Below are 72,089 nucleotides of genomic sequence, written 5' to 3'. Positions count from 1 at the left end.
GGCAAATATTCTTCATCGAATAAAGCTCTTCACTAAAGTGAAGTCTCCCTAAGCTTTTACCCATGACCCTGCCACATCTCAGGACAGTAGGTCTGAGCCAATCTATTTCCAGTGCCCTGGAAATAGACCCACTTGCCAGAATCCAATAATCAAGGCTGTTCTGTAAGAGTTCATGGTTGGATCTAGCTAGCTGCATACTCTAAGTTTAAGATGTCTTTTTTTAGCAGTTCTTTCTTGTTATTAAAAAAAAAAAGAACACAACAGTACCTGACATACACCTAGTTATCCTTATTCCACAATTTTAGTAAATGGAACTTTCTCTAGCCCCCATTTCTGAGTCCTAGGGTTGGTTGGTGCCTCCAACACCATCGCCTAGTGTTTCTAGGAATTATAGTTCTGCAATAGACTCCAGCCCTTGTGGACAGTAGACCTATCACCTTTCCATTTTCTGGTCTCTGTCCACCTTCTGAGGCCCCAGCCTTTGCCTACTGGCAGTTGCCCCTGATTCTCACTGACTTCCTTCCTCATCTTGTGGAACCTCCCCAGAGAGCCTCTCATGATGGCTGCTCCGGCTAAATCCAAGCCTTGGCCTATTCCACTTTTGATTGAGCCCTGCTTTTCCCACATCTGACTCCAATTTGTGCATGTGTGCAGCAAAGCAGGTCAGTTTTGAAAGGGAAGACAGTTAAGGCCAGATTCTAGATAACCTAGCTTTTATTCGACATTTGCGTGATTTCTAAAGTGGTCAGTTCTTCAAAGTCAGAGACACACCTACCAACCATCCAACAGATTCCAACTCTGGGGAATTTTGTTTCCCAAGAAGAAAGACTTTTCAGGGGAATGATTTATGTTCACATGGCCTGAGTATTCTCTGTTGAGGTCTGAATTTCCAGGGTGAAATGTATCTCTCGGCTGCTTAGAAGTCTCCATGTCTCTAATTGTGCTCCTAGCTTGGAAGCTGTTGGGGTGCTTGGACCCGCAGAGAATTCCTAATGTGTGATGCTTCCATGGGAAGTACTATTTCAATAGCAGGAGGCCAACACATCTGATGGGCAGACTGCCCACTGGGCCATCTTGTCTGCCAACACTCCCACATTTATTAAGGTTCTTTTGTGCGATAAAGAGGTTGGACACCTGGATCCTTCCAAAAACAAAACAAAATTAAAGCTGCAATTACCTGTCTGCCCTGTGCAAGGCAATCTACCCTGCTGTCCTTTTGGTTTTACTGGTGACAAGCAGATGTCACCCAGAGCAATTTGGAAACCTGAGCAAACAGACTTCAGATAAGGTTCAAAAGAAGAACTTAATCCAAAAGTAAAACCTACCTGCCAGACAGTGAATATAGGAGCTAATAGACAGGGAGCTGGAAACAAGCAAAGAGATTCATTATACTGACTCTCCTGGGCCCCAACCCTCCAACACTCTTTCTTCTGCTAGCTGAGGCTGCCTCCTCCTGAGCTGCCAGCTAGTCTTGCTCCAGATTCTGGAGGCTTCATGGGAATATAAAGTACTCTATACAACTCTTGGAATTAAATTTTAGGTAAAATTTGCTGTTTCAGGTTTAACAGTTGATCTTCCACTTGGAGCCTACAATCAAGACATCATCTTGGGTCCCTGTTGAGGCCTATACTGAACTTCCAGTACATGGAGATCTGAAGCCAACCTCAGTTCTGTGGAGAACTCTCTTAAAGAAGTATTGCTGCATTCATTGATGTGAGAAGATACTTTGCATGCATGAAGTACCATATAATGGCCTTCCTTTTGTGCTCAGCTCATTCCATGTGTATTTTGAGTCTTCACTGAGTATAGCCATAGAATATGTTACAATATGCCTGGCTGATGATCCCTGTTACTGGATCTGGGTCTGTTCCCAAATGTCTCTCTAATTCCTGGTTCTATCTTCTCCCAGATTGCTCCTTTTAGTTTCAACAACACTTAGAGTTTCTATCTTCCTGAGAAAGCTACAATATTTCATTCTGCCTTGCATTCCAGTGAGTTGTTTACAAAGCTACCTTGTCCACTCTTTTCGTAAGATCCTTGAAGAACAAGACAAAATTTTATTCTTCATTACAGTTCCTACAGTGTTTTAAAAGTGATTTTTTGTACATAGTAGATGCCTAATAAGAGATTGTTGAATAAATAAATGAATGAAAATGTAAATCAGAAACACTCATCTCAATCAAAAAGAAGTGGCTGTGGCTTTTGATATAATAAAGAAAATTACAAAATATGGGGCAGATAGCATATATGTTCAATAGAGTATGAGTCCATCAATATCTGCTCAATTAAACAAAGGAATGCAGGTCATCCACAATGGCCTGGAACCATAGCTGGTTTTCTAAAGCATCATAGTGAGTTCAAACAGACTTTATAAAGAATCATACCGAAATGTAAAGACCATCGAGACTAGGAAGAGACTGCATCAACTAACGAGCAAAATAACCAGCTAACATCATAATGACAGGATCAGATTCACACATAACAATATTAACTTTAAATGTAAATGGACTAAATGCTCCAATTAAAAGACACAGACTGGCAAATTGGATAAAGACTCAAGACCCATCAGTGTGCTGTATTCAGGAAACCCATCTCACGTGCAGAGACACACATAGGCTCAAAATAAAAGGATGGAGGAAGATCTACCAAGCAAATGGAAAACAAAAAAAGGCAGGGGTTGCAATCCTAGTCTCTGATAAAACAGACTTTAAACCAACAAATATCAAAAGAGACAAAGAAGGCCATTACATAATGGTAAAGGGATTAATTCAACAAGAAGAGCTAACTATCCTAAATATATATGCACCCAATACAGGAGCACCCAGATTCATAAAGCAAGTCCTGAGTGACCTACAAAGAGACTTAGACTCCCACACATTAATAATGGGAGACTTTAACACCCCACTGTCAACATTAGACAGATCAACGAAACAGAAAACCAACAAGGATACCCAGGAATTGAACTCAGCTCTGCACCAAGCAGACCTAATAGACATCTACAGAACTCTCCACCCCAAATCAACAGAATATACATTTTTTTCAGCACCACACCACACCTATTCCAAAATTGACCATATACTTGGAAGTAAAGCTCTCCTCAATAAATGTAAAAGAACAGAAATTATAACAAACTATCTCTCAGATCACAGTGCAATCAAGCTAGAACTCAGGATTAAGAATCTCACTCAAAACCGCTCAACTACGTGGAAACTGAACAACCTGCTCCTGAATGACTACTGGGTACATAACGAAATGAAGGCAGAAATAAAGATGTTCTATGAAACCAACGAGAACCAAGACACAACATACCAGAATCTCTGGGATGCATTCAAAGCAGTGTATAGAGGGAAATTTATAGCACTAAATGCCCACAAGAGAAAGCAGGAAAGATCCAAAATTGACACCCTAACATCACAATTAAAAGAACTAGAAAAGCAAGAGCAAACACATTCAAAAGCTAGCAGAAGGCAAGAAATAACTAAAATCAGAGCAGAACTGAAGGAAATAGAGACACAAAAAACCCTTCAAAAAATAAATGAATCCAGGAGCTGGTTTTTTGAAAGGATCAACAAAATTGATAGACCGCTAGCAAGATTAATAAAGAAAAAAAGAGAGAAGAATCAAATAGATGCAATAAAAAATGATAAAGGGGATATCACCACCGATCCCACAGAAATACAAACTACCATCAGAGAATATTACAAACACCTCTACGCAAATAAACTAGAAAATCTAGAAGAAATGGATAAATTCCTCAACACATACACCCTCCCAAGACTAAACCAGGAAGAAGTTGAATCTCTGAATAGACCAATAACAGGAGCTGAAATTGTGGCAATAATCAATAGCTTACCAACCAAAAAAAGTCCAGGACCAGATGGGTTCACAGCTGAATTCTACCAGAGGTACAAGGAGGAGCTGGTACCATTCCTTCTGAAACTATTCCAATCAATAGAAAAAGAGGGAATCCTCCCTAACTCATTTTATGAGGCCAGCATCATCCTGATACCAAAGCCTGGCAGAGACACAACCAAAAAAGAGAATTTTAGACCAATATCCTTGATGAACATTGATGCAAAAATCCTCAATAAAATACTGGCAAACAGAATCCAGCAGCACATCAAAAAGCTTATCCACCATGATCAAGTGGGCTTCATCCCTGGGATGCAAGGCTGGTTCAATATACGCAAATCAATAAATGTAATCCAGCATATAAACAGAACCAAAGTCAAAAACCACATGATTATCTCAATAGATGCAGAAAAGGCCTTTGACAAAATTCAACAACACTTCATGCTAAAAACTCTCAATAAATTAGGTATTGATGGGTCGTATCTCAAAATAATAAGAGCTATTTATGACAAACCCACAGCCAATATCATACTGAATGGGCAAAAACTGGAAGCATTCCCTTTGAAAACTGGCACAAGACAGGGATGCCCTCTCTCACCACTTCTATTCAACATAGTGTTGGAAGTTCTGGCCAGGGCAATTAGGCAAGAGAAGGAAATCAAGGGTATTCAATTAGGAAAAGAGGAAGTCAAATTGTCCCTGTTTGCAGATGACATGATAGTATATCCAGAAAACCCCATTGTCTCAGCCCAAAATCTCCTTAAGCTGATAAGCAACTTCAGCAAAGTCTCAGGATACAAAATCAATGTACAAAAATCACAAGCATTCTTATACATCAATAACAGACAAACAGCCAAATCATGAGTGAACTCCCATTCACAATTGCTTCAAAGAGAATAAAATACCTAGGAATCCAACTTACAAGGGATGTGAAGGACCTCTTCAAGGAGAACTACAAACCACTGCTCAAGGAAATAAAAGAGGATACAAACAAATGGAAGAACATTCCATGCTCGTGGGTAGGAAGAATCAATATCATGAAAATGGCCATCCTTCCCAAGGTAATTTACAGATTCAATGCCATCCCCATCAAGTTACCAATGACTTTCTTCACAGAATTGGAAAAAACTACTTTAAAGTTCATATGGAACCAAAAAAGAGCCCGCATCACCAAGTCAATCCTAAGCCAAAAGAACAAAGCTGGAGGCATCACGCTACCTGACTTCAAACTATACTACAAGGCTACAGTAACCAAAACAGCATGGTACTGGTACCAAAACAAAGATATAGATCAATGGAACAGAACAGAGCCGTCAGAAATAATGCCACATATCTACAACTATCTGATCTTTGACAAACCTGACAAAAACAAGAAATGGGGAAAGGATTCCCTATTTAATAAATGGTGCTGGGAAAACTGGCTAGCCGTATGTAGAAAGCTGAAACTGGATCCCTTCCTTACACCTTATACAAAAATCAATTCAAGATGGATTAAAGACTTAAATGTTAGACCTAAAACCATAAAAACCCTAGAAGAAAACCTAGGCAATACCATTCAGGACATAGGCATGGGCAAGGACTTCATGTCTAAAACACCAAAAGCAATGGCAACAAAAGCCAAAATTGACAAATGGGATCTAATTAAACTAAAGAGCTTCTGCACAGCAAAAGAAACTACCATCAGAGTGAACAGGCAACCTACAAAATGGGAGAAAATTTTCGCAACATACTCATCTGACAAAGGGCTAATATCCAGAATCTACAATGAACTCCAACAAATTTACAAGAAAAAAACAAACAACCCCATCAAAAAGTGGGCGAAGGACATGAACAGACACTTCTCAAAAGAAGACATTTATGCAGCCAAAAAACACATGAAAAAATGCTCACCATCACTGGCCATCAGAGAAATGCAAATCAAAACCACAATGAGATACCATCTCACACCAGTTAGAATGGCAATCATTACAAAGTCAGGAAACAATAGGTGCTGGAGAGGATGTGGAGAAATAGGAACACTTTTACACTGTTGGTGGGACTGTAAACTAGTTCAACCATTGTGGAAGTCAGTATGGCGATTCCTCAGGGATCTAGAACTAGAAATTCCATTTGACCCAGCCATCCCATTACTGGGTATATACCCAAAGGACTATAAATCATGCTGCTATAAAGACACATGCACACGTATGTTTATTGCGGCATTATTTACAATAGCAAAGACTTGGAACCAACCCAAATGTCCAACAATGATAGACTGGATTAAGAAAATGTGGCACATATACACCATGGAATACTATGCAGCCATAAAACATGATGAGTTCACGTCCTTTGTAGGGACATGGATGAAATTGGAAATCATCATTCTCCATAAACTATCGCAAGAACAAAAAACCAAACACCGCATATTCTCACTCATAGGTGGGAATTGAACAATGAGAACACATGGACACAGGAAGGGGAACATCACACTTTGGGGACTGTTGTGGGGTGGGGGGAGGGGGGAGGGATAGCATTGGGAGATATACCTAATGCTAGATGACGAGTTGGTGGGTGCAGCGCACCAGCATGGCACATGTATACATATGTAACTTACCTGCACGTTGCGCACATGTACCATAGAGCCTAAAGTATAATAATAATAATAATAATAATAATAATAATAAAAAGAAAAAAAAATTAAAAAAAAAAAACCTGTCCTTTCCCACATTGAATTGTCTTGGCACCCTCATTAAAAATCATTTGACCATGAAAAAAAAAAAAGAAAGAGAAAGATGAGTGCTAACTTGGAAAGAAAGAGATTTAAGTTCAAAAATATAAAATTTGAGAGTGAGGTGGCTCTGATAATGATTTCACTGTAGCACTTGACCACACCTTACATATGAGATTGGTAATTTATACCAGAAAAAGTAAAAATGGCTAACAGTGCCAGCTACTGTTGTGAGTGATTTATACAGAATAATTGGTTTTACCCTTACAAACTTCCATATGAGATTTGTACCATTCCAAACCAAATTTACAGCCCAGGAAGTTAATGCATAGGAACAAAAACCAAACAAACAAAAAAAGTAGAATGAGAATTTATAAAGAGGAGAATATTCATGTTCAAAACCTTGACCCTAAAATTAATATAATTCACAAGAATCTAGAGGATGAAGGGAAATTGAATTAGAAGAAGTATCAGTAGGATATTGTTTTAATATTTTGTGGTAGGTAGTCAATGGATTCTCAAATTAAAATATTAGTTTAAAATTAATGAAAACTCTAAAACTCCAAACACTTCACATTTTTCATATCTGTTTGTTTTTTCTGATAGGATAATTTTAGGAACTAATACCTATAATTAAAACTGGGTTTTTTTTGAAGTTGAGTAACTTTGTTCCATTTTACTTTAATTACTATTTCTTATGATAAATTAGTTTGTTCAAATAACATGTATTATAACTCCTGTCTCTTTTTCTCTTTTGCTTTTTCTCTCACCCTAGCCCCTCTGAAAAGTCAAGTACAATTAGCATTTACTTATTTCTACCAGAATGCAGACGGTCCCCACCTTACGATGATTTGACTTATGACTTCAACTTCACAATCATGCCCATACAACCAATCTGTCTTTCAATTTCAGCAGAGTACTCAATAAATTACATAAGACAGCAGGCCCCAACCTTTCTGACACCAGGGACAGGTTTTGTAGAAGACAATTTTTCCACGAACCAGGGGACGTGATGGGGGCAGGGGGGTAGTTTGGGGTATGATTCAAGCACATTACATTTATTGTGCACTTTATTTCTATTATTGTTACACTGTAAAATAATACATAATTCACCATAATGTAGAATCAGTGGGAGCCCTGATCTTGTTTTCCTGCAAACAGATGGTTCCACCATTTTAAATCTATGATTTATTTCAGGGGAGACAGTGACAGATCATCAGGCATTAGATTCTCATAAGGACCGCACAACCTAGATTCCTCACATGAGCAGTTCACAATAAGGTTTGTGCTTCTATGAGAATCTAATACAGTTCCCTGGCATGTGCAGTTCACAATAGGGTTTGTGCCACGATGAAAATCAGTCCTGTCAGCCACTGATCTGACAGAAGGCTGACTCAGGCAGTAATGTGAGCTATGGGAAGCCTCTGTAAATACAGATGAAACTTCACTCTCTCGCCTGCCACTCACCTCCTGTTTTGTGACCCATTCCTAAAAGGCCATGGACCAGTACCTCCATGGCCTGAGGAGCTGGGAACCCCTGACATAAGATGTCCAACATTTTATTATACAGTAGGCTTTGTGCTAGATTATTTTTCCCAACTACAGGCTAATGTAAGTGTTCTGAGCATGTTTAAGGTCGGTTAGGCTATGATACATCAAATGCATTCTTTTTAATTTTTTTTTCATTTTTATTTTTTTAAGAGACAACCTTTCTCTGTTTCCCAGGCTGGAGTGCAGTGGCACAAAGTTAGCTCACTGCAGTCTCAAATTCCTGGGCTCAAGCAATCCTCCAGCCTCAGCCTCCAAAATCTCTGAGATTAGAGGTGTGAGCCACTGAACCCAGCATGCATCTTTTATTTACCACATTTTCAATTTATGATGAGTTTATCAGGATGTAAACCCATCTTAAGTTGAGGAGAATATGTATACACTGCATGCTACATGGAGTGGGAAATTAAAAATAAATATAAGATAAATTAACTCTATAACTAAGGCCTACATTGGGAGAAAGAAATTATGTCTCACATCTTATCATCTACAGAAGCCAGCTGGAGGCTAGAAACAGAAACTTCCAGAGCTCCACTTGGACTTAGCTTCTTCCCCCATTTGTCTGTGGATACTTTGTACATGTCAAAGTTCTCATAGTTCTCACAGAAAACTTCAGGCTAAGCATTAAACATTTGATTTGTAATACTCATATCTCACATCTCTTTTGCTGGTCTAAGCCGAAGATTTCTTCAAATTAATAATCACCATATTTTCACATTCATTAAAATCCAACCATACTCCAAGAAGTAAATGACTCTCAGTGTGGTTGGGAGAAACCACACAGAAGAGAGAACAGATGACTGCTGTGTGTGCCTGGGGTGCAGGCCCTTGCCCTCAGAGTTAAAGCTAAGCCCAGGCTCAGACTACTCCCTTTCCCACCATCTCACACCAGGGCAGAGTCACTTTGCGGCAGCATCTGCTCACCTATTCCCTTCTTGCCTAGTTCACAAAGCAGTGTGTGAGGTTTCCTTGTCTTGGACACACAGGTTTCATTGGAGAAGATAGGGTTTGGCAGGTACCCCCATTGCTCCAGAGAAAGCTCATCATCAAGAACAGTAGAATGTGACCATTTCTGAGACTGAGGTGAGGGGAACAAAGGGCCTGGGACCAGAGGTGAAGACTGAGGTCTAGGACTTGATGAAAAATGAAAGAAACACTGAGAACCACTCATCCCCCCACCACACACAGAGCAGCCTCATTTGTAAGTCCAAGGCTCACATCTTTCATTCCTGCATGACACAGAAATGAAAGAAGGCTTCTTCCCCATGGCATGAGAGGTTCTCACCCAGTCCACAGGCTCTTTTGGGAAAAGAATGGGAGTCCATGGGGCATACACTTACTTGCAAACATGGCTTTAAAACGGCCACAAAGTGTTGATAATGTTAAAAAAATGACAAATCATTGTTGGGTCCTTTCTTCACCATCATGTGTTCTTCATAAGAACTTGGGTTATTATTTTCAATACAAATTTTTATTACATTTACACATAACAAAATAGAGAAAATATCAGTACTATAAAAATCATTTTAAATCTATGGTTTACTTTAGGGGTTTAGATTATAATAATTCAGAATCTCTAATTAGAGATCATTCTTTATTATACTCTCTGTTCATTCATACTTGGAATTCAATTTGTATTTATAACAATATTCAAATAACAAATTGAAAAATAGATTAGATTCAAAATATTAAACATGGGGAAACCAGTTATGAGACTCACTGTATTGAGTAAGAATCAGGATATTGGCAATGGGTATGAAAAAGACTATGAGAAGATAAAGGCTAAAATAATAGGAAATTATGCCTGTTTGGATAGAGGAATTGATTTAAGTGGGTGGCAGGGGGTTAAATGAAACTTTAGGATTTACTGCCCAGATATACTCACCTTGTTTTTATGTCTCCTATAAAAGGAATTTCCCAAATCCATTAGGTTCTTTGTATACTTCATTTCCCAGCTAAACAGCAGTGGGCCATAGCAAAAAACCTCCAGTGCAAGGGTGGAGCGCAAACATTTTTTCATCAATATATACATGAAAGGCATACAAATTATATGTTCAAAAATAATGCAAGGCACAGTATTTTCCAGGCTGTGACATCAACAAGATGAGGTAGGAGAGGAGTAAAAGTTGCATTCCAGTAGTCATCTTCCCATCCCTTCTTTCCTTTACCCCACATCACAAAACCTGGTGAAATGTTACAGCCCAGCTCCTGTGTCTTCATGAGTCAGACCCAGTGGATGGCATGTCAGGTTAGAATCATTACCATCATGCTCAAAAAGCACCCTGACTCCAAAATGTGTATGAGACAAAGAGAAACTGCTAGACGGCTAGACACTCTGCTGACCATCCAAGAGTTACAGTCTAAAATGCAGACTTTGGACAGTCAGATGACAGAGGAAGAAAATGTTAAATCACAACATCAAAGAACAATCATGTATTCTATCAACTTCCGAGTGAGGAGAAGTATTAGGTACATGATCAAGAGCAGTCCTTGAATCAGATAGACATCTAACAAGGCGAAATCAATGTAGATCCATACACAAAGTGAACTTAAGGATTTAGTGAGTCTTTAAGAGTTATTTCTTTTCTTTCTTTTTTTTTTTTTGAGACAGTGTTTTGCTCTTGTTGCCCAGGCTGGAGTGCAATGGTGCGATCTCGGCTCACTGCAACCTCCGCCTCCTGGGTTCAAGTGATTCTCCTGCCTCAGCTTCCCAAGTAACTGGGATTACAGGCGCTCGCCACTAAGCCTGGCTAATTCTTGTATTTTTAGTAGAGATAGGGTTTCACCATGTTGGCCAGGCCAGTCTTGAACTCCTGACCTCAGGTGATCCACATACCTTGACCTCCCAAAGTACTGGGATTACAGGCGTGAGCCACTGCGCCCAGCCAGGAATATAGCTTCTTATTCCTTGGTCTGTTTTCTCAGGGGAAGTCACCTGGCATGGGGCGTGGACTCTCAGTACTGAGAGTTAAAGACCTGAGCTCTGTTCTTGGTTCTATTGTTAACTTGTCCTGTCATTTTAAACAAAGTCTGTGTCTCAGTTTACCAATTTGTTAAATGGAAGAATAGAGCCAAAACAGACATTCCCCAACTGCTTTGCAAGTCATACATAGAATCAAGAGGTCCATATGGTGCTGAATTATATGCACAAAAGGAAACAGAGTATGTAGGAGAAGAAGGTGAAGATGAAGGGGAGAAGATGCTAGGATATAGTCCCATCCCTGCCTCTGCCAGGGCTACTTCAATCATCTCACTTTCCTAATATTAGCCTTCCTTCTAACATTTCTTTTGAAAACCATGTTCTGATTCTAAAGATGCCTAAAACTCACTGGGATTAATGATTATTGAATTAGGCCTTATTCCATTTTAACTCCTTAGAACATTTTATTTTCTTTGGTTTTTATTTATTTTATTTTGGGTCCTGAAAAAAGCACTTTGTATCATTTTTAAAGGACCAAAGTTTTAATTTTCATTTTCATAGTGATTTCAGTATGTGTCCATATAGTCCGTCTGACTGAACCATTGAGTGTATATTAGGTACCTAGCTGATACTGACTGATTAAATGATATGGTATACATGAAAGCTTTTGGTAGATTGATTCTGCACTGTGAAATCTTGGGAAATGCCAAACATGAAATTTCAATTACCCTGACTGTAAATAAGTGGGGTGATACTCCCTGCTAAGCATAGTAATTATTTTTTGTATCACAAGCCTTCAGGTGTTTCCTTCCTTCTTTGCATGGATCTAGGCCTTTCCTAGCCCCTGCAGTTTTGCACTACTGCTTAGAGAAGACTAGTCGCATTCTTCAGCAGAATACCTCATCCATCTAAATTACACTTCAGTCAGTGGCTAAGATCTGTTAAGCCTTGTCAATAAAAAAAATATATGTTTCTGATGACCATGAAGGGAATGTGCATTTGGGTATCTTTACTGATTTGCAGAGCCTTAGCAGAGGAGTAAACAATGTTTAACTTCAGCTTTGCTACTGACACTTACTATGGAGTTGCATGAGCCAGAATTAACTCTGCCAGTGGTGCTTACTCACCTGTCCCAGTCTTCTGCATCACTTCCTGATGAGACCTCCATCATCATTTCTTCTTTACAAGCAAAAAAAGTCATTTCACCCAGCTTGAAATCCATATGAAAGCTAGCATTTGTGATCCTAGGGAGCAGATATACAAAGAAAGCAACTGATGTTTGACTCAGATTAGAGGGCTGATTCAACTATTACAAATTGCTGTGCTTTTAGCTAGGGAAAATTAGCAGGCAGTAAAGCCATGCCCAGCTGGAACCTAAGCTTCTCAAATGTTACTCCTTGCACAACATAAGTCTGCCATGTTTATTGCCCATTACTCATGCTGTCTTGAAATACTACATCATAGTCTAGTGAGAAAAGCCCTGGGGCCAAACAGCCAAGTTCTAATCTCCACTTCTGTCTTACTTTCCACCTTCTCTGTAGCATAGTTTCTTCTTCTTTAACATCTCTGTCCCACCTATTTCTTTCTGGAGAGGAACTAAGATGAGAAGATAGTAAAAAAGACCAAGTCACATAATTTTATTTCCAGAATCTATTAGGAAAACCAAATCCAATCCCTTTCACCATATCAAGTCTGAATTTACCTGGTCCTCCTAGAACTCTCAGTCATAAGAGACAGATAGTCTTATAGCTAGCAGTCTCTATTTATCATTGTTTTATCACCAACTAAGGTTATTTTCCTTAAAGCTCCTTCCATAATTATCTGTAAGCTTAGGCCCCTCCATTTCACCCGGTCAATCAAGGCCTTTGCTTTTCCTAGGCATGCCCAAAGAAGCATCTTTTAAATTCTTTAAGCTGGAGGAAGGTACAGTCGGCCTTAAGATGACCCAGGCACAGCAAGTATCATCATGTGCATCTCCAAGTAAGTGCCTTAAGGCTCTTCATCATGGGTCAATGCTTTTTTGTAATGGGGCCTGGCAAAGCCTAGAATGGATCCAGCCACCTACAACTCTATATTTCCTTCCAAGTTCCATTAAAAAGTAAAACAAGTCCTTTCTTACAGACAGCACCTAAACATTACAAAGCTCTTACCCCACACTTCTTTTACAAAGACTCTACAAAGGGAGTAGGAGACACCACACACAGCACTAGTGCTTCCTTTGCATCTCTGTCCAGGTAGTGAGGGCATCCTTTTGCTGGCTAAAACCCCGTTAGATGAGCTTAGCAGGGAATAGGAAGTCAAGCTCTGGATTTTTACAGCATAGTTAGGTTGAAGTGTAGAAATGTGAAACATAGGACATAATATAAAAACTTGTCCATCTCCCTCCCCACTATATTTTCTGTTTTTGAAACTGAAGTTGTTTTAGGAGGCTTATTACAACGAGGAATATAAGAATTTGATCTTCATAGGTACAGACACACAGTCTTGTCACCTATAGTAACAAATCCTCAACATACATATAGCAAATTCCAACTGTTAAATGTGTTGACAGTGGAAGTGCAGGTCCGTATGACTATATTCCTCCCTCCTTCCCTCTAGCTTATTCCATTAAAAGATCCCACCTGACACACCATTACAAATTTTATAGACTGTTCTACAAGGCTAAGTGAGAACAGATGTATCTAGCCTTGTTACTCAAAGTGTGGTCCTTGGACCAGCAGCATTGACATAATCTGGGAGTTGGCCAGAAATGCAGACTCCTAGGCCTGCATTTTAACTTCTAAATGTATTAAGAATCTGAATTTTTATTTTGCATTTTAAATTTAATCAAAAATCTGCATTTTAACAAGATTCCCTAAATGACTCATAAGTACATTAAAGTTTGAGAAACACTGTTTATAGCAATGGCTCTCAAACTCTGCTGCCTGTTAGAATTATCTGAAAAACTCTTTAAAATCTCAATGACTAAATACCCTCAGCCAAAATCAGTGAGTTAGAGTCCCTGGGGGTGGAATCTAGAAATCAGTGGTTCTTAAAACCCTCCAGGTGATTCTAATATGCATCCAAATGTCAGAACCAACATGTAAGGTACAAAGACGACAACCCATAGATTTATACCTTTAGGTGGTGGAGATGGGCAGAACAGAACTGAAGGGAGAAATCTGAGAAATGAGACTTTTGAGGCACACTTCCTATGAAATAGGTAGGCCCCAGACTCCCATGTGAGAAGAATGCACAGTATGAACCCATGATACACTCTCATGGCTAAGGCCACCTTGGGGAGTGTAACTATCGCACAGCCACATGACACCCAGATTGCTATGTCAGAAGTCCTCAGTAAATATGCAATTTCACTGAATGACATCTTAATAGTACAAAAATGGAGGCAATCTTCCCTCAATCATTTATCAAATTGGAATATTTTCTGAAAGGTGAAGAGCTGGGAGATTTACCTACATTTTCTTTTATCCTTTCAATAACCCATCAAGGTGGTTTTTATTATTCCCATTTAAGGAAACATATTATCAGGAAGCTAAAGCTTATGGGTATAAGGAAACTAAAGCTCTGATACTGTGTGAGTTTTCTCAAGTTAAACAGCTAGTAGCAAATAAATTGAAGGACTAAAATAAAACTCAGTTCTCCACAACTCTTGACATTGCAAAACTGAGTGCATGGTGAGAAAGAGAAAAAGCCCCTGCCAGCCAGCCTTGGTGATGAGGAACTGGCCTTGTGTTCCTAGCTATGTCATTTTTCTGTCCTGTCACACATACAAAATTTCCCAGAATACCAAGATCGGATAAATCCACTCTGTGACCATGATGGATCAAGAAAAAAACAAGACCGCTCCATAAACACATGTGAGCACAGATTAAAGCATAAATACTGTCCAAGCCAGCATAATGACTAAATACTCCTATATCCTGACTAATAAGAATGTCTGCTGATTCTTCACCAATTAACAGTGTTAGCCTCATATTATTTCTTTTGCCTTCTAAATAGGATCATGAAGATACCCAATCATAGAATTATCTCTGTACCAAATCATAAAATTGCTTCCCAACAGCCTCTACTTAAAAGCAAAGCTCTCCTTCCTTAAACCCTTCCTAAGATCACCCAGCACAAGCTAAAATCCCGTAAGTCCTTTCTAGCACCCACTTAGCGAGACACTGAAAGGTTTCCCGTGCCGTTGTCTTCCCTGTTGAGTTTATTTTAAGCTGATAACAACTTAAGTTCAATCACATCCAACTCTACACTTTTTATTATGCCCTCTTTACACTTCGTTATTGATGGCACAATTTACATCTACTTGTATTGTGTATCTCTTAACATTACTATATTTAATACTTTTAACTTTTAATTAGTATGCTAGAATTAAGTGATTTGCCCACCGTTACACTAATAGAATATTCTACATTTGTCTATATATTTACCATTAGCAACGAGTTTTATACTTTCTCATGCTTCATGTTCCTGTTTACATTTCAAGTTGAAGAACTCCCTTTAGCATTTCTTGATTAGAAAGTCAATGGATGCTTGTTGAGTTGAATAAGTTCTCATTCCACTTTAGCCTGACGTTTTCATCAAATTAAAGAACTGAACCCTCTCTAGTGATAGTAATTATGTTCTCCATGCAATATAATACAGATACAGGTTACTACATCTTGAAAACTCAGATGTAGAGTTTTCTAGTAAGTAGAAAAGGGAATTTACAAACAAAATGTTGACTTTCATATTTTTAAATGACCAACAGAAACTACAACTTACAGAATTGATAACATTCTCTCTAGAAAGAATGCCAAAAGACAGAATAAATATCAAATGATACATACCATACTGTGTTTGCTTTAGGAAGGGCGAGATGGAATGGTTGTTGGCTGAGGAATTTATAGGGTGACTAACAAGCATTGAGGAGGCTGTATACCACAATAATTAAGCACTGAGGTTCTGTAATCAGGAAGAACCGTTCAAATTCTGCTTTCACCAATTAATAGCTGGGTGTCTTGGGCATTACTTAACTTCTTTGATACGGCACTTGCCTAACACCTGACAAGCTCTCAACAAATGTCTAGAAAATTGTTCTCAACCAAAAATAGTTGCCCATTTCCCTGTCTTCCTGAAATGTTTACCATTAGTCTCTCCTTTAGGTGGGAAAATAGAAGCCTGCTATGGGAATTAAAACATTATTTAACAAGTTTAACAAATTTTGCCATTCATTTTCAGAATGTAATACTGTAGGGTAAAGATGTACCATTAGAATATTGGATATCCAAGGAGAAGAGGAGGATATAAAAATTGGAAAGAAGAGGCATGGAAAATAAACATTCATTTCTCAGTTTTTCCTAGGGCCATCCAGTTCTCACATAAGCCCCACCAAACACCAAATAAAAACTTGGTTCAAGACAGCTGAAAGAGAAACAGAAGGAACACGTGTGTTTCTACATTTATAAACAAAAGCATGATGTAGCTCAAGCTTTGGGAGTCACTTGTACTTCTTTAATATTTTAATATCTTCCTTAGCCTAAGTTTCTTTTTTTCTATTTCAAAGAAATGTAGAATGAAAACAAAATTTAGTGAGCTTCCAAAACATTGTGCTAAGTGAAAAGAGCCAGTTGCAAGGAACCACATATTTTATCATTCCATTTATTTTAAATGTTTAGAATCGGCACATCCCTAGGGTCAGGAAATAGATTCGAAGTTGCCTAGGGCTGGGGTTAAGGGATAGAGGAATTGGAGGAAGTGAAGAGTAGTGTGTAAAACCTCAGAAGTGCAGGGGTTCTGTAAAATAATTCAGTTAGTTTTATTTGCATATATTATTTATAGAGAAAGAAAACATTAACAGGAAATGACTCAAGCATGTCATGCAAAGTTGTCTATCATTTTTCTTTTACATTCCCCTTCCCTGTGTAGAGAGCTATATGTAAATATGGAAGTAAGCAATGGGCAAATCATTCAATTAATATCGGTCCTTGCAGGCATAATGCTTTCAGTGTGGAATTGTAGACAGCTGTTAAGCAAATAAATATTCAAATCAAAAAAAGTAAGTACAATATTGTGTTGAATGATCATGACAAAGATCAATTATTGGGCACTTGGCCAACTCGGCCTCCTAGTACTGCATTCCCCCTGCTATTTATGCCTCTGTGGCTGCTCTGGGCATGTCTTGTCATCAAGATACTAAGTGCTTTGAGATAGAAGCTGTGCCTTATTCATCCCTGGGCCCAGTGCTCAGAACAGTAGCATGCACAAAATAGATTCTTAATACATGTAATTGACTGCATAACCCAAATATAAAAATCCTGTTATTACTGGAAATACAGACTTTGGCTGAAAATATTGAGAGAGGCAGCCCTAATCAATTGCATGCCTCAACAAATTGACTAAATATAGTCGTTCCTCACTACCTGTAGGGGCATTGATTCTAGACCCACTGCAGATAACAAAACCTGCATATGCTCAAATCCCTTATATAAAATGCAACAGTATTTGCATATAACCTACACACATCCTCCCTACTTTAAATAATTTCTAGATACTTACAATACATAATACAATGCAAATCCTATATAAATAATTGTCATACTATATTGTTTAGGGAATAATAACCAAAAAAAATTCTGTACATGTTCAGTACAAATACTTTTTATTTTCCAAATATTTTCGGTCAGTGGTTCCTTGAATTCATGGATGCCAGAAGCCATGAATATAGACAGCCAACTGGATATCCAAACAGAGAATATGCACCTCCTTATTAACAGGCCACTTTCTAAATATTTGGCTAGCTATTACTATTATAAGTGTCTATGACTTCCATGGTATTCTTTTTCCTCTCTCTCCATGTGAGACATAAATTGTAGCTTCTGCATTTAGAGTCTGATTTTTTTCTTTTTTCCTGAAGAGGCAAACTCAATCAATGTTTCTCAAATTTTAACGTGCACATGAATCCTCTGGGAAGCTTGTTAGACAGCAGGGTCTGATTCAGTGGATCTGCATAGGCCTGAGAGTCTGTGTCACTAATGAGTTCCCAGCTGATACTGATACAGCTGGTCAGAGACCACTCTTTAAACAGCAAGGCAATAAATCTCAGCACAGGATCTCTGGTGGTGCTTCCATTACAGGGGAACCCTTTCATTTATTATAGTGCCAAAGTAGCCTCAAGTCCTTCAAATAGAAGTGTAAAATCAAGCTTTAAAGTGGAGACTTTTTTTTTACACAGTGATTTTATTTTATTATTTCAAGATAGAGTCTTACTCTGTTGCACAGGCTGGAATACAGTGGCATGATATTGGCTTCCTGCAGCCTCAACGTCCTGTGCTCAAGGCGATCCTCCCCCCAGCTTCCTGAGTAGCTAGGACTGCAGGTGCATGCCACCACACCCAGCTAAATTGTTCATTTTTTGTAGAGATGAGGTCTCACTATGTTGCCCAGGCTGGTCTTGAACTCTTGGGCTCAAGGCAACCTTCTGCCTCGGCCTCTCAAAGTACTGGGACTACAGGTGTGAACCACCATGCCTAGCCTATACAATGATTTTAAAACATTCAAACTGGGGAAATTTTATAGGAAAATCCAGGTTTTTAGCTTGTCCTAAAAAGTCAGCAACACTGCTCCACCCTCCCTCCTTCCTACAAGATACCAAGACACAATGTTTTGTTGTCCATGGTCTCCAGACCACTGGCCTCTATAGATACTGAGGGCTTTGTCCCCTCTCTAAACATTAAGGAAATAAGAAACTAGTTCAGAACTCTTCTGACTTCTCTAACAAGGCTAACAAAAGGAGGCACAATGATGGGGAGCATTTATATTCCAGGTGTTGGTCATTGTAAGATAAAATGTTGGGTGACCTTACAGAAACTTGACTTTAAAGTTTAAATCTGAGTTCTTGAAAAAACTCTTTGCTATGTTTTCAAAAAGAAAATATTTTGAAATTCAAACAGAAAAGTAAAAGAAACCGAGACTCATCTGAGAAACATTGAGCAATTTCTAGAAAAATCAAAATGTATTTGAATTCCTTGAGTTCATAGTGTCCCGGTTGGGAATCTAGGACCTCACAGCCTCTGGGCTTTGCCCAGCCTTGTTGACTTACCCATGGTTTCATTTTGATAAAAATAAATTCCAGTGTGGTTGAAATCATGGTAAACAAATTCCTCCTCATATCGCTTCCTGTTTTCCCTTCACTTAGGACCTTGTTCTTTGTTTATGGAAGGTTATGAAATTTTCTGACTCAATGCATTCTATTGGTGGAGCTTCACAGAGAGACATTCTTATCACTTCTGCTCAGCAGAACTTGGGATGACATCAAAAATGTCTTCTACCACTTACTCAAAAATCCTCAAACCAAAAAGCACATAGTAAGTCTTTACTTGTGAACATTAAACAACATACCCAACATATGTTATTGTATGCTTTCCCTGTGAGAGCCAGAATTAAAAAGCATACTGACTGAATGTGTAATGTGGGGGAAAAAACTATGACAGTATGAATCAAACTCCTGGTGACTTCCAGGCAGTAAGTACTATATGAGTATAAATACTTGGACATTTATTCATTTATTGAGGGTTGTCTGAGGCTAGATTTCCCAGAAGCAAAGGGATGTGAGAAAGGATCCAAGTGCAAGTTGATTCACTGGGAGGCAATCCTAACAAGCACTGGGCAGAATGGGGAAATGAGGTAGCAAAAAAAAGGAAGTGAATAAATATTATGTTCTTAGGCAAGTTACCTCTGTGAGCACCTGGAGCTTAATCTAACTGGAAAACCCCTGGAGACAGTGCATAATACATTCCTCAGAGTTACTCTACCCAAGGGGCAAGGAAACCAGGGTTATTTATACACAACCCCCCATGCTTGAGAGTTGCTTCTCCGGCATTAACTCTTTGGCATTTCTGACTTGCCCTGTTCTTGAGGCTAGTGGGTACCTTCAGTCAAAAAAGCCCCAAGGAGAGTGGCAGGTGTCAGCAAAGTCACCTCCAGCATGTAGAGGTGAGTGCTGAGAGGATGTGAGCAGAGCTCTAAATGCACCTGCTACAAGGGCCATCTGGTGACATACTCTTACCTAGGCACTGGGATGAGCAATGAACACACAGCAACAGACAAGAAAAACAAGGCCACTGCCTTCAGTAAAGGACATCAGAGAAGATTTCTCTAAAATGCTGACATTTTAGCTGACTTTGATAAGCATGAATCAACTATGCAAAGATGTAGGGGAAGAACATTCCAGGCAGAGGGAACAGCAAGTCTACACGGCCCTGAGATACGAGCGAGGGACATATTAAAGGAGCAGAAAGCAAAGGCAAGTCCGTGTTGCTAGAGTGTAGTGGATGGGAGAGTGGCAGTTGTTGGGAGGGAGGTCATGGATCTAACCCTGGGTACAATGTGAAGCCAGTGGAGGCTCTACGCAAAGCGAGCAATAATCTGATTGACAAGGACACACACTATGTGGCTGCCAATGCCATCCCCACATGTCCAGGTGAAGGAGACTGTCCATTATGGCTTTGATAGTTCATTCTAGTTCATTGTTGACTGTTGCTTGAATGGCACAGATTATCTGCTTACAAAAGTAGAGCCTGAGACCTACATCCCCAAAGGGGAGTGAGGAGTTTGGGAGACCGAGAAAGAGAAGGAGGACTTGCCAATATAAGGGGTATTATTGAGGTCACCCATGTGGGCAACTGAGACCTGTTTTTTACACTTATAATAAGTGCTTAGTAAACATGTTTAATGACTGAATGGGCCAATAGAATTAGCAATGGAGATAGAGGGTCTTTGAGCTTCCTGATTAGTCACTTGTTTGAGTTCAGGATGAGAAGCAAAGCCAAAAAAAAGAACCAAATAGAATGAATATTAGAGTTTATATGGAAAGGGAAACCTGAATGTGAGCAGCTTTTGGTGGGTAAGGATTCTGTCTTCTGAGACATGTTAGCAGGTTCCAACTTTCAGGGATTTATGTCACTGAATGTCAAGGTGATGAAAAGTAACAGCTACCACAGCTGTTGTTTGTTAAGCCTCCTGCTGAAAGAAACATCTCCACATAGATGTTTTTCAGACATGCTAAACTTAACGTATTCAAAACCAAACCCCTAATTTCCACCAGACACTTCAAATATTCTTCCCTCAATCTTTCCTTTCTCAGCTAATGGAATTCTCCTGGACTCTCCTTTCTCATACCCATCAGTAAATCCTGTCATCGCCTGCTTCAAACTATAGCTGAAGTCAAACCATTTCTCCCCATCGAGGCTCTCAGCTCTCCATTCCAAGACACCATCATTGCAAGTCTCAATTTTTGCAACAGCTTTCTCCTATTCCCATCAGGATAATTATATCTCACCAATATCAATTTCCTGGAAGTCTTCTCTGGCCTTTACCTTTATGACAGGCTGAAAGGTCATGATTCTGCATAGCTGTTCTTCAATGGAGGCACAAACTGTATTTGCAGCATCACTCGGGGCCTTCTTCAATTTATTCTCAACTTTGTTCCTGGCCTCTTGGCTTCCACTCAGCTCTGAATTTCACCTCCTAATTCTAGATTTGCTCATGCCCCCTGGATATGTTGAGTAAGCCCGGTTTCCCTAGATAGATCTTTGCTATTTTGGAGTACAAAATTTATTCCACACTGATCTTCCTGGGCCATTATTCCTTAAGTCCCCTAAGTTAGGCTAGCATCTTTGCTCCTGTTCCCTGCATACGAATCAGATACCACCCCAAATAACAAACATCCAAGCACAGTATAATTTCCAAGGGAAAAACCACATGCTCTGGAATGAGGATCAAGTTAAGGGTTTTCTTGAGACAAACAAGGACTAAAGGACTTGGTGGCTGTGCCCTTCTTCACTTTAAATAGGCATCCTTGTATGTCAGCTCCTGAATGTTTGGGCATTTAATTCCCTAGAAGATTTTCTAGCTGTCAGAAATTACTAGAATTACCAGTCTTTTTGAAGGAGGTCTGTAAAAAAGACTGTCACCACCAAAACTGGGAAATTAAACATCAGCAATCAGACAATCTTAAATCTGTTAAATATGCATCATTCATATTCTAAGGAACCTACCATTATAACATTGCATCATTCTCAGTTGGAAGCACCAATTTAGGTAATTTATCCTGAGATGAGATGTGGTACTCTAAAAACTAGCAATATGCTACGCATTTCTACTTTTTAATTTTTGCATACATGTAACCCGAAATTAAGAAAAAGAGAACTAGGTGTTTTGTTTGCATAACTAAGAGTACCCCTAGTCCAGTACGTCATGGAGAGTTGTATTCCAAATTCTTTGATGGCCAGAGTTCCTTATAATAATAAAGGAAATCATAAGTCTTTCCATGTTCAAAGTTATGTTTCCAATTTTTTTGTACTCAAAATGGATATAAATAAGTATAAAATTCCTGAATTAAACTTATTTTCTTTGAAAACTTTGTAGGCTTTATTGTCCTGAATTATGTTGTATTTTTTGTGATTTACCTATTTTATTCATTAGTTTGAAAGGTTTATTTATATTGCTCTAAGTAGCTAGAATTTATTCATTTTTATGTTCTATAGTATTCCAATATTGATTTATCCATTCTACTATTAATAGACAAGTGGGATGTTTTTCTTTGGTAGCCAAAACAATACAAACAATGTTACTGCGAACATTCATATTATCTCTTGCAGTAAATGTGCAAAATCTCCCCTAGCATCTAGACCTAGCAAGAGAATGGCTAGGTCATAATGTGTGCCCATTTTGGACTACATTACATGATGTCAAACTGTTTTCCAAAGTGAGTATAAAAAACTCCCACTCCCACTAGCAGTGTAAGAGTTATCACTGCCCCACTCTTCACAGCCCTTCATATTATCTGAGAGTATGTATATATAAAACTGTTTTATATATATGTATATATATCAGCTTGAGTATATATACACTTATTCTAATTGATAGAGCGATAGAGGGAGAGAAAGAAAAAATAGGTAATCCATTGTGATATTCAATAGTATTTTCCTGAATGCTAATGAGGTGGATTTTTTTCTTTTCTGAAGTGCTTGTTCAAGTCTTATGCCCACTTTTCCATTAGTTTTTCTGGTTTTTAAGTTGATTTCTCAGTTTTTCATATATTCCAGATATATTCTTTATATTATTTATTTAACTTCTCTCACATACTGGTTAGTGTTTTGCTCTCTTTATTTTCTGGTTACTTTAATATAGGCATATGTATTCATTTTATGATTAATGTGGAGTAGATCACTGACCACCAAAATCTCTCTGTTATTCATGGGAGCAGAGCTACACTACAATTTCCCAGACCACCTTGCCATTAGGCAAGACCATGCGCCTAAGTTCTCTCCAGTGGGATGTGAACAGAAGTAATATGAGCCTTTCTCAAGTCTGGCCCTTAGAAAACTTCTATTATATTTGGGCTCTGTGATGCTTTTTATTTGTCTAGTGGCCTGAAACAGCCCCAGCCAGGTTAACCTTGGAAAGCTACATGATGAAGAAAGAAGCATGGCCTTCAGCTTATACCCATTAACAATTGACCCAAACACCATTCCTTCATTGTTACAAAGAAAGAAAGAAATATTTTTATCTGTAAGCCACCAAAATTTGGCTATTTGTTACTATACAATCTTACCCTAATTAATATAATTAGTGTCATTTTATCTTGTTTTTAAAACTCTTCCTTAGCCACTAGCAATAAAGATAGATATTTTCCATGTTATCATCTGAAAACATTACTGTGTGTCTTTCATATTGTGTATTTAATCCACCCACCTGGAGTTTATTTTTTGTGGATGGTGCAAATTGGAAGTAAATATTTCCAATAATTGGAAAAATTTTATTTCTTTTTCTCCATATGAATATCCAGTTTCCCTAGCACAATTTATTGAAAAGTTTGTTGATTCACCACTGATCCATAATCCACCTCTGCCACATTTTAAATATCCATACAAGTATGGGTCTGTTGGAGTGTTTTCTATCCATGATGTATTTGCTGTATCAGATATATTTGTTTATCTCTAAACCAAACCACGCTTCCTGAATTTCTATAGCTTTATGAGCCTTTATCTTTTGCTGTTTCCTGAAGAGTACATCATATATTTTTACCTTTTTTAAAAAAAAGTATTTAATTTTTAATCAATACATTTTAATTGCACAGTAAGTCTTCATTTAACATCATCGATAGGTTCTTGGAAAATGTGACTTTAAACGAAACAACTTACTATATGCTGTGGGGACCTAATTCTTGTCTATATCAGTCTATGGTAAAATGAGTTTTGTTTTCCTGTGCTTTGTTTTGCTTAGTCTCAATATTCAAAAACTTATCAAAAATGTTAAATGAGGACTCACTATACATATTTATGGGTTATGATTTGATGTTTTGATACATATCTATGTTGTTTAATGTCCCAATCAGAGTAGTTAGTATATCCATCACCTCATCCATTTATCATTTCTTTGTGGCAAGAATATACAAAAGTCTCTCTCCTAGCCATTTTGTAATATACAACATTTTACTGTTAACCATAGTCACCCTGCTGTGCAATATAGAACATAAGGTAGGAGGAATCAATTCTCATGTTCTCTATTGCACAGCAGACTATTAACCAACTTTTTCCTGTTCTCCCCCTCTCCCAGTCTCTGGTAACCACTGTTCTACTCTCTGCTTCTGTGATATCTTTATTTTTTTAGATTCTACATGAGTGAGATTATGCAGCATTTGTCTTTTTGTGTCTGGCTTATTTTACTTAGCATAACGTCTTCCAGGTTCATCCACATTTTTGCAAATGACAAGATTGTCTTCTTTTTATAAGGCTGAATAGTATTCTATTGTATATATACCACATTTTCTTTAACCATTCATCTGTTGTTGGATACTTAGGCTTATTCTTCATCTTGGCTATGGTAAATAGTACTACGATAAACATGGGAATGTGGATATCTCTTTGACATACGGATTTTATTTCCTTTTGATATATATACCCAGTCATGGGGTTGCTGGTTTATATGGTAGTTCTATTTTGTTTTATTTCAATAATTTTTGGGGGAACAGGTGGTGTTTGGTTACATGAATAAGTTCTTTAGTGGTGATTTCTGAGATTTTGGTGCACCCATCGCCTGAGCAGTGCACAATGTGTAGTCTTGTATCCGCCACCCTCCTCCCACCCTTTCCTCCAAGTCCCCAAAGACTATTGTATCATTCTTGTGCCTTTGCATCCTTATAGGTTAGCTCCCACTTATAAGCGAGAACATATGATGTTTGGTTTTCCATTCCTGAATTACTTCACTTAAAATAGTGGTTTCCAATTCCATCCAGGTTATTGCAAATGACTTTATTTCATTCCTTTTTATGGCTGAGTAGTATTCCATGGTGTATATATACCACATTTTCTTTATTCACTCATTGATTGATGGGCATTTTGGCTGGCTCCATATTTTTGCAACTGCAAATTCTGCTGCTATAAACATGTGTGTGCAAGTATCATTTTTGTATAATGACTTCTTTTCCTCTGGGTAGATACCCAGTAGTGGGATTGCTGGATCAAATGGTAGATCTACTTTTAGTTCTTTAAGGAATTTCTGCACTGTTTTCCATAGCGGCTGTACTAGTTACATTCCCGCCTGCAGTGTAAAAGTGTTTCATTTTCACCAAATCCACATCAATATCTATTATTTTTTTGAATTTTTGATTACGGTCATTCTTGCAGGAGTGAGGTGGTATCACATTGTGGTTTTGATTTGCATTTCCCTAATCATTAGTGATTTCAGCATTTTTTCATGTTTGTTGGCCATTTGTATATCTTCTTTTGATAATTTTCTATTCATGTCCTTGGCCCACTTTTTGATGGGATTGTTTGTTTTTTTTCTTGCTGATTTGAGTTCATTGTAGATTCTGGATATTAGTCCTTTGTCAGATGTATAGACTGCAAAGATTTTCTCCCACTCTGTGGTTTGTCTGTTAACTCTGCTGATTGTTTCTTTTGCTGTGCCGAAGCTTTTCAGTTTTTTTTTAAAAAGAAGTGATATTTTTGATTAATATCATAAATATTATATGATTAATATTATAAATGTTATAGAAGTACACTTTTATTTTAGTTTTTTTTTAAAAAAAGCTTTTTAGCTTTCTAGTTTTAAGTACCATCTGTTTATCTTTGTTTTTGCTGCGTTTGCTTTTGGGTTCTTGGTCATGAACTCTTTGCCTAAGCCAGTGTCTAAAAGGGTTTTTCTGATGTTATCTTCTAGAAATTTTATGGTTTCAGGTATTAGATTTAAGTCTTTGATCCATCCTGAGTTGATTTTTCTATAAGGTGAGAGAGGAGGATCCAGTTTCATTCTTCTACATGTGGCTTGCCAGTTATCCCATTTGTTGAATAGGGTGTCCTTTCCCCACTTTATGTTTTAGTTTGCTTTGTCGAAGATCAATTGGCTGTTAAGTATTTGGCTTTATTTATGGGTTGTCTATTCTGTTCCATTGGTCTATGTGACATTTTTATACCAGTACTGTGTTGTTTTGGTGACTATAGCCTTATAGTACAGTTTGAAGTCAGGTAATGTGATACCTCCAGATTTGTTCTTTTTGCTTAGTCTTGCTTTGGCTATGCAGGCTCTTTTTGGTTCCACATGAATTTTGTCGAGGATTTTTGCATCTATGTTCATCAGGGATATTGGTCTGTAGTTTTCTTTTTGGGTTATGTCCTTTCCTGGTTTTAGTATAAGGGTGATACTGGCTTCATAGAATGATTAGGGAAGATTCTTTCTCTGTCTTGTGGAATAGTGTCAACAGGATTGGTACCAACTCTTCTTTCAATGTTTTGTGAAATTCAGCTGTGAATCCATCTGGTCCTGGACTTTTCTTTGTTGGCAATATTTTTTATTAGCATTTCAATCTCGCTGCTTGTTATTGATCAGTTCAGAGTTTCTATTTCTCCCTGGTTTAATCTAGGAGGGTTGTATATTTCTAGGATTTTGTCCATCTCTTCTAAGTTTTCTAGTTTATGTGCATGAAAGTGTTACTAGTAGCCTTGAATGATCTTCTGTATTTCTGTGGTATCTGTTATAATACTTCCTGTTTCATTTCTAATTTAGCTTATTTGGTTCTTTTCTTGGTTAATCGCGCTAATGGTCTATCAATTTTATTTATCATTTCAAAGAACCAGCTTTTTGTTTCGTTTATCTTTTGTACATTTTGTTCCAATTTCATTTAGTTCTGCTCTGATTGCTATTTCTTTTCTTCTGTTGGGTTTGGGTTTCAATTGTTCTTGTTTCTCTAGTTCCTTGAGGTGTGACCTTATATTGTCTATTTGTACTCTTTCAGACTTTTTGATGTAGGCATTTAATGCTATGAAATTTCCTCTTAGCACCACCTTTGCTGTATCCCAGAGGTTTTGATAGGTTGTGTCAATATTATAGTTCAGGTCAAAGAATTTTTCAATTTCCTACTTGATTTCATTGCTGACCCAACAATCATTCAGGAGCAGGTTATTTCACTTCCACGTATTTGCACAGTTTTGAGGGTTCCTTTTGGAGTTGATTTCCAGTTTTCTTTCACTGTGGTCTGAGAAAGTACTCGATATAATTTCAATTTTCTTAAATTTATTGAGGCCTGTTTTGTGGCCTAACACATGGACTATCTTGAAAAATGTTCTATGTGCTGATGAATACAATGTATATTCTGCAGTCGTTGAGTAGAATGTTCTGTAAATGTCTGTTAAATCCATTTGTTCTGGGGTATAGTTTAAGTCCATTGTTTCTTTGTTAACTTTCTGTCTAGATGGCCTGTCTAGTGCTGTCAGTGGAGTATTAAAGTTGGTAGATCTATTTTTAATGTTCTGAGGAATCTCCACACTGTTTTCCACAGAGGCTGTATTAGTTTACAATCCCACCAACAGTGTGTGTTTTCTTTTTTTCACATCCTTGACAACACTTGGGGTTTTTTGTTTGTTTGTTTGTTTTTGTCTTGTTGATAATATCCATTCTAACTGGAATGAGGCTTATCCATTCTAACTCATTGTGGATTTGATTTGTACTTCTCTGATAAATAATTTTGAGCAATTTTTGTATATCTGTTGGCCATTTATATGTCTTCTTTTGAAAAATGTCTGTTAAAGTTTTTTGCCCATTTTTAATCTGGTTATTTGGTTTTTTTGCTTGTTTTTTTTGTTTGTTTTATTTTGTTTTTATTTGTTTTTCTGCTTTTTTTGTGGGGCTTTTGTTGTTGTTGTTGTTGTTTTGCTTTTGACTTAAGTTCCTTATATATCCTGGATATTAACCACTTTTCAGATGTATAATTTATAATTTGCAAATTTTTCTCCCATTCCATAGATTGTCTTTTCATTCTGTTAATAGTTTTCTTTGCTGTGCAAAAACGTTTTAGTTTAACGTAATCTCATTTGTCTATTTTTGCCTTGTTGACTGTAATTTTAAGGTCTTGTTTTAAAAACCATTGCCTAGTTAAATGTCATAAAGTGTTTTCCTGATTTCTTCTAGTATTCTAGTTTTTAGTTTTACATTTAAGTCTTTAATCCATTTTGAATTCATTTTTTAATATGGTGAGAGGTAAGGATTTAGTCTCATTCTTCTGTGTATGGATATACAATTATCCCAGCACCATTGATTGAAGAGATCACCTTTTCTCCAATGTGCATGAATTTATTTCTGGTCTTTCTATTCTATTCCATTGGAATGTGTTTCTGCTATTATACCAATACCAGGCTGTTCAGATTATTATCGCTTTATAGTAGATTTTGAAGTCAGGTAGTGAGATGCCTCCAGCTTTATTCTTTCTGTTTGGGATTTCTTTAGCTGTCGGGGGTCTTTTGTGGTTCCATGTGAATTTTAGGATTGTGTATTTCTGTGAAGAATGTCATTCTTATTTTGATAGGGATTACATTAAATCTTTAGATCACTTTGGGTAGTGTGGGAATTTTAACAATACTAATTCTTCCAATCCATGAAAATTGGATGTCTTTTCATTTATTTTTATTCTCTTTAGTTTCTTTCATCAATATTTTATAGTTCTCAGTATAGAGATCTTTCACCTACTTAGTTCAATTTATTCCTAGGTATCTTAATTTTTGTAGCTATTATAAGTGGAATTATTTTCTTGATTTATCTTTCAGATAGCTCACCATTAGCATATAGAAATGATACTGATTTTTGTATATTGATTTTGCAGTGTGCACTCTACTGAATTTGTTTATTAGTCCTGACAGTTTTTTTGGTGGGATCTTTAGGGTTTTCTATATTGAACTGCAATTAATTCTTAATTTGGAAAAATTTATGCATTTACCTATTCTGTCATCCAATTTGTGAATGTAGTTTATCCCTTTATTTAGTCTTTAATGTCTCTGAATTAATTTTTGTAACTTTATCCACCCAGATCTTTCACATCTTTTGTTAGATCTTGTCCTAGTTACTTCACGTTTTAAATGTATTGTCTAATTTCTTTTTTATTTTAATTGATTTTTCTTTTATATCTAGCAATCTTGCTGTACTCTTACTAGAATATGGTGGTGTATTGGAAACAAGGCTCTTTCTCATTGCTGATTTTAAACGTTTAGGTTGTCTGTTACCTTCATTGTGAGGTTGCCAAATGTCCATGAAATGTTACACAAAATGTTCTCCCACTGCTCAGGTAGGAAGCTCTGTTCACATATATAAAGTGCTGCCTACTCTACTTAACAAGAAGTTAATTAGGAATTAATACGGAGACTGCTGGCCTTCATGTAACCCATTATTTTCCAAATTTAATTGACATCAGAATCACCTATGGGGCTTATTAAAGGATGATTGCTGAGCCCCACCTTCAGAATTTCTGATTCTGTAAATCTGCAGTGGGAATTTGCATTAGTAACAAGTCCCCGGTGAAGCCAATGCTCCTCTTCTGGGGACCACTGTTTGAGAAGCACTGGTGTAAACAGTCAATTGAACAAGGATCCCCAGCAAAGTTTAATCAATGGGAACATTCACAGCTAGAGTAGGTAAGAGTGGTGTGTATTACCTACTAGTCAGGGCTTAGTTTTCATCCTGACATCTTAGAGCTAGTTCCTGCCACAGGTATGAATGTTCATTAAGCAGGGAAGGAAAATACTTTACACTCTTCTACTGTGTTTCCTGAAACTGGGGAAGGTTTGGCAGAATCATGTCATGATTGGCTTGACCAAAGGATGTGCAAAGAGGAAAACATCCAGGGCACACAGGTGAGCAGGAAACCAATCACAGAGCAGTCTCAGCTAATAATCTCAGGGCGTTCAAGTGGATCCAGGGAAACATCAGAGGTGACAAATGGTGACTCTCCAACCCAACAACTTGAGTCCAGCAAGGTACTAAAAGGTAAGAAAATAGGATTGGCTTGACACTGGAGTTTTCTCACCTGGGGCTACTGCTAGCAGGCTGTCCCCACACTTTCCCCCTGCCGCCAAAAAAAAAAAAAAAAAAAGGTCTACATTGGTTCTAACTGGACATTCCAGAAAAGGCCTCATGAAGAACGTCAAGCTCCAGATAGGTTCTAAAGGCTCAGGAGGAGGCCAGGCGCTGTGGCACACACCTGTTGTCCCAGATTCTTGGGAGGCTGAGGCAGGAGGACCACTTGAGCTCAGGAGATGGAGGTTGCAGTGAGCCAAGATTGCACCACTGCACTCCAGCCTGGGTGACAGAGTGAGGTCCTGTATCAGAAAAAAAAAAAAAAAAAAAAAAAAAAAAAAAAAACTAGGAGGAGATCCTTGGGCAGAGAGTGCTGGCAGAAGTAGGACAGAACAGGCAGTGGGATGACATTGGTCAATATACTGCTGCCAGCTAATTCACGTTCAGAAAGACCAAGAGCCACTTTGGCCAGAAACGACTATTTGATTGGGGAACTTTGTAGGAGATAAGGTGAGAGGATTGGCTGAACTGGTATTTGGATGGTCTAAAATGCTGTAAGACTAAGGAGTTTTGAAATTATCCTGTGGGCAATTGGCAATGCCAACAGTTTGAGAATGAGTGAAACAAAAGGGAAACATTTGAAGACTATTCTGACAGACTCGTGTATGCTATTGAAAGGAAAATCCTGTTAAGAGGCTATTGAAATAGCCTGAGGATGACAGATAATAAAGACCTGAACCCAATTTCATTTACTTCATTGATGAAACAGATACTGGCAATAGACTAGGTACTTGCTGGGAAGTATTACAAGTGGATAGAATCATAGGAAGAAAAACAAGACGCTATGTCCTGGACACTGGGCAACATGCAAAATAAATGCAAATAAGAATTTCTGTTCTCAAGAGTAAAAACTTTGTGGAGACTACATCTTTTTCTGGCAGGATTAACATTGACCAAGGCATTTTCATTGTTCTCCTCTTAAGAGCCCTTTAGTAGACTTTTGCTTCTTTCACACCTATCTTCCCCTAACAGCTCCCTGGAATTTTTGATGGTGGTAATGCCGAATGGATTCTTCCTATAAATACTCAAGTCTTACTTGCTGGAAGTTTCCTAGGATTTTTTTTTTCTTTTTTGCTGAGTTGACTAACAAAAACACATGTGAAACAGAGAATAGAAGAGCTGTAAGTCAATGAATAGAAGAGTTGTTAAGTCAAACCTCCCTTAAAATGATGCACAGGATGTCTATTTGTAAGTGGCCTTGAGGCTCTTGGGTACCTTAGGAGAATTACATCCAGCAACTCTGTTTCAGTGGGTAAGTTATGGCTGTGTTGATACAACAAATACCAACTGCCAGATGGGAGCAAGCATCTGAGCTTCAGCTAACAATCTGTGGGCCAGACAATGAACTGATAGCCACCATTCTGGGTTCTTAACAAGGTCTCCAATTGCATACTGACTCTTACTCCTGGACTTGAGCAAATCAGATGTTAGACTGCAGCACAGACCAAAAGGCAGGCATATGGGTGGCATAGCACTGAGTTAACAGACATGAACTCCAGAACATTTTAATAAACTGAGTTACCCAAAGGCTTGGGCAGGGGGAATAAGCCATTTAACAGGAGATTAAATAGGTTCTTCTTACCTCCTGGTTTCCTGGAAAAGCCAAACCCAATCAAATTGCAGTGGCATGAACAGGGCCACATGGATAATTTGGTGGGCTGTGGGGCTGGGGGAGGAATGCTTTTATATTAAAGGCAGTGTTTGTCTCTAGCATTCTATTACCTACAAACCAACGTGGTTTCAATTTAAGCTCCTGTTAATCTTGACCATTTCTTTCAAGTGTTTCTTATTTAAAATAGACAGTCCACCCTGAACATTTTAATAACATTAACTGTCAAAGCCAGCTGTGATCTGTTTTCCTTTCAGTCCTCTACCAGATGTATATATTTATGATTATTGATGCCCTATGTTTTTCTCCCTTTCCCTTATTAAATATATCATTAGTAAAATACAAGTCAAAAAGAAATTGCTTTTGGCTGAGAATCTACTATGAAGGAGTGAGGAAACAATAGCCAGAGAAACTCACAGATCATGGCAAGTCAGCCATACTCCCAAGAGGATTACATTGTTGCACTGGTACTTTAATGAGGAGTTACTACTTTATGATTTCTTCCATTGTCAGAGCAGATGTTTTTGCTACACAGGCCACAAAAGACAGGACAAGAAAATGAATGTCAAGTTCATGTCTCAAAATAAACCACATGCTTGAATATAGGTTTAAAGTGTATTAAAGCACATGAACTTCAAAGAAGTATTCCCAGAGAATGGCCAATAACTAGGTGGGCCATGTTAGAATGAACCCAGAATAAACCATATTCAATGAGATGAGCATGCCTCCCTAAAGAAATCCTAAGACCATCTTAATATACGAGAAAATCAGATATTTTCCTTTCAGTATCCTAGCAGTCATGACTGCTTGCAAAATTCATCTTTGTGATGGATACTTGGTGTAATTGAAACCAATGAAGGCAAGTCTGGAAACAGCTAGTAGTCGGGAGACTTCAGCTTCTTCACTTATAAGCACTAGAGAACTGCTTGACCAGAGAAGAGCTGCTCCTTTTAAGAACCCTGACTCTAATATTAGCATCCTACAGGCACACTGATCCACCTTTCTGAACTCACCATCCACACACTCCTCTACACAAGCTTTGTCCCTGGAAAGTCATCTACATACCATCACCTGATGTTACTCTGCTATTTCTGCCTCATCAACCTGAACTTTTTAACTCTCAAAAGCATGCACCTGTTGTCTCTAACCCAACTCTAGTTAACCTTCGAGACCTATCTGGCTCACATTCCACCAGTTCTGTGATGAGTTAAAAGACCACCCACTTCTAGGCTTGCAGGTCACATGTTGTCTGAACTCTCCACACAACATATCAAGCATATCCTTGGAATATTGTCTAATTTTTTTCTTATACTTATTTTGAAAACTTGTGACTTTCATATTGGTTTCAAATGGAAACACTGAAGTGAAATATATCACAAAGACACTATGTATAATGCCTATAAAGCAGCACGGTTTCCAAATCAGTAGATGACTTACCAAGTGATTGGCAATATGTTAGTCTTGGCTCTTCTGTAGCCAAGACTAGTGATAACTAGTCTGATCCATGTACTAGCTTATGATAATTAGTACTGATAACTCATACTGATCCACGACACAATTATTACTGTCCAACTATTATTAGTAGTAAAATAGATTGGTTAGAAGGAAAAAAAAAGTCATCAATAAGGTAGAATATTGGGTCAAATCTAAGAAGATAAAATTTCATATTAACAGTGTTAGTCCTGAAACTGGTCCCCAAAAAGTTTAAGACACGCATGTTAACAGTAGCATAGGTGACAAAGACTGAAAGATCATAGACTTCTGTAAACTCATGAGTCAGTCAATTTTGTGGCTGCCAAAGTCTTTGAATCTTGGACTGCACTGAAAGTAATATGTCCAAAACAGAGATGGTTGTCACATCTGCTTGAGCCCTGTCCCATTCTGTGTTGCTCATACATTGAGTATGAAGTTTAGTTCTTTTAAAAGAAACATGCCAGGCACAGTGGCTCATTCCTGTAATCCCAGCACTTTGGGAGGCCAAAGCAGGAGGATCACTTGAGCTCAGGAGTTCAAGATCAGCCTGGTCAAAACAGGGATTACCCGACATCTGCAAAAAATAAAACAATTAGCTAGGCATGGTGGTATGTGCCTGTAGTCCCAGCTATTCAGGAGGCTGAGGTGAGAGGATCACTTGAGCCTGGGAGATACAGGCTGCAGTGAACCATGATTGCACTCCCGCACTCCAGCTTGGGCAACAGAGTAAGACCCTGTCTCAAGATTTAAAGAAACAGAAGCATATCCATTGTACAGTCACCATAAGAGTAATGAAGAACATGAGGAACCTAGTGATTTCAGTCAAATGCAAAGAGGTCTTGGAACAAAGCTATCTTCAAATACTTATAGGGTTGTCATAGGAGTGAGAGAGATTAGACTTGTTTCAACTGGCTACAAAGGAAATAACTATAATAATTATGGAAGACATGATAAGACAGATCTAGGTTCAAAATAAAAACTTCTTTAGCTATTAAATCATCCCCAGACTGTCTAAACTATTTGAAGTTCCTTATTGCTGCAGGTAGTCAAGACACAGGCATCTAACCACCTGATGGGAATATTATGGATAGAAGGTGAACAGACGGAAGAAATTATCCAACCTTGAAATTCTCTTTTATGAGTAATGGTGGAAGAAAACCGTGTATGAAATGAAGTTCATTTCTTCTGATTTATGTTTTCACAGAAGCCAAGTTTTTGGGCTTCCACATCCATCAAATCATATATATATTACACCTAGAATGAGCCTTATTTCAGAATTGAGTAGATTTTTAATAAATCCTCCCTTTACCCTGAGAATGATGAGCATGGAAACACTGTTACCACTAACTTTCAACAATTTTCTCCCAAACAACGTGGCATAGTCCATGTGTCTTAACAAGACAGGCTCATGTCTTTCAGAAGTTTCTTCACAATTGCTGATAAGAAAATTATACCTAGTCCCAGGAAACAACAGATGCTGGTGAGGATGTGGAGAAATAGGAACACTTTTACACTCTTGGCGGGAGTGTAAATTAGTTCAGCCATTGTGGAAGACAGTGTGGCGATTACTCAAGGATCTAGAACCAGAAATACCATTTGACCCAGCCATCCCATTACTGGGATATACCCAAAGGATTATAAATCATTCTACTATAAATACACATGCACACATATGTTTATTGCAGCACTATTCACAATAGCCAAGACTTGGAACCAACTCAAATGCCCATCAATGATAGACTGGATAAACAAAAGATGGCACATATACACCATGGAATACTATGTAGCCATAAAAAAAGAATGAGTTCATGTCCTTTGCAGGGACATGGATGAAGTTGGAAACCATCATTCTCAGCAAAGTAACATAGGAAGACAAACCAAACACCCCATGTTCTCACTCATAAGTAGGAGTTGAACAATGAGAACATATGGACACAGGGAGGGAAACATCACATACTGGATCCTGTTGGAGGGTGTGGGGCAAGAGAAGGGAAAGCATTAGGACAAATGCCTAATGCATGTGGGGCTTAAAACCTAGATGACGAGTTGATGGGTGCAGCAAACCACCATGGCACATGTATACCTATGAAACAAACCTGCACATTCTACACATGTATCCCAGAACTTAAAGCTTAAAAAAAATTAAATATTGCCTGAAAAAAAAAAGAAAATTATACCTAATCCCCCCCACTCAGAACTAACCAATGACTCAAACTCTGCCTAATATTTGTAGTAAAGGAACATTATTACCAAACGTAAGAATTGAGGTAGTCCATCTTTATTAAGGTTTTGAGTCCCTATAAGCTGCATGTTAACACTACAAGGAAAGTACTATTGTTACCATTTTACACAGGAGAAAAGCTGAAACACAGCAGTCATACAACTAATAAATGGTGGAGTTGGGATCTGAACCTACACATTGGCTAAGAGGCTGGTGCAATTAACCACTAGCAGTTGACATTGTCAAATCTTTCCTGGATGACAATTCCAGAGTAAGACTGAATCTTAATGTAAGAGAGTCCTGCTATGGTTTGAATGTCCTCTCCAAAATTCACACTGAAACTTAATTGCCATGTAACAGCATTGAGAGGTGAGACCTTTAAGAGGTGATCAGGTTATGAAGGCTCTGCCTTCATGAGTTAATTAATGCCATGATCAAAGGAGTCAGTTAATTATCACAGGAGTTTGCCCCCTTTACCTCTTTCCCTCATCATCTCTCTCACCATCTCTCAACCCGTCATGCCCTCTGCCATGTCATGACATAGCAAGAAGGCCCTCACCCAATGGGACCCCTCAATCTTAGACTTCCCAGCCTCCAGAACCATGAGCCAAATAAACTTCTTTTCTTTATAAATTACCCAGCATGTGGTATTCTGTTATAGCAGCAGAAAACAGACTAAGATAATTTATTAAAACAGAGTATAATCTAAATGCTTATATGTACAGTTGACTATTATTTTCCCTTTGTTGTGAAAGATGTTCTTAATCTCTTGTGTATATGACATTTTCCACAAATACCTGCAGTTAGAGGAAATTTTATCGAGATATAAAGGTTGTAATATTAGTGATACCCTGAATTTTTAAAAATCCCTAGGGAGAATAAGGGGTTATAAAGACTATAAGATTTTACAATAATGAACATACTAGGAAGAAAGAAAAGTAAAGACCATTGGTTGGGTCACCAGTAACATTACTAAACATTCTTATGCTTGGAATTATACCAATGAATTGGCAAACTTACAGATCTTGGGCTAGGCACAAAAGAAAGCATTTCTGGGCATCAATAAAAATAGAAAGTGATCCTAGAAAATAAACCAAAGAAAACATTTATCTAATATATACATAACGAATTAGAATATGTTGCCTTTTGATTGTACATATAACCCATGGACTCCTGCTTAATTCCCTTATTCTCATGTTCTACTCTCCCAGGCAACCTCTAGAGATTTTTCTCCTGGCCAAGGGCAATTCTCTAAAATGGGACCATCTGCTACTCTTAGCATACACCACTCACAGAACTGGGATAAATGGGATCTGGGTGGGCCACCAACAGTGTCTAGTAACCATGGTGTCTGGGGTATGCTGTTGGTACAGAGCATTGCCTTCTAAAGGGCAAATGGAGTCCAACAGGTCTATAACATAGGAGGTGTCCCTGAAGAAGGCAAGACCACAGAAGTAAAAATATCAGCTTGGAGCAATGCTCAGGTCATCACTAGTTGGACCACTGACATCCACCCAACAAGCATCAGTTCTCAGATGACATTAAAGATAGGAGGTAGCAAGTAAATTCAGTATCTCCACTCAGTGGAGCTCAGAATCAGGTCATCCACCCTGCAGGATAATTCGGAATTATCCTCATGATATATCCTTTAATTCTCTCCCCATAGCTGAACATCCAGAGCAATAGTCTGATAATAAGTTGTCATGTCCTGCTTTCCAGAGTCTACTGAAAAAGATTCATCTCCTATTCTGAGCTCCTCTTCGAACAGCTCACACAGCCATTTTGTATTTGACCTCACTGGTCTCTTACCAAGGCTCCTAAGCATTGCTCCAAGTTGATATTTTTACTTCTGTGGTCTTGCCTTCTTCAGGGATACCTCCTATGTTATAGACCTGTTGGACTCCATTTGCCCTTTAGAAGCCAATGCTCTGTACCAACAGCATACCCCAGACACCATGGTTACTAGACACTGTTGTTGGCCCACCCAGATCCCCTTTATCCCAGTTCTGTGAGTGGTGTATGCTATGAGTAGCAGATGGTCCCGTTTTAGAGAATTGCCCTTGGCCAGAAGAAAAACCTCTAGAGGATGCCTGGGAGGCTATGATCCCCAACCCTGGGGATATCCTGCAGCCAATAATTGACTCATATAAGGTAACAAACGCTTAGCCCTTTTGCCCCAAAGCAGGAAAACTGTGAGATGCCATTCACGTTCTAGAGTTTTCCATTGCCTCAAACTAGACATTAGCTGAATCCACATCTTTGCTTGGCTACCTCTTCTGCTTTCTTTACTTTTTTACAGATTTCTCCTGAGAGTTTTTTCCTCATTAAATCACTTACATAAGAATCTCCATCTCAGGTCCTGCCGAACCTGGCCAAAATGCAGTGCTTTGACTGTCTGGATACCTTCTTTTCTGCCAAGCTCACTTTTCCGCATCTTTCTCATCTCTGTGGAGGGGTCTAAATGCTCCATTTTCATCCACTCTGCCTAAATCAGCCACATAGACATTATGGTCATTGCAATGACATTTAATTACATTGCAAAGAACATCATCCACATAGACATCACAGCCCATGTCTCTTGGACAAATAACAATGGAAAACAACTACAAACATTTTCTCTCCCTCTGGAGAATACTGAGCATTCTTGAACATACTTTACTAGTTTATCATAGATATGTGCAATACCAATTAAAATTAATCTTTAACTTCAAAGATGGAGAAACTATGTATCATAAAGATAGTAGAAAATCTATTATCAGAAGAAAGTAACACAATAATTCAGTGACCACCCAGGAGCTGGTTTGATCTTTTTTGTCCACTTCTCCTCTTTCTTCTCTAATACCTGAGATTTCCAGTAGCTCTTTGAGAATAGTCTGAACACACCTAAAACAAAATTTGTTGTGGGATTTTTTTTTAACTCAGCTTGTTAGGAAAATGATGGCTCAGAATGTGAGCCTATAGCCATGGTCACTGACTTTGTGTAACTTCTCTTTTTGTTGATGAACAAAACCATGCAAACACATTTTGGCTAGCTGTATTATTAAAAGCTAAATTGCTGGAATTTCTGCATCTAACGGTTTTAATGGTTCCCACATAAAAGGCATTTCCCTCAGCACAAGTCTGTGTTTGTTGCAATGAAAGTAACATAGCAAAGTGTGCTTTTACTGAGGGAAAATAATTAGGGTTACCTGATTAAGGAGGGGAGGGTGGTTATCCCTAGTGTTCACATGACTAATTAATGAGCACCATGTTGGTTATTTCAGCAGAGAGGATGGTGCTGAACTTTGCCCTACAGGTAGAGTGGCAATTGAAGAGAATGTTACTGCAAACATACTGTCAAGGTTAAGTGAAGAATCTCAAATGCCTATTCACACAAGGTAATATGACATGCAATTTTTAGGGAGGAAGAGGGAGATAGTAATATAGTCTGGCAGGAATTATAAAATGCTTAATATTTTTGCCAAACTGTCATCAAAACAATAAAAAAAACCAAAGTTCAAGGTTCTAATTCCAACACTGCAAATACAGCCAGGGGAGCAAGGCACAGTGAATTATGATTGATGTTTGAAAAAGAAAAGAAGGAGATTGTGAGTTAAGTCTATGACATTTATATTTTTATTATTATTATTATTTCTTAAAACATGTGAAGCTGAAGAAGAGATGACTTGGTTGTGTCTTTGCAAGAGGATATTGAGTTCTAATTCAGGTAACCTAAAATAACATATTATTAGCTAACAGCTATTGATCACTTATTGTGTGTTAGGCACAGCACTAAATACTTTCTACGGATTATCTTTTTAATCCTCACAACATCCCTACAGGGCAGAGACTATCATGGTACAGTGTAGTGTAGTGGGTTTTAAAACACGAGCATACAACAGAAGCATCTAAAGTACCTCTTAAAAACGGATCTTTGGGCCCTACTCCCAGAGTTTCTGAAGTAGGTCTGGTGTGCAGCCTACAGGTTTGCATTTTAAAGATCCTGGCTATGCTGAAGCTGCATATTACAGGCATAATAATAGCATCTGTTTTGTAGGGGGCTGGGAATGCCCTTATGACCTAGATCATGAAATTCTTGGCCTATAGCAGGTACTAAGAAAATGTTTACCAAATTATTTTACAGATGAGAAAAACTAAAGCACCTAAAGATTAAGTTAACCATTTCACGAGTAGCAACTGTAGGGTCTGCACCTGCACTTAAGCCTATCTCCAAGATGTTTTTTACTCTAGTAAACTATCTCTCAAATAATATTTTGAAAAACTATCTGATATACTAGTAGCAAGAAACTAGAAAGCAGTGGTTCTTTACCTTTGGTTCACGTTGGAATCAATGTGATTGATATTGATTCCAACGTGAGCCAAAGCTAAAGGAAATTAGGAAATAATTTTTAAAACTACTGATGACTGGATCTCATTCCCAGAGATGCTGATATAGCTGACCTGGAATGGGACCTGGGTACTGGGTTCTTAAACTTCCCTGGATGATTCTAACGCAACCAAAGTTGTAAATCAGTTACATTCTAGAGCAGCAGTCCCCAACTTTTTGGCACCAGGGACCGGTTTTGTAGAAGACAATTTTTTCACAGATGGGGGTGGAGGGTGATGGTTTCAGGATGAAATTCTTCCACCTCAGATCATCAGGCATTAGTTAGAGTCCGTATGGGGCATGCAACCTAGATCCCTCGCTTGTGCATTTCACAATAGGGTTCAGGCTCCTATGAGAATCTAATGCCCCTGATCTGAAAAGAGGCGAAGCTCATGCAGTAATGCTTGCTCACCTGCAGTTCACATCCTGCTGTGCAGCCCAGTTCCTAACAGGCCATGGACTGGTACCAGTCCACAGCCCAAGAACTTGGGAACCCCTATTCTAGAGACATAGACTTGCTATTCACTTCCCAAAAGAAGATGTCAAATGGTGGAAATAGAATTCACTGACTTGAAGCTATTTCAATCTGATATTAAAGCACTAGTAAATATCAATTCAATTGTGGATTATTTTAATGAGAGAAATGTTCCTATAAATATATACAGTAAATCCTCATTTAATTTCATCAATAGGTTCCTGAAAACTGTTACATTAGGCAAAACAGCATACAGTAGGCCTTCAAATGACATCATTTAATTCAATGTTGTTTTGTCATATAACATTCATGAGGAAAAAATTGGTTTCATTATAGACCATTTTGCTTAAAGTTGCAGTTTCAGGAATCTATTGATGATATTAAGTGAAGACTTACTGTATTCACATGAATACAGCAAAATAAAATTATTCTATACTGTCAAAGGCATCATAGTATATATTTGTACTAATATTATTATTCCAAGTTTCTAGTTCCAGGATATTACTATAAACTTTACTCCCTGTAACTGTTTATGTTACACTTTCACCATAATTTATGTCCTTCAACATTTGTAAAGTTTTGATATTCTTAACAGTGTCTTCTAGTGGGGCATTTAGTCTACTTTTGCCATTAATGTCTAATTTACTACTGTATTACCATAGGCAAAATTACAGCAATAAGTCTTATTGAATAGTTCATAATTTCTTGACATAGATTAGTAAATTTTTTAAAATTCAGTTTCCTTAAACTGAAAGAAAAATTGCCTCTTGAAATAACTTAAAATCAATGCTCTTCCCATGGTTCTTATATTCCAGGACACTTGGAATTAAGATTTAAGTTAGTTTGTAAACATGGACTGTATAATCCAGTCAACCTACTATCAAAGTGTATATATTTATTTTTTTAAAGATATTTATGCAAAGCCAGAGTAATTCATGTTACCATTCCTATAGGCTCTGCATCTAAAAATTTCTTTTAAAAAGAGATTCAATTTTTTTGCTTCAGTATAGAAGACTAAACATACATTTCAACCTCCTCCCTTATCTTAAGAAATGACAGGATAAACTACATAGAAGTGCATGCTCACAGGTACACACACACATACACACATAGACACACAGTGTTGTGCTAAAAACAAGAAATATACAAAATAAATTAAAAATTAAAAATATATATTTTAATTTAGATAATCCAACTATTGGTTAAGAGAGAGAAAAAAAATCTATACATGTTGATTTGGAATAAAATCCAAAAGATGGAAAGTATAAAAGGCAAATTGATGGAAAAATACAATAGGAAAATATGATGTTTTCATTAAAAAAAAAAAAAACACTATGCGTAGGTATTTATTTTAAAAGGGGGGAGCATTTTTAAAATACTCCAAGGGGCATATACCAAACTATTAGAACAGGTTATCTGGGTTTATGCAAGAGTGATGATAGAACAGGACCAAAAATAGTATTTTTAATTTATGTACTTATGACTCATTTGAATTTGCCAAAACAGGTATATATTGTACAATATTTAAAACAATAATAAAGACTATTTAGAAAAAAAACACAATTGAGGTCATAAAGAGTTATTTACATGAAAATTTTGGAAACATATTATAGTAGAAAGAAATATCAATGAAACTGGAAGGAAAATACTTGGACTCTAGGATGAATAATGCCCATAATGACAACTTGCATAGTCTTGACTTAAACTCTTCAATATGTAGGGATCACCAAGCCATGCTAGTATGTTAGAACTCCAGTCAAATTTCCTTTCATTGTTTAGGTAGTCAAGTTTCACATCATGAGGTTATAAACAGTTGAAATGTGTTTCCCACCATGTATGTCAAATGTACGTTTGAGCTCATCTACACAATACCTCACTCCTGCCAGCAGAAGGAACTTTTAGAAGGCAAAACCAAGAAATATTTGCTTTCCTGGCTTTGAAAGTTCAAAATCAACAAAATATTATATCAAAAAATAGTCAATATACTACCAAATTATTATAAAATAAGCACTTGTGTTCAATTCTAAAATAAATAACAAGCAAACCAGAAGGAAGGAAGGGAGGAAAAGAGAGGGAAAAAAAAGAAAGGAAAGCGAACTCAACATTCCATTTTATTGATATCCTGTATGATACTTTTATTTGAGCCAATTTTTGTCATGATCAAAACTTCTTCTTAGATTTCCTATTCTGGAATCATTGCTAGGAAAAGACAATTGTCTAGTTATAATAAATTATGTCCTTTGAGATGCTTGTTCCTAGACACCCCCAACAGCAATATAAAACAGCTTTGGTGTGCTCGCCAGGTTGGGAGTGGTGCAGCTGAAATACTGCATGGCATATGCAATTTCTGATCTCTGCACTTACTTGTCAAAGCAAAAAATGAAACAAAATCTTTGAAATGACACTGTGAAGCCCATTTTTCACTCAGGGACTATCTCCAAATGGAAACAAGCTGGCTGTACCATTTAACTAAAATTTCACTTCTGATTTATATCTAGCCTGCCTGAAAGTTTGGAATATTATATGGCACAAGATTGGAATTAAGTATGAGTGAGCTGGATAGTTCAATAAACAATAGTAAGTGCCGAATCCTCAAAGAAAATAGCTTCTTTAAAAATGACTGGCTTTTCTGTTAGACTCATCTTAAGTATTCCTGGAGGCAACTCTAGCTAAATAAATCTCAAGGCCCTCCCTAATTATATAAGTTCACCTCTGTGTCCAAGGAACCATAGTGTCACAATGGAGAACTTTGAAAGAAAACACACTTTCCACTAAAGATCTAGAAACAATTTCCCAATAACTAACTTCAGGAGTAGAAACAAGAGACTGCACTTGTCTCTCCTATGGTGGGAGGTGCCAATATTAATACTGTTGTTTTGTTAAATTTATGAATTATAATGTGACTTAATCTCCTTGGGGTAAGCCATTGCTCCCTTGAGTTTCTCAATGAGGCTACCCCTCAGGGAACAGAGCCTATTAAGACCTGCAGACCTAGCTGGCCAGACATTTGTAAACCTAGGTGGTTTACATTTCCAACTAGATTCATGGGCCCAAGCATCACCTTATACACTTCACGGTCCTTTGATTTTATCTGATTAGGAGAGGTGACACATGGTTTAAAGAGAAAAAGAACTCTGGATGTTCAAAGCCAAGGTCTAGGATATGCTCACTGAGAGATGCTCATTTTATTTGCATGAATTTTAGGTAAAGTCAGAAAAATGTGAAAATGTAATGGAAAGAATACAAATCTTGAGTTTAGATAGAAATGATTCAAATACCAGTCCTATCAAATTTTCCATCTATCAAATAGGGATTATAATAACTTGGATGGATGCTGAGGAGGGTTAGCAGTTTATATAATGCCTGACATAAAGAAGGCCTTTAATGAATGACAGCTATCATTGTTACTACAATTATTAAAGTGTGAAATTCAACTATTTTCTCTGCATCTAACTTTTGCTTTAAGAAAACGTATGTAACTAACCTGCACATTGTGCACATGTACCCTAAAACTTAAAGTATAATAAAAAATAAAAATAAAAAAAAAAACTTCAAAAAAAAAAAAAAAGAAAAACATAGGCCAGACACGGTGGCTAATGCCTGTAATCCCAGCACTTTGGGAGGCTGAGGCAGGCGGATCACAAGGTCAGGAGATCGAGATCATCTTGGCTAACACAGTGAAACCCCATCTCTACTAAAAAAAGAATTAAAAAAATTAGCCGGGAGTGGTGGCAGGCACCTGTAGTCCCAGCTACTCGGGAAACTGAGGCAGGAGAATCGCTTGAACCCGGGAGGTGGAGGTTGCAGTGAGCCGAGATAGCACCACTGCACTCCAGCCTGGGTGACAGAGCAAGACTCTGTCTCAAAAAAAAAAAAAAAGAAAAGAAAAAAAGAAAAACATAAGCTCCTCCCTTTTATATAATTATGCCAAATTAGCTGCCAGTTACCTGGATTCAAAACTCAGTCATAAGTCATATTCTAGGTAGAAATGCATATGAATTGCTACTTTAAGAGATTTTATAAATATGTCTTTTATGATGTAGATTCCTTAGGACTCATTATGTCTGTTCTACCACACACCACCACTGTTTTAATTGCTGCCTCTATGAAATAAGTTTCCTGTGGGGTATCTTGACATGACACTGTCTGGCCTTGTCTTGGCACCAATATATTATGTGAATATTAAGTCATCTCTTCTTTTTCTCTTGAGAACAGGACAACTAAAATAGTGCTACTTTCCTTTATCCCAATTATGAAGTCAGACTGGCAGTGCTTTCTAGATGTCCTGGGTTGAATTGCGTCCCTCAAGAAGATACTGAAATCCAAACTGCCAGTAACTATGAATGTGACCTTATTTGGAAAGGTACTTTTGCAGACAATCAAGTTAAGATGAGGTCATTAGGGTGGGCCCTAATCTAATATGACTGATGTCCCTATGACAAGGGGACATTTAGACACAAAGAAAGACATGCACCCAAAGAGAATGCCATGTGAAGATGATGGCAGAGGCCCTTGGCATCTACAAGCAAAGGAATGCCAAAGATTGCCAGCAAACAACCAGAAGCCAGGAAAGAGGCGTGGAATAAGCTCTCCCTCGCAGCGCTGGGATGGCACCAACCTTGCCAGCACCTTGATCTTGGACTTCTAGCCTCCACAACTGTGAGACAATAAATAGTTGTTCAATCCACTCAATTTGTGGTACTTTGTTACAGCAGCACTAACAAACTAATACAGACGTTGATTTTGTATAAGGTTTTTTAGTATGTTCATGCTAATTTGTCTTATACCATTCTTAAAATTTGAGACATATATTAGAGTACTTGCATATCTATGACAATATGTCTATAGGCCACAAGGATCTACAGCTTCCAGTTTGAGAAACACTATAAAACAGAACTTAATAATATTAATACCACATGTTACATGTGTCCCTCCCCTTCTCCTGGAAATGTAGTCCAAAGGCAAAAAGACTTCTATTTGAAGCTCTTTGGCATTATGCCAGATTCATGTACCAAATATTCTAAAGGGCAGAGTTCAAAGAAAAAATCCTAATAATCTGCTTTTTTAAAGCAGTCACATCCATTACATTGCAGCCCTTCCCCACGGTCCAGCAAGACCACACACTGTTTACCATTTACCAATACAGCAGTGAGTTACTGTAGCATTGGAGGCTGACACTGGTTTTACAGTCTTAAAGGAAACATTTCAAAAATCCACTAAAAGATTTGAGAAGAAAATCTGATCTCCATCAGTTTGTTTCCTGCATTTAGCAGAAATCTGCTTATTTGTTTAGCTCTGGGCAGGAGATATTGCTTCCCTTGATTTTTTTTTTTTTTTTAATATTCCAAATGCTTTGGTCTGAAGCCTTCAGGCTCTACTGCATTCTGTTTAGCCTATATTTAGAACAAAGCAAACACATGTGATTCTTTAGAACTAAGCACTTCTTCCAGTGGGCCCTGGAAAATTGCTAACCCCAAAATAAAACAATACTGCTTTCTTTAAATACTTCTGCTTACACTTACAGTGAAGAGATATTGACAGCACGTGTCAGTTTGAGTGACTGAAAATAAACAGAAGTGAAGAAAACACGGACTTTTGCTATTAAAGCCAGATTTATTTAGAGGAAATATATGACAAGTATCGTTATTTTCTCTAATAGCAATCTCAGGATATCTCACCCATGAAGAAAAGTTATGATGTCATTTCCATGACTTCTAAAGCTTTATTAACAAACAGCTCTCCCAGATCTGATCCTACTGACCACTGATTCTAAATCAAGGACAATGAAGAAAGGTAAAGAAGACAGCCTGGTCCAATGAGAGAGACAACCTACAGTAAGACAAAAATAAACCACAAGCTAAAGTGACTCCATCTCTGCGAAGGTCTAAATTTACTCTCCAGAAGTAGCATCTATAAATGCTGGAGGAGTTCACAATGGGGCACCCTGTGCAAGAACAGCAGGAAATTCCATCAAGTTGTCTTCACGTTTTTCCCACAATTCCGGACCTACCACAAGTTCAAGGTTATGAACATAGACAGAGAGTGAGGAGGTACGTGTTCTCGCTCTGATCCCATTGTTGGGAGAGCTTTGAAAACTCACAAGCCTTCTGGGCCTCGTTCTCCCCATCTGTGAAATGATTGCCTTGGATTGGAGACTGTAAGGTTCATTTCAATGTCACAGTGGGGGAGAATTCAATTATCCAACTAACATTTACCAATTAAATTTGCTTTGACATTGTCAAACCAGCCATTTTTATATTTATTCAATACTTCTTTCAAAGTTCAGGTTCAACCCTTATTGTTAGTTAACACTTTCATACATAAAATCACATACCATAATGATTTTCTCAAGACATCATAAAAAAGCTTCCAATTAGCTTTATCAAAATTAAAAGAGTTTCTGCACATTTAAATTTTGCTTTACAAATGGAAAAGAAAACCTGAAAATATAGACATTAATATTAATGATGGTTATCCTGGGCATGACGAATACTGGTAATTTGTATGTTCTTCATTGTACACATCTAAATTTTCTAAAATTTTCATAATTAACATGTATTTTATGTGTAACCAAGAAAAATAAATAGTACATTTTAAAGGTCTGTTTTAAACAATGCCATAAATCACACTATCACTCAAATTCTCTCTTCTCAGAGCACTTGGTATTTTATATTTATCTGCACTATTATGATTAATGGTACTATAAGGGTATTATTTGCAGGTACTTTTTGCATTCATTTATTTTTAAACAACTTTGTTGAGATACATTTTACATATTTTTATAATTCATCCATTTTAAATGCACAATTCAATGACTTTTACTAAATTTACCAAATGATGCAACTATCACCAGAAATCAGTTTTAGAATATTTTATATCCCCAACAGGATGCCTCATGACCATTTACAGTTAATACCTTCTCCCAATGCAGCCTCAAGCAGCCACCATTCTGTTTGCCTTTTCTGAACATTTCATAAATACGAAATCATACAATATCATGATGTTGTCTGGTTGCTTTCATTTCATATAATGCTTTTGAGGTTCATCCTTAACGTAATATATGACAATTTACTCCTTTTCATTTAATAGTATACCATTGTATATTTATGGCATTTTGTCTATCCATTCACCTTCCAGATGTTATTATAATTTTTATTAATATTTTTAACATTTTTATTTCTACTATAGTGCTTTCCTTCTCCCTCTCTCAGTTGTCATTATTTATCAACTTTGTCACTCTAGAGTACAATGTCAAGCTACGTTCCTTTTTTCCAGGCTGTTGGAGAACTAAGGCTTCCTGCCAATAGGTAGAACAAACCTGCCAGCCACGTAAATGAGCCTTCTAGAAAATAGATCTTCCAGCCCTGGGTAATTTCCAGGTAACATCTTGACAATAACTTTATGAGATGCTCTGAGTAGAGCCACCCATCTAAGCAGCTCTCAAATTCCTGACCCACAGAAATCAGGTGAGATAATAAGTGTTTGTTTCTTTAGTCACTTAAGTTTGGATAATTATTTATGCAGCAATAGATAAATACAGACACTAGGTAGTCTTCTGTCTTCCAGAAACTAACAGAATCTTTGTTTTGCTTGTGTCTTCCGACCTCCCTCCCCATCCACTTTCAGCTTTATAAATTTATTATTTTAGTATTTCACTGCCATTTTAATAGGTTCAGAGAAGGAGATGAGAATATTTCCACGTTGTCCATTATCTCGAACCAGACAGACCTCAGACTATTTTTGTTTAAATGATGCACACTTTCCTTAATGAAATCTCAACATCAACTGCTGGGAGAACCACTTTATCTACACAAAGTTGTTGGTCACAATCTATCCTTTGTACCTCCTGATGACCTACTTTCTTTTTTTTCCTTTTTCCCCTTTATTTTACATTTAGGGGGTACATATTTAGGGTTTGTTTTTACCCAAATATATTGCATGAGGCGTAAGTTTGGGGTATGAAGGATCACATCGCCCAAGTACTGAGCATAGTAGCCATCAGTTAGTTTTTCAACCAGTGCCCCCTTTCCTCTCTTTCTCCCTCCCTTCTCTAGCAGTCCCCAGTGTCTATTGTTGCCATATTTATGTCTGTGAATACCCAATGTTTAGCTCCTACTTATAAGTGAGAACATGTGGTATTCAGTTTTCTGTTCCTGCATTAATTCACTTAGGAAAATGGCTTTCAGCTGCATCCATGTTGCTACAAAGGACATGGTTTCATTCTTTTTATGGCTGCATAGTATTTCATAATGTATATGTACCATATTTTCTTTATCCAATCCACTGTTGATAAGCACCTAGATTGATTCCATATCTTTGCTATTATGAATAGTGCTGCAATGAACATGCAAATGCTTATGTCTTTTGGTAGAATAATTTGCTTTCTTTTAACAATCTACTTTCTTAAGGTAATAAGAAAATTTGTTAAAATTTCTGAAGAAGATGGAAAGGAACAACTGTGTGGGCATGAAAATCACCTGGGCAATTTATCTAAAATGCTAATTTTCATATCTACTCATAAAGTTTCTTATATGGGAAAGTTTTGGTGCATTTTTACAGCAATATCATGGACAATGGAATAGAATAGTCCAAAAATAGAACAAACTAACCACAGAACTTTAGTACATGGTGACAATGACATCTTAAATAATTAGGTTAAAGATGAACTTTTAATAAATGGTGCTGGGCCAACAGGTTTACCAATTGAAAATAGATAAGACCAAATCCCTATCTCACACCATACATAAGAATAGACTACTATTAAATCAGGGATCTACTATTAAAAAATCTTTTTAATGTATACATTCTTTTATAACTTGGTGATAACAAAAGTTTTTCTAATTATGACTAAAATATGGATGCAATAAAAAACACCCCAGATGGTTCTGTTGCAGGCTATCCCCAGAGGTGATGCATAGAGATACCATAAATACATGTAGCTGAGAAGCATATTTGCATACCATGTCTATTAGGCTTATGGTAAAAATTGAATTGAATTTTTATGATTTGTGTTGTGTCCTGTATTTGAATGAATATTTTTTTAATTCCTAAAAAGACAAGACATCTCCTATTCATTATTTCACTCTTGACTAGACCACTTATTAAAAATCTCCTTACCTCAGCCAGGTGGAACTCAAAACAGGGTTTGTCCAACATTTGTCTTGGTCAGGTTTTGGTTCTTCCTTCCTTTGAGTGTTTCCAGTATCTCTGACAAATTGTATCCTTTTCCCACACAATAAATGGCTTGTTCTATAGTCAAGAGAAGCTTCTGAGGTCTTACATGTACCTTACAGAGATTAAACATTTCTTACCTCCTCTGAGAAAATGTCAGCCTCCAACAAAACAAAACTTGCACTTGAATTCACCAACCAGGCAAGAAAAAAAAACCACTCCTCCAATTCCAGCCAATACTTAGTAGAAGAAGAGAGGATAGCTTTTTACCTAAGTATTATTTTCAAAGCAGCGAATTGTACAGCTTCACATTTAATAATATAATTACAGTTTACAAATATACTTGTAAGACTTGCCAGAATTCACTTGGCAAACCAGCGACATTACCACTTAAGCTTTCCTTAAAGGAAAGGCCATGTACTTAGAAGTGACCAGCGTTCCAAAATATTACAATCACCAGGGAATGGAATTCTGTATTTGTAAATGCCCTTTATGTGACAACCAACTGCTGTCTACTAAAAAGCTTACTACTCTTTAGTAGCTTCAGTTTATTTGCGTGCTTCCACTATGACTCTAGGAAAACCTCTTATCTTGAATAAAAGTAAAGACATTTGTCATTGTCCCATTGGTCATTGTGAAGGAGAAAGCCTCTCAGAAGCAGGAGAAGCCACAGAATAAGCAATTTTTCATGGTGTGAGGTTAAGGATGCAACTTCTTTTTCTTTTTCCTTATGGATAGCTGATTGTCTCAGTGAATAATTCATTCCATTCTCACTGATATCCATTGACAGCTCTGTTATATATAGGACTTTATATTAATTCTTCCCCATTCTCTTCATATTTTTCTCCTTGTTTATCCTTGTAACATACCACTGTGTCTAAATTAAGTAGTTCTACAATAAATCTCGGTATTTTAAAGGGTAAGTCCTCACCCCACCCCACCACACCCATCCATGCACACCTTATTTATATTCTTTAGGAGACTCTTGGCTATTCTTAACCCTTTGCTCTTCCATACAAAGTTTAGAAACAGCTTGTAAAGTTCTGCAAAATAGCTTGCTGTGTTTTCATCAGGACAGTACAGGATCTGCAGATTATTTGGGGGAGACTTGATATCTTTAAAATACCAAAACTTCCCTTCCACAAACATAGTATATTCTCTACATAGTTTTTCTTTAATGTCTTTCACTAAAATTGTATACTTTTCTTCAAAAGGTTCCTTACTGAATTTACATTTAATTCCAACTATCCTATATGATATCATCTATCATCCAGAATAGATAGTAGAGATAGACAGAATGATTGAGGGATAAAGAGATATATACACATATACATAGACAGAATTACTATGATAAAAGTCACCTTTTGAATTTTATTTTTTTATTTTCTGTTAATATATAGAAATGTCAATTACTTTATGTATTAATTTGGCATCCAGCATCTTTGTTAAGCTCTTATTAATTCTAATCATTTTTCTATTGTTTCTTTTGGATTTTCCAGTAGACAATCATAGCATCTATGGACAACGATATATTTGGTTCTTCCTTTCCAATCTTTGCACCACTTATTTATTTTTCTTCTGTTACCATACTCATAGTTGATTTTGCTTAGTGTTTGCCTAGTACATCTTCCATCCACTTTTTTAAACTTCCTATGCTTTTAAATTGTAATTACATCATACGGAGGCAATATATTGCTGGTTTCCGTTTTCTACACATATTTTTTTAGAGAGACTAGGTCTTGCTATGTTGCCCAGGTGAATGCCTTGGCTCAAGCAATTCTCCCACCTCAGCCTTCTGAATAGCTGGGACTACAGACATGTGACAACATGCCCAGTTCAGACTATTATCTTTGAATTGGCTAAAACCATTTATTTAATTGCTAGTGTATTTGCATTTATTACTACTATCTTATTTTGTGCTTTTATGTTTTCATTTCCCCCTTTCTTTTCTTACCTTCTTTACTATTAATTTTTCACCATTGGATTTTTTCCCCTATTACTTTTTCTCTTTAGGGATTGCCCTAAAATACTTAATAAGAAAATTTAATTCAATATAATATAGTAAATCAATATATTTATCCATGAGACCAAAACAGTGCCTTAGAATTATTTGCCACTTATTTCTCTTTTCACGTTTCTTATTCAACACTTTAGCTTTATCCTATTTTTCTAACCTATAAATTAGATATTTATTTATGTAGTAAATGTTTATTTAGATAAATATGTACCATATTTTTGGTGTGCAGTTGTTTGCATCAAAATAGCTTCTATTTGAGATTTTTACTTTTCCAGAAATGCATATTTTAGAAATTTTAATTGAAATTTATAAGTAACATATTTTTATGTTAATTTTTTCTTTGTCCTACACAGATGGGTTTATAGGATATTCAGTTTTAGATTGGCAGTAATTTTCTCTCAGAAAGTTGAAGATATCATTCTATGGTTTTCTGTTTCGCATTGTTGCTGTCAAAAGTCAGTTTGTAACCTTATTTTTGGCATTTGTAAGTAGTTTCCCCTTTTTCCTTGGTTGCTTTTAAAATAATTTTCTTGTCTTTGGTCTTGCAGTTTTATAATAATGTGTCTAAGTATAGATTGCCTTCTATTTATTCTACTTGAGATTCACTGGGCTTTGTGAAACTGATAATTCATGCCTTACATCGATTGTGGAAAATAGTCATTATCTCTTCAAATATTGCCTTTGTTCCATTATTCCTGTTTTATTATTCTAGAAATCCATTTATAAGCATATTAGATATTTTCATTCTTTAATCCTTTTCTTCTATCTTTTGTATATTTTCTATCATTTTATCTGTGTCATTTATTTTTACATTCTAGTTTATTTTTTCTACAACAATACATGATATTGTTTAGCATTTCATTAAGTTTACAGTTTCAATTATTATATATTTCAGCTGAATTCAGTTGAAAAATTTTTCCTGGTCATTTTGACAGTCTCTTGTTCTCATTCTCATCCTTATGATCCTCTGGCCTCCCCGATGGTCGCTTTTTCTCTCATCCATTTGGTGATTTTTGGTGTTAAATTCATGCTTCTAGGAACTTCATAATGGGAAGTATTTATCTGATGGGCCTGATAAAATGTCCTTTTTCCAGAGAATATTTGAGTTTGCTAACACCAGATACTTGGGAGGAATGCCAATCTGAGGTCACCATAAATTTTAGATTTTTTAAAATTTTTTGAGTAACTATTGCCTGAGCATTTTCCAAAACTGATATAAGATACCAAAAAACAGACTCAATAAGCTCAGAGAACATCAAGCAAGATAAATACCAACATACACTCACACACCTATACACAAACACAGTGCTGGGGAAATCACATTCAAACTGCTGAAAATCGCATAGAAAGAGAAAATATTAAAGGCAGCCAGAGGAAAAAGACACATTGTCTGCAGTAGAATAAAGATAAGATTTCTCATCATAAACCATGCAAGCAAGAAGACAAAGGAGTGGCATCTGTAAAGTGCTGAAACAAAAATCCTGTCTGATTAGAATTCCAAACCCAGAAAAAATACCTTTCAAAAGTGAAGAAGGAAGAAAAAGTTTCTTAGACAAAAACTAAGAGAATTCATTGTTATCGAAATACTCTACAAGAAATATTACAGGAAGTAATATAATAACAGTTAAAACAGCTCTAAACAAAGAAAGAAAAAGCACTTGAAATGGAATAAATGAAAGTAAAATAATTTTTTCTTACTTGTAATTGCTATATGAGAAAACTAATGCAAAAATAGTGACAATTTATGTACATTTATAGCATATATAAAAGTAAAACATATGGAAGTATTAGCATGTCTTCATTTCTCCATGAGAAAGATGATTTGGGAATATAGTGTTCTTCATACTACATATGAAGTGGTATAATATTGCTTGAAGGTAAGCTCAGATTAATTAAAATGTATGTTGTTAACCCCAGGGTAATCACAAAAAAAAAAAGGTAACAGGAGATATAAATAACAAGTCAATAGAGGACATAAAATGAAATCATAAGAACATTGAATTAACTTGAGAGAAAGAAAAAAGGAAACTAAAAAACAGCATATGGAAAAATAGAAACAAGAAGATAATAGATTTTAATACAATCATACTGGTAATCACTTTGAGTGTGGATGATCTAAACTCCCAGTCAAAAGAGAGACATTGGCAGACTGAGTATAAAAGCAAAATTCGACTTTATGCTGCTTCCAAGAAAGAATGGGCCCATCATGATTAAAGAAGACAGGGAAATCAGATGGTGTTATATAAGAAGCTGATCACTGATCCAAGCCTTTGGTATTTCTTCCTAGCTTCTCCAGATCTACATGTTCCACCCAAATTATGTAGGTAACAAGACAAAAGAGATCTCCTAAGGGGATCTTGTCAAAAACTAAAAATAGTTAAGAAATTACTTTGCCTCACATACTTTCTCTCTTCCATCATTAGCCTACAATTCAGTGGGATATTACTAGGCTTTTATTTCATTTCCTTTCAACAGAATTTATGTCAAAGTTTATAAATGGTTTATGTAAGATCTTTTAAAAAAACATTTTGTGCAAACTCCTAAACCTTAAGGAATAGTCTATGAATAACTGACACAAGAAAAGTAAATTAGCAAAGACTTACAAACCTCATGTGAAAGAGTCACAGACACACTTGATCAATTATGTCATATCAAATTAAAGAATTATCCATTCTGTGGAATATAATCACAGTGATGTTTTTATAAATGAAGAAGATGGGTTCCACGTTTCTTTGTCAGAAATAATAACTAGAGGTAGAAACCCTAAAATCCCATTATGAGACTTGAGTTAAGGGGAAATATGGATGAAAATTATTAGATACAAACTGAAGTAGCATCAAATGTTTCAGCCAACTTGAAAATACATGTGTGGGTACAAGGGTAGGGAAGTGAGGACCAAGATACTGAAGCTTCTGAGAGATGAAGAAAGGGGCTAAATTGTGTTCAGGAAGAAAATAATTAGAAAAAATAATTGCAAACACTTATGATATACTATTCAGTTACATTGATTTATTTAAGAAAAGAAAAAATGTCTCGAAGGAATGACTTTTGAGTGATCCTCAGGGCACCTTAAACCTTTATATTTCTCATGCTTTATCTTAATAATTTACTTAATTGCTCATTTCCCCTGCTAGGCTCTGAGAGTTATCTGAGGAGAGCCATATCATTCATATTTCCCCAGTGTATCCCCTGACTTTGTTAAATGAAACATTTGCAGGATGGGGAAGACATGTCACATGTATTCTGCCTCCCTCATTATCCACAAGTCACTCTAAAATAATTACATCAAAGTAATCATCAAGGCCACCTAAGTAAAACTAATATGAGACACTCATTGCTTCAAATAACCCTCAAAAAACACTCAGCCTCAAGTTCTTCATTCTATGACTAAAATTCTTTTAACAAAAAGAAAGAAAAACTAAAACTTCAAGCACTGTTGTATTTTGGTAGATAATTAGCCAATCAACCAGTGAAGATAAAGAACATCTCTCTGTATTAGCCAGCTTTCTGTTGTAATTATGCTGCATAACAAATAACCCAATGAACTCAGTGGTTCATAACAAACCTTTCTTTTGTTTCACTTTGATGTCTGTAGGATGGCAGGGGCTAATCTGATCTCATCTCAGATTCACTGTATTTAGCTTTGGCTGCCAGCTGAGTTTAAGTTTTTACCTCATGGTTAACCAGCATATAAACAGGACAGGTTCCCTTCATGGAGGATGAAAGAAGTGGAAGAGGTCAAGCCAAATATTGTAAGCACATTTTTACCCTAGGCTTATATCATACTGAGTCTCACTCCTTTAGTAAAAACAAGTCATGTGGCCAAGCCCTGTAACAATGGAGTGGAGAAATACACTCCAGATATTCTAGGGGGAAATAGTACAATGTCCCATGGCATAGAGACTGAGCACGTAATTCTGTAACAGACAGGTAGTGAAGATTGAGAACAATACTCAGTGCATTACTCAGAACTTTCCTGTTTTTGCAAGAGAAAGGAGAGAATAAAATGCTGTAGTATATCTAAGGATAGTTAGAAATGTGCAAAGCTGCACATTTTGAAGAAATAGTTCACAGATACCACATTTTAACCTAAGATAGACTCTACTTTCTTTCCCTAGGATAAATATAAGTCATGTATGCCCTAAAGCCCTTCTTCCAGTTCCTTAGACATAACATGCTTTTGGACAGGTTAAGACTGCCCTTTGCTAGAAATGTTCCTACCTTTACTCTTTCCTAGCTAATTCCTTATTTCTGCTGAAGTGCTGCCTTTTCCCACCATCTTCAACTTAAGAACACCATTATAGTCTTTTACTGGAGTTTTATTCTGCTGTATGGTGCTCATCTCAATTTGCAAGTGTGTGATTTTGTTTTAACGCCTTCCCTGGTTGTGAGCCACATGAGGGCTGGACCACAACCATGTTTCCACCACTGCAGCAAACGTTAACCTTAGAAGCGGATAGACAATAAATAAATATTTGTTGAGTCAGTAAATGGACAATTTATTTTCAAATGGCAATTTTTGTTGCCAAGTTAAATTTGAATTTCAATCACACATGCTAAAGCAAATATCTTCCCTGAACTAAAAGGACAACCACATATTGTCAAACATGATGACTTAGAGATCCTTTAGCATTGCACTGTTCAATATTGTAGCCACTGGTCATGAGAGGATATTTAAATTTGCATTTAAGTTAAATGTAAAATCCAGTTTCTCAGTTGCACTAGACACATTTCCAGTGCTCAAAAGCCACACAGGACTAGTGGAGTTCATATTTGACAGCATAGATAAAGAACATTTCCATCATTGCAGAAAGTTCTTTTGGACAGTTATCCCATTCTGTTGGAATGCTTTGGAGGAATCATTCAAATACATAATCAAATTCTCTTCTGTTAAGGTATTCTAAAATAGTGTGAAGCTTCCCAAAACATCATATTTGTAAAAATTTGTTTATAAACCTTGAGACTCTGATTCACCATATTTGAAGCACTCTTGCCTGGCACACAACTCCTTAAGAAGTATTTGTAATTAAACCAAATAATTTTACATTTCCATGGACACAGGAAGGGGAACATCACACACTGGGGCCTGTTGTGGGGTGGGGAGAGGGGGGAGGGATAGCATTAGGAGATATACCTAATGTTAAATGACAAGTTAATGGGTGCAGCACACCAACATGGCACATATATATATATGTAACAAACCTGCATGTTGTGCTCATGTACCCAAAAACTTAAAGTATAAAAAAAAAAGTATTTTCCAATAATGTTGACAAAAAGGATGTTCTAGTTTACTAAGTCTAACTCATCATCTGCCATTACTAAAATCAGCTCAGCCAGGTTTGCAAACTCCACAGAGTTATCTATGATTCTCTCTCCTTTTTTGCCCATTATATTAGGTTGGTACAAAAGTAATTGCAGTTTTTGCGTTGTTGAAATTTGCTGTTTGATATTGGAATACATTCTTTAAAAAATGTGGTTATGTTACAATCATTTTAATGAGGATTTCTCACTTCATTTTTTTTGATAATGACATTACTTGCTTTTTATTTTATGTTTATTTTAGACTATGGAAATTATGTTTAAGACAAAAAGCAAATTTGAGCGATTTTCTTATTCAAGTTCAAAATGGGTCGTAAGGCAGAGGAGACAACTCACAACACCAACAACACATTTGGCCCAGGAACTGCTACCAAATGTATTAGTGCAGTGGTGGTTCAAAAATTTTTGCAAAGAGAGCCTTGAAGATGAGGAGCATAGTGGCCAGCCATCAGAAGTTGACAAGGACCAATTGAGAGCAATCATCAAAGCTGATCTTTTTACAACTACATGGGAAGTTGCCGAAGAACTCAAAGTCACCCGTTTCGTGGTCATTCGGCATTTGAAGCAAATTGGAAAGGTGAAAAAGCTTGATAAGTGGGTGCCTCATGAGGTAAGCGAAAATAAAAAATAAAAAAAAGTCATTTTGAAGTGTCATCTTCTCTCACTCTACGCAACAACAATGAACCATTTCTTTTTCTTTCTTTTTTTTTTTTTTTTTTTTTGAGATAGAGTCTCACTCTGTTGCCCAGGCTGGAGTGCAGTGGCATGATCTCGGCTCACTGCAAACTCTCCTTCTTCGGTTGACGCAATTCTACTGCCGCAGCCTCCCGAGTAGCTGGGATTACAGGTGCCCACCACCACGCCTGGCTAATTTTCATATTTTTAGTAGAGACAGGGTTTCACCATGTTGGCCAGGCTGGTCTCGAACTCCTGACCTCAGGTGATCCACCCGCCTTGGCCTCCCAAAGTGCTGGGATTACAGGCGTGAGCCACTGCACCTGGCCTCATTAGCCATTTCTTAGTAGGAATTGTAACGTGATGAAAAGTGGATTTTATAGGACAACCCGCAACAACCAGCTCAGTGGTTGGATCTAGAAGAAGCTCCAAAGCACTTCCCAAAGCCAAACTCACACTAAAAAAAGGTCATGGCCACTATTTGATGGTCTGCTGCCAGTCTGACCCACTACAGCTTTCTGAATCCCAGTGAAACCATTACATCTGAGAAGTTATGCTCAGCAAATTAATGAGATGCAACAAAAACTGCAAGGCCTGCAGCCGGCATTGATCAACAGGAAGTGCCCAGTTCTTCACAACGATGCCCGACTGCACATTGCACAACAAATGCTTCAAAAGTTGAACGAATTGGGCTACAAAGTTTTGCCTCATCCACCATATTCACCTGACCTTTTGCCAACCAACTACCAGTTCTTCAAGCATCTCAACAACTTTTTGCAGGGAAAACGTGTCCACAACCAGTAAAATGCAGAAAATGCTTTCCAAGAGTTCATCAAATCCCAAATCACAGATTTTTATGCTATAAGAATAAACATATTTATCATTGGCAAAAATATGTTGATTGTAATGGTTCCTATTTTGATTAATAAAGATGTGGTTGAGTCTGGTTATAATGATTTAAAATTCACAGTCCAAAACCACGATTACTTTTGCACCAACTTGGCCTCAACTCAGACCTGTCAACTATTGTCTCCTTACTTCTCTCTGTGTATCTCTTTTTTTCATATATGCTGTGACACCTACAGGCCAGGCTCTTTTAAGCTCTTGTTTGGATGATTTACAATTGATATTACTTCTAGACACTCCCCTGCCAGTCCATTCTATAATCAGCTGTCAATTAAATAGGACCTTATTGCATCACTTTCCTGCTCAGGTAACTTTCGAAGATACTTATTAGCCAGCATTTAAGACTCTTGACATTATGTTCTCAGCTTACCTTCCTAATAATCCTAATAATATTCCCCCCACTCCCAACTTCTGCAGGCAGATTCACGTACTCACTGTCTCCCAAGCACACCAAGGCCATTTCAGCCTCAGCACATTTGGTCTCACCAGTTCCCCCACTGATTGTTCCTTTTCTTCCTCTACAACTTCCTCAAATGTCTCTAACTCTCATTGCCTCTTCTTTTTAATAACTTTTGAAAATGTGCTTATTTATATTGTTCTTTTGGGTCTGAATCATATACTGTTCCTGTCATCCCTTATATTATCATCATCATAAATGTTAGTATTATAATAAATGGGTTTTTTTTTGCTTAAATAGCAATATGTTAACATATCTTTTTCTTTCCTGACATAAAATAAGCTCTTAAGAGTAGACATTTTGTATTACTTCCTTTAGCACCTCACAGAAGTTAGGACAACATAATACTACAGAGACAGAGAGAAAGAGAGAGAGGGAGAAGGGGAGGGAGAGAGAGGGAGGATGGGGAGAGAGAGACAGAGGGAAAGAGAAAGGGAGAGAAGAGAGAGAAGGGGAGAGGAAAAGATGAAAGAAGAGGCAGAGAGAAAAAGAAGGGAGTGGGAGAGGAGGAGGAGGGGAGCGAGTCAGGGAAAGAGAGGGAGAAAGGAGGGAGGAAAGGGGAGAGAGAGAGAAGGGGGAAAGACTGGAGATGGGGGTAGAGAAAAAAAGAGGGGAGAGAGGAAGGGAGGGGGAGAGGAAAAGAGAGGAGAGAGAGAAAGAGGGGTGTGTGTGTATATATATATACACACACATAGATATATACACATGTGTACATACATATATTTAAGGAGTATATATATACATTATAAGTGTACATATTATATATACATATATGAGTGCATGTGTGTGCATATAAATCCACAATTAATGAATGAGCAAATGAAAAAGCCTGCTTCATTCTCACAGGTTTGCCTTGACTTCTTAGCATGTGTCTTTAATTTTTCTGGTAAACATTCAGGATATCATATAGGAAAATCACATATCATGCCAGAAACCACTTAACAATGTGGGCTCAAAACCACCATGCCAAGGCAATTACTTCCTTCAAAATGTCATCTTTGGTGTCTTCCTTTTTATCCTTGCTACTTTATTCACAGAACCACCACTCTCTCCTCATTTAAAAAAATGTAATCTTAAAATCCAACCTCGTGGTCTGAAGCCTATTTTATAAGAAATCTATTTCTTTTGGCAATCAGATATTGAGAAACAGTACAAAAATGAATGAGAGACTATATCAGTATTCAACTATACATATATGGTAAAAAAGAAAAACTGAAGCTCTGTGTTCACTTAATTCAAACAGAAGCTTTTACTTTAACATATTGTGCAGCTTAAAGAAAGAGATGACATCAAAACATATGAAATCATGTTAGGGTCACCCCTGGGCATCAATTAATGCCTTCTGTCACAATGTTGACATACGTCTTCTAAACTTTTCATTCTTAAGTCCTTTAGAGAAAAAACACTACTGTCAATTCTCAAGCATTTATATTTAAAAAAAAAAAACAAAATTTGAATAACCCCAAGTAATAAATAAGCAACAATTATTTAAATTTGATATTAAAATATGTTCTAACATTTTAATATGTGTGTGCCAAGCTTTTCAGGAATTCTATGTCAAATAAAACCCTGATACCAGATCATGAAGACCTAGACAAGTTCAGAGGTTGTCCAAAATCTTTCTTTTCTTTTCTTTTTTCTTTTTTTTTTTTTTTTTTTTTGAGACAGAGTCTTGCTCTGTCACCCAGGCTGGAGTGCAGTGGCGTGTGATCTCACTGCAACCTCTGCCTCCTGGGTTCAAGTGATTCTCCTGCCTCAGCCTCCCATGTAGCTGGGACTACAGGCACATGCCACCATGCCCAGCTAATTTTTGTATTTTTATTAGAGAGAGGGTTTCGCCCTGGTGGCCAGGCTGGTCTCGAACTCCTGACCTCAGGTGATCCACCTGCCTCAACCTCCCAAGTACTGGGATTAAGGGTGTGAGCCACTGCACCTGGCCCAAAATCTTTCATACTTGCCATTTCTTACCCTTTTTCCACTTTCCTCTCCCACCCTGCCTGGAAATAATCTGATAAAAGATTTGTCTTCTCTCAAATCTCCCTTGCTTAAAAGAAAGTGAAGACAGTCAAGCATTTAAGTTTCAAAGGTCTTTTCTGAATGCAAAACAAGTAAATATTTGAGATGTCAAGAATATTACAATTGTTGACATAGGTGCAATAGCCTGTGCAATAGGTACAATCCATAGGTGCAATCACTTGTGGAGCCCTTCTCTGTAACCCTCCCTGCCCTCTCCGTGTCATTTTTATCCAGAATTTTAGTTCCACCTTTAAAAAATATTAGTAATATTTACCAATACGGCCAGATGTGGTGGCTCAAGCCTGTAATCCCAGCACTTTGGGAGGCCAAGGAAGGAGGATCATCTGAGGTCAGGAGTTCAAGACCAGCCTGCTCAACATGGTAAAACCCCGTCTCTACTAAAAATACAAAAAATTAGCCGGGCGTGCTGGCGAGCGCCTGTAATCTCAGCTACTCAGGAGGCTGAGGCAGGAGAATTGCTTGAACCCAGGAGGCAGAGGTTGCAGTGAGTCAAGATCGCACCACTGTTCTCCAGCCTGGGCGACAAGAGCAAGACTCCATCTCAAAAAAAAAAAAAAAAAAAAAGCCATAAACAAAAACTTCTAAAAAAAAATATTTACCAATACAATTTATGAATTTGCTTATTCACAGTTCCTTCTTTAAAAAGTCATCTTCTTAGATGGTATATCATTGAAGGGTGTGAGTGGTACACTTTCTTGGTTTTTGCACATTTGATGCTCACTTTCAAATGGTAGTTTAGCTGGTACCGAATTCCTAGGGAGTAACTTTAATGAGGGAATGTTCTTGGCAAACTCTGTTGGGTTTTTGCACATCTGAAAATGTCCTCATTTCATACTCACTTTTAAATGACAGTTTAGCTCAATATGGAATTCTAGTTTCTTTTTCTTTGCATTTTGACAGTACTATTCCTTTGTTGTTAAGCATCTAGTTTTGAAGCTGAGATGTCAGCTATCAGCCTAATTGTCATTCCATTGTAGGTAATCTGTCTTTTTTTCCTCTTTGGCAACTTTTCAAGTTTTCCACATATCCTTGATGCTTAGCAACTTCAATTAATCTTTCTGAATTTACTTGATGTAATTTTCTCAATACTTGGTGTGCACTTTCAATCTGAAAACTCATGTCTTTCTGGCATTATTGAAAGAATCAGTAATAATTCATTTTAATGTTTTTTTAACCATTCCTCTTTTCTCTCCTTACAAAAAATTATATATATTTAGGGGTCTTTCAATTTATTGTTCATTACCCTAATTTCTCTTCCAAGATTTTATTCTCTTTACCCAGTCTAAGCAGCATTATGGGTGAATTCCTCAGTAACATCATTCAATTCACAAATCCTACTTTTACTGTGAATAACCAGCTAGAATATTTTTAAATTTCAATGACTGTATGTTTATTCACATATCCAGGATTTCTAACATATTTTTTCTGTACTTATCTGCCTCAATACACAGCTGACAGCCTTTGTTTTATAACTTTTGTTACTTTCCTTAAACTTGTTTATTATGAAGTCAATTTTCATCTTATCAGGAGTTAATCTGAGTTCTGATTGCTGTGGCTGTGTCTGTCTTGGCACTGGTTACTCTTGTGTGCTTCAGCATTTTAGTTTTCAGATTTATTTTGAAGGTTGGGGGAGGTTAGGATTACCAGTCATCCTGATTTGCTCAGGACTAACAGTGTTCCTGGAGCTTAGAACTCCCCATGGTAAAACTGGAAAAGCCCCAGCCAAACTAACAAGAGTTCGTGTTCTTAGAGGATGCTTGCTTCCTTCTCTCTGGCTAATGGTTTTTAATTTGCCTCCCTCCTGTCTTCTGTAAGAAGGACTGGTACATCTAGAACTAAGCCTTCTATTGGCAGCTGAAGGCTCTTATCCCACAAAACAATACATTTTCTGAACCAGCAAAAGGCTTAGTCCAGCCCTGCTTGCAAGGCCCTCTCTCCAACCCTGAGCTTTAAGCATTGATCCTGTCTCTTCTGAGCCTTTTTCATGACAGAGGAATGCCAATGCCACCTGCAATTTTATGTAAGGAGGCTAACTCAGTCCCCAAACATAAGTTGGTGCTATAACCACTCATCCTCCAGAGCCAGACTCCTGACTATCCACGCTTATTTCCAGACCAAGAGCACAGTGGGCCTACAGCTTCAGTCAGGCTCACCTTACCACTGATTCCCTGCTCTCTTTCTATCTCTCAGTGTACCCACATCTTTTAAATTGTTAAGAATTATTGAATATTATATCTTTGTTTGCAAAAAAAGGTAGAGTTAAAGGTAGTTAAAGTTGTTTCATAAAACCATTTTCTCCAAAAACCTCTATCATAAAAGGCAGACATTTAAACACCATGCCAGTTGAAAGCCTTGTAGAGTCTTTCGAATCCCTGTATGGCCACTGATTCCTCTCAGTATTATCTCTGTTCATTCTTATCATGCAACACCATTTAACATGCAAAAGGAATTTCTCAACTCTTGGAAGTTGAAATATTCATCAACTTCAAGTAGCACAAATACAGCTGAGAATCAGGAATTGAGAAAGAACACTTGGCAAAAAATGAAAACAGGTGTCTCAAAGTTTACAGAAGAAATTATAGGCCTATTATCCACAGGGAAGTTTATAATTCATCAGCATGTGCAGCCCTTGGGGATGGATGTTTTATTCATCTTTATATCCTGAGCACTTAGCATAGTGCCTGTCACATATTAGGCACTCAGCACGTTTGGAGTGAAGTTGTTTGAACTATAAGGAGAGCTCTTTGGGCCTTTATTCAGAGGCTAATTACTTTTACTTTATAAATATTTGTGACTTGTTTGACAGTACATCAGAAGACAAATAAAAGCAAGAGAGAGAACAGAATAAAACTTTAAAGGCATACACGGGATTCAAACAGACTAGCTCAAACAGACGTTTATTTTGTTAATAGATCCCGAGAGCATCACTATTATGACACGACATAAAAACTAAAAGGTATAACGATTCTCTTGATGCAGGAAGAAAAGATTAAATTACATAAGTATAAGTATGTTTTGCTTAAAAAGACAAAGTAATAAAACATATATTTTAGAATGATTTCCATATATAACGGGTAAATTTTTTAAAGAGGTGTTTATGCCTGAAGGTATTAAACCCTAAACTGCTTGGAATACTCGAATGCTATGAACAATGCCCTCTTTGAACATGGTGGAAACAGTTGAAATCTTTCCGCATCACAAGATCTCAGTTACCCACCATTATGATGGAATGGCCAGTTCCAGAAAAGCGTTTTTTTTTCCCCCCGTTAATAAGATTTTAACTCCTTCAAGCAAACCACCATGTTACCCTTGGTGGTATTTGAGCTGTAAAATACCAACACCTCCCTCAGAAATACAAGTCTGCCTTAAGAATCGCACAGGTCAGAAGAGGCTTTTGGCCTCTGCAAGTCATTGGTCTCATTTTCCACCATGGATTTCCTCTGGGTTGCTTGCCTATTTCATATCCCTTTCAATTTCCAAGTCTCCCACTGGCCTCTTGCCTCTGTGTCTGCCACTACTTAAATCCTGCCCACTCTTTTTCCTATTCCTTACTGATTGCCCTAGGAACCCTAATTTAATGAGGCACGCTATGTGACATTACTAGGCTTACAACAAGTTATGATAGTTCTCATTTTATGGATGAAGAAACAGAACTTTGGAGGTCAGTTACAAGCCCATCTAGATAGAAAGTTACAGAGTGCATGAGAATTTATTCCAAGCCTAAATGATTCCAAGAACACCAGGAGTCTTTGCCTCAACCTAGCACTACTTCCATCACTTCACACTGCCTCCCTGGAAGTAACCAGGAGGATGTTTACTGTGGGCTGCCAAGGGGAAAAGGAAGCATGAACCAAATGCGAGAAGGGACAGCAAAAAGGACAGACAAATACCCATAGGTAGATGAGCTTTGATTTTCAAGTAAAAAGGACTTTACTCATAAATATCTATACCTTTGTAAACTGTCTAATGCATAAGATGATTTAGTTTTTTATGCAAGAAGTCTAGACCACGCTCTATACTTCTCTAGAAATTAGATTTTGTAGTCTTTGGGCCCAAAGAGGACCTCAGCTGAAGGAAAAAAATACAGTGAAAAGGTTCTCTGAAGGATCAGTTCGGTTTCAAGGTGTAACAAATAGACATTCCAGGAAGGTAAAATGATGACATCAGCTGGTCTTTTACAATTTCCCATAGAATTGTTTCCAACACTGTAACAGCTATGTGTAGTCTTCTCTACATTCTTCAAAAAATGCTTTTGGAAAGGTACTTTTCCCAGTTTAGATTTCATACCCATGAAATATGACATTTGAGTCACCTTAAAATCTTAAACTTTTGATAAATTTTTATCATATTTGTTTATAAATGGTTGTTAAACACGAATGAAGCTCACATGAGTAAATAAATATACTTTTTGTTAAGTACTCATTTCATAAAATTGTAATAAATTGGTCCAAATACCTCTTCTTCAAATCAGTAAGGAAAAGAAACAACCAAAGGTGAAGGATTCCAGGGCAGCTCACAGAAGGAGAAATCCAAATGACCAGTACAAATATGAAGATTTTTCAGGCTCACCAGAAATCAGTGAAATAACAAAATACAAATGAAAACAATGGTAAAATATGACTTTATACTCATCAAATTAACCAACTTTGAAAGCCAAAAGTCTGAAAGTACCAATTGTTGGTAAAAATAAGGTAAAATGAGACTTTTACACAACTGACATGGGGTGTAAATTAGTTCAATTACTTGAAAGAGTAATTTGACAATACCTAGTACATTTGAAGATGTTCTACCAGTCAATCTATCAATCTGGGTTTATACCCTAAAAAAAATTCCTCACATGTATTCACAAAGAAATTTGTAAAGGATGTTTCTTACAAAATTTTCATTATAGTAAAAATTATGGAAACAACTTACATATCACAGACAAAGAGGTTAAGTCATTGTGAGTTATTCATAAATGGAATGCCATATAGCAGCTAAAATGGATGAACTAGATGTATATGTACCAACACAGATACATATCAAAAACTTTATAATGAATGAAAACCGTGTGTTGTAGATGATAACATTTATGCACATTTGAAACATGTAAGATAATATTATAAATTATTTGTGGATTCATATATTTGTAAGAAAACTAGAAAAGAATAAATGAGAATGGAGACCAATTTCAGGAGGGAAGAGAAGAAAGGAATAGGATGAATGTGGTGCAGTATCCACAGTATTTTATTATTTAAAAATAAAAAGATCCGAAACAAGAAAGAGATCTGACACGAACATGTCAAAACTTACCTCTGAAATCTAGGTAATAAGTATATGATGTGGCCTATATTATTTTCTATATTGTTATAGAGGTCTGAAACATTTCATAATTTATCATTTAAGCAACATATACATATTACATATATGTATAATTAAAGTTATAATATATAAAAAGAAACATGCACAAAAAAAACCCAAAATATTAAACATAGTGATATCAGTGAAGCACCAAAGCCGTTGGTGAATCTTTCTCCTATTTCCTTTCATGTCCAAATATTGTTTACTGTGCATATATTACTTTCACATTTTAAGAATGTGTGAATTTAACTATAAAATTTGATTTGCATGTTTTCTTATCTTTTAATATGAGAAGTTTTGTCTTTTAAGAGATAAAGTAAATGACTCATACTTCTTTTAAGGCTACACATTACTAATGAATGTCTTTAAATTTAGCATTGTAAATATTGAATTCAGTAGTTACAATTACTTAAATGAGTCAGCGTTTGTTTACACAGTCAAGCCAAAGCTTCTAAAATAGTTTTAGCTGCTGTTTTTTTTTAAAAAAAAATGCTACTGCAAGTTTTGGTCATCGTAAATTCTCTTTTCAAGTAATTGCGTTGTCCCCAGTTTGTCTGTAAGTAATATCCAACTGAAAGCTGCATCAGTGTGATGGAAAATCCCCCATACTGGTGAGTAGGCAGCTAAACAAATGTATTTTATAAATAAAGTTAAATGGTCTACTTTTTTAAAGGTTAACAAGTACCCTGATACATATTTACAATGTCAGAACCAGGAGGGAACATAGAAACTAGCTCATTTAACCCCACAGTCTTACAAAACTAGAACAACATGCAAGGAGATTAAGTGTTAATGTCATTCAGTTTATGAGGGACAGAGGCACCACCACATCCCAGTTGATTCTCCTTCACATGGAATGCCCTGCATAAACCACCAAATTGCTGGGAAGACTTCTAACATCCATGTAGAGTTCTAAACTATAACGCTTAAAAAGCATTCAGCTGTGTCACGGTCTGAAAGCTCAAAGAAAATAGAATGGAGAGAAGAAAGCAAGTTAAATCTTTAAACTGAGATTTAGTCTTTCAAAATCTCAACTATCTGAGTTAGTGCTTTTAAGTGATTCTTATAGAGTAGAAATACCTTCCCCAACACAAGAAGTACACAGTCCCACTGTTCCCCATCCTTCCAAATTTCTACCTGTACGTTCATCCACATGTGAGATTCCATCCCCTTTTCTCTCTCCCTCTCTCTCTTCCTTCCTTTGTTCCTACATACAATGAATATCCCTTGATTGCCTACTATTATTTAGGCACACGATGATGGTGCATGTGGTCCCTAGGTTCACAAAGCTTATAGTCTACAAGTCTGGGGTCCAATATGGTAGCAACTAGCCACATGTGGCTATTTAAATGTAAAATTAAAATTTTAGTCTTTAATTGCACTAGCCACATTTCAAGTACTCAATAGCCACATTGCAAATCCAGAAAATTTCCATTGTCACAGAAAGTTCTATCGGAAGTATTTATCTAGAAGGGGAAGATAGGAAATTAAGCAATTACAATGCAAGTTGTTGTATAATGCTATACAGAAGTTCAGGAACCACTGGAGCACTAAAAAAGTTATTCCAGATGATGATAAATGTCAGGGAATAAACACAAATGTTGCTTCCATCAACTCCATCTGTATTAGAATTTCTGGCTGTCTCTCTGATCTTCTCTATTTACTTTGCCTCTTCTTGTCCTTCCCCTTCCTCATTGTCCTGGCTGGTGGGAGCAGTAGGCCCCACATCCCCAAAGACAATTAAAATAAAATGCCACCTTCTCAATCCTGCCCAATCTATTCCTCAAGTTTGTTCTCAATGACTAAATCTGCCAGCTTAATACTTGCCCATTCAAAACAAAATACTTCCAACAAAGGTTCTGCAGGAAGCTTTTTGTCGTGGGCATGACCTCATGGTCTCTGACGCCAAATGACCAGGGCAGGCCTGAAAAGGGGGAAGTTTATTAAGTTCCCAAAAGGGATACTTGCTTTGAGATCCTGTAACAATACAACAATCTCTTCTGTTTGTCTACACAGGCAATCAACTAATTATGAGATCTGTTTACTCGCTGGTTTTAAATATTCTAATCATCCCCTAAATGTCCTCAGAGCCAAGAGTTAACTCAAACACAGGTGCAGAAGAACTAACACAAAGAAAGAGAAATAATATACAAGATCAAGTGAGAAATCAGACCCTCTATGGTTTACTTACATAATGGCTGTTGTCATGTCCATAATGGACACACCAGAGGTAAACATGTGACTACAGAAAATCCTGGCTCAGTCAGATTGGGTTTGAGGAAACCAAATGGACAAGGAAAGTGCATTCAAAGAATATTTTTTAAAGCAAGATTTCTGGTACATTCATTTCTGAGAAGGTAAATAAGGATTGACAGGTCTTTGGGAGTATATTTGCTTTAAAAAAAAAAAAGGATAATGATTATTTAACTACCAAAGCAATTACTTGCAGGTAAAATCCCTCAAAGTGCTTTCATATCTTTATATCAAGAAGATTTAGTGATACAATCCCACCCAAAGCAATTTTATTTATGCTATACAATTACATAGCAAATCTTTTTCTGTTTTAACAGAGCAAAGTTTAGCTTAATTCTGGGTTCTTTCTGAAGGATCACAAATTCAAGATGATTTTGATTGTCAGAGGAATCATTGTTAATATAAAGTTAATCTTCTTCAAGAGAACTATTACCCGTATATTACTTTGCCCTTCTGGATCCATTGTGTACCCTTTTCTACTCTGCTCTGCATCCCAGGGACTGACTTCTACAGAAGGCTACATTGGGAACCCTGGGCTTGGCCAGTAGGAGGCACTAACAAGCAGAAGCATGGTGTGAAGGAGGAAGAGGGCAGGATGGGATCAAGGTATTTTTCTTCCAGCTGTCTCCCTTTAGGCTTTGGTAGGCAGTGGCTGCATTCCTCTGTCAAATGCCATAACTTTTGTTGAGTGATCCCTTTTTCATGAACACAACCACAACTAGAGAGCCTTCCTGTTTTGATAACGTCTCCATCCCTTTACCCCTTTAGGTCTAGGAGTGGTAACGCTCCCTGATGTTAGTAGCCCTAGATGCTCTGCCATTCTGCTGGTTTTCCTCAACCTATTGTAGTTTTGTACAAAGAACCCCATCATTAAACTCTCAATATGCCAGTTAAGTGTGGTGTCTGTTTCCTGATGAGATGTTGAAGGAAACAAGCCTAACTGAAGATGTCTTTCTCCAAGATCCATCTGCCTTTATGGGAGTGTAACTAAATTGAGAATTGAGTATTGGAATACTGGAATATTGGAAGATAACCAACCTCAGATGTTATCTTAGATTCTTTGAAGCCCACAAGCTCAAAAGAAATGGAGTAGCTACAAAGAATGCTGACAAAGACTTCCAGGAATGCAAAGATGATCAGTGTCTTAACTGAGACAGTCAAGATGCAACTGAGAGAAAAAAAAAATGCACCTATGATTTTACTTCTCTGCCCTCTCTCATTCATCTCTAGAGATGTTCCCTATCTACAGAATCATTCTGAATGCTTTGGATAGAGAAATGGTAGGTTCCTAAAGCCTTTCTAATATCTTCTCCTTTCATGTGTCCCAGCTCAGAAAGCAACAGACCTCTTGATTTTTCTTGAATCTTCCAAGTACATTCCTGTCTCAGGCTTTTGTACTTTCCTCAAAAAGCTCAAGGACCTCATCTCCTTCATCTGCTGCTTTATCTCTAAAAACAAGTACCAAGGAGGTGCTCCACTAACTAATTTATTAATCCCAAATTAACCTATTGTTAAAATGTTTTGATGAATTGTGCCATTGCTGTTCTCCATCAGAGTGGGTCATCAGTGGAAAATTATTTAATACAATATTTCAGAAATGTATAGAGTGCATATGCATTGTCCTATTTCCTCCTGTGTGACCCCAATCCTTGGGTTCTGAGAACACCACCTCCTCCCTTTGTTGCTGCACACCTAATGGTGGCAGCAGCTTCCTGATGTTGCTGATCTATGGGCTGTCTCAACTGCTGCTGTTTGTCCTTTCAGTTCTTCCAACCTCTTAATTCACTTTCATATTAAATTCCCTTTAATAAACAACCAGGTATAGAAGAAAATTTTACCATTGGACAAGGAATAAAACATTTTTTAAAAAAATAAGCATTTTTTTTAGATTCATGATTTGGAGGCTTTATTTATGTCACAGTATAACATGATGGGCACTGAATTGGGAATCAAAAACTATAGACTCAAGACTTACTTCTACCACAAGTTGTTTAGTAGACAGATTGGAGCCTGTCTCCATATCCCTCTGGCCCCTTTTATTGCAGTCTGCCAAACCAAATTTTCAATGACAAAATCTGCAGATCGCTCTACATGAGCACACAGCAGATCAGAAGACCCAGAGAAATAATTACCCTTGCATTAGTGCAATACATATATTAATTGTACAACATATGTGTATATAATTTTATTTACATATATATACATTTTTACATAGATATAAAATTCTGGAGGTCAGAAGTCCAAAATGGGTATTGCTGGGCTCAAACCAAAAGGTCAACAGGGCTGCATTCCTCTCTGGAGGCTCCAGTGAATAATTCATTTTCTTGCATTTTCTACCTTATTAGATGCTTCACACATTCTTTGGCTCATGGCTCCCTTCTACCTTCAAAGATATTCAGTTGTTCTCATATCACGCCACTCTGACTTCTACTCCATTGTATCTCTTTCTCTGATACTGATTCTCCTGGCCCTCTCTTTTACTTATAAGGACTCTGATAACATTGAGCCCACTCAAAATCCAAGACAATCTTCCTTTTTGTTTTACAGTTCTTCTTTCAATCTATCTCTTTTCTCTCACATTTTACTATAAGCAACAAGAAGTAAACAGGTTACACCTTCTTCCCTTTTCTTAGAAATCTCCTCAGCTAAATCTCCAAATCCATCATTTATAAAGTTTGCTTTCCAAATAACTGCAAAACACAATTCACCTAAGTTTTCTGTCACGTATAACAAGGATCTCCTTCCCTCCCACTTCCAAGAAAAAAAAAAAAGCTTCCCTGTTTCTATCTGAAGCCTTTCCAGCAAAACTTTCAACATTTGTATTTCTGCCAAAAGTCTATTCATGAAAATTTACGTATTTTCTGAGATATGTTTTTTCTATTGTGCTCCTCAAATCCTTCAAGTCGTCACCAACAGAATCATTAACATCCGTATTTCTACTATAAGTCTGTTCAAGGCTATCTAAGCTTTTTCTATCCTGCTAGCCAAAATTCTTCCAATTGCCCACTGCCCAATTTCAAAACCATTTTTACATATTTTTTTACAGCAGCACTCCACTTCTGGTACAAAAATCAGTATTAGTTTCTATTGGTTGTGTAACAAGTTGCCATAAATTTAGTGGCTTAAGTAAATATATCATTATCACATAATTCTGGAGGTCAGAAGTTTGCAATGGATCTCACTGGGTTAAAGTCAAGGTGTCAGTAAGACTGTATTCCTTTCTGGAGGCTCTAAAGAAGAATTTGTTTTCTTTCTTTCTCCACCTTCTAGAGGCTTCTCACATTTCTTGGTTCATGGCCACCTTCTATCTTCAAAGCCAGCAACTGACAGTTGAATTTTTCTTACATGTGACAATCTGAT

At 37.1% G+C, this 72,089-nt stretch overlaps 1 pseudogene; it reads left to right on the top strand.

Annotated features, from left to right (window-relative positions):
* The first annotated feature begins 30,154 nt into the window (after positions 1 to 30,154).
* LOC129052301 (histone-lysine N-methyltransferase SETMAR-like) lies at positions 30,155 to 58,662 on the top strand (annotated as a pseudogene).
* Positions 58,663 to 72,089: the final 13,427 nt, after the last annotated feature.

The sequence above is a fragment of the Pongo abelii genome, chromosome 21 (assembly GCF_028885655.2).
Source record: "Pongo abelii isolate AG06213 chromosome 21, NHGRI_mPonAbe1-v2.0_pri, whole genome shotgun sequence".
NCBI lineage: Eukaryota > Metazoa > Chordata > Mammalia > Primates > Hominidae > Pongo > Pongo abelii.
The sequence above is the reverse complement of the archived record's forward strand: the minus strand, read 5'-3'. Positions and strand labels throughout refer to the sequence as shown.